This window comes from Homo sapiens, chromosome 7 (assembly GCF_000001405.40).
Source record: "Homo sapiens chromosome 7, GRCh38.p14 Primary Assembly".
NCBI classification, from domain to species: domain Eukaryota; kingdom Metazoa; phylum Chordata; class Mammalia; order Primates; family Hominidae; genus Homo; species Homo sapiens.
In genome coordinates this window covers 86323877-86395965 of record NC_000007.14, presented here as the reverse complement: position 1 = coordinate 86395965, position 72089 = coordinate 86323877, and the positions used below count along the sequence as shown (strand labels likewise).

The following is a 72089-nucleotide window of genomic DNA, read 5'->3' as shown; positions in this document are numbered from 1 at the left end:
TATTCATGTTAATATTTTTACAGTGCCTGCAGAAACTAATAAAATTTGGCTCATCTTCTTATCTATACTTTTATCACTGGCAAGGAGGAACATGTCAGGAGAATTGATCCTATTGATTTGAAGATATTCAGCATTCTTCCCAATCCCCTTGAAAATTAGGTGTAAAACTATCTAAATTAGTGTCTGCCTTTTGTTCTTTAGTGCTGAAATCCTGATTTAATTTGAAGAATAATTGCTATAGTCTTTATCAGTTAATTTTAAATTCTACTTCCATAGATAATTCTCATGGTTAAGGTTTTCTGTTTGTTTTCTTATTTTAAGCAGGCTGATGCATTAAATCTTTTCTTGCCTTCTCTGATGAATAGGATGTAAACCTGAAACACTTAATTGTAATGTTTCTTTATTTTTGCTATGATTTCATGCCGACTATGATATGAATATCAAAACTTTTCTTGAAGCCAATGCCTAATATAAACTGGGTAGGTCTGTGGCACATTTTCAATCTAATTTTAATAGTTTCCACAAATACAGACCTTTACACAAGCTGAAAACCTTACAAGAATTTGATGGCAATGGAATTTAAGCAGTAAAGGCTCAGCAATTGATTTTCACTTTCCCCAGAACAAGACAAATCATGATATGAATGCTATTTAGACTCAATGAGATACAGGAGGCCACTTTGTATCCAACCTGAATGCTCTCCTATTGGTAGCTAAGAAAGATAACTTCATTTATTTACTTCTTAGGTACTGTCTGATTAAATGACAATGTTTTTAAGCATTTGTTCATAGGAATCATACTAATAGAAATTAGTAAGTAAAATCTGCATGAGTACAAACTTCTTTGGAAAATTTAAGCTGTGCAGACAGTTGAAGATACCATAATACAACAATGGCACTTTGACAAAAGTCTTTTCCATATTTCTCTCTCCATTACTCGATTTCTCTAACTACTTTTCTCAGTGTTCTTTTTGACTAAGCTATACATGTGTGATGAGCTTCTATAAGCACATGATCTTTTTGAGACTTGAAAGTCCAAAATGAAAATAGTGCTACTTATAAACACATCTGACGTTACTGCAGCAGGCATTCTGGAGTCTGTTTCCTGACTTTAAAATGTCCATCAGTAGGCAGTGGGAGTAGAATTCTGTTCTATTATGAGTAGGCAGTAGAATATGCATTTAAGACAAGTTGCTAGCTAATTGGTATGTTAAGGGTTTCAGCCAAATTTTCTATTATTTGTTTACATTCATTCACACATTCTCTTAAAGTATGTGAAATGGCAAACTTCATAAGTACAGAATTATTTTCAGTACAGCATCCCTTCTCCAATAATATGCGCTGAAAAGGAAATCACTAAATCCAGTTATAAACACTCAATATTGTCCCTTATGAGGGCTAGTTATGTAATATATGGCCATACATCTGAAAATTTATTTGCATTTCATATATCTAACAAATAGGGTACTAATAGATTTCTTACAAAAAACAATTGGTATAAAAGCAATTTGCAAAACACTAATCTCAAAAAAAATCCACAAAGAGGGCAATAGCTTTATGACTTTTTAGTGAAGTAGTTTCAGCAAGTGTAAACTAGCTAAGAGAGCCTTATCATATTGGTCATAGAACTCTGCAACTCAGATTGAAGATAGGAGCAGGGTGATGAAAGTAACATAAAGACAATTAAGAGGAAACAACAAAAAAGAAAATAAATAAAACTTTCAGAAAACTATACTAGCATGCTCATATTTGAAAGCATGAAGGCTGGATGTAAAGATGAACAGTGAGAAAGATGGTCTTCACAGGTAAAGCTCATTTCATTGCTGTGGAATGGAAAGTTCAAAGACTGTAGTAGCAGGAACATGAAAACAAATATGAGGCCACAACAAGTAGTGTCTGACCTGGCTCCCCAAAGTGCAGTGGAAGGGAGATGAAGCCCGGTCACAGAGAAACAAAGAGCCTCTACTGCAAAACACTTTTAGTCTATAGTTTCACAGTCAGATTTCTCTATTTGCACTATGAGAAATAAGTAAATAATAAGTGCAGATAAACCAACGTGATGTTGCCATTTTTAAATTTCTGTTAAAAAATTAACAGAGTTCTGTTAAAAATGGAATTTTTATGCCAACATATGAGATAACTTTCTAGAACAATATTCAATAGGCAGAAAGTATAGGAGATTCTAGAAATATCTATACCATATATGTGCAGACTATAAAATGATACAAAATCAGATATGGAAATTTGGCATTTTGCACAATTGATTCAAAAAATAAAAGTAAAAATGTACGAAGACAATATTACTTTTCCATGAGATTGCTAAGATCTCAGTTGCTTCTCCAGATATAGCAAGAGGTCAAGTAGCTGACCTGAGGATATAAAGCTGCATCACTAAGACTCCCGTTAATTTCTCCATAGGCTACAGCTGATGTTGAACTTAGACTTGAAGGGATTACTAAGTTTTGTTACTATTCTTCCAAGGCATCGCCTACTTTCCTGTAATGGTGGATAAGATCAATAAAATTAGGAGAATAATCACAGAAGAATAATTTTTTACTGAGAGAAATGGAGGTTTGGGAGAGCTGATCATGGGGGCTCACCTTGCATTGAGAAACTGATATGAATTATGAGGGCATGTAGTTGCCCAAAAGACTAAATATGCCTCCAGCTAAAAGCAGTGAGCTTTTGTATAGTGTTATAACAAAAATTAAAAACAAATAAAATGTTTCACTTCTGGGAAAGTGAAGTAGATATACTTTTTCTTATTTTCTTTCAGCTAATCACAACTAAAAACACTGGATACAATAAGCTGACATAGAAAGACTGAAAAGCAGAAAGAAGTCAGAGAAGTTAAGAACATAAAGTGTAAAGGAACAAGATGGGGAAGTTGTATGGTTTGGCTGTGTCCCCACCCAAATCTCATCTTGAATTGTAGATCCTGTAATTCCCATGTGTTGTGAGAGGAAACCAGTGGGAGATAATTAAATCAAGAAGGGGTTTTCAACCATACTGTTCTCTTGGTAGTGAATAAGTCTCATGAGATCTGATGGCTTGACAAGGGGGTTTCTCCTTTCACTTGGCTCTCCTCTCTTGCCTGCCACCATGTAAGATGTGCCTTTTGCCTACCATGATGATTGTGAAGGCTTCCCAGCCACATGGAACTGTGAGTCCATTAAACCTTTCTCTTTATAAATTTCCCAGTCTTGGGTATGTCTTTATTAGCAGCATATAAACAGACTAATATAGTATGTAAGAACCAGTAGAGTGGGGTGCTGCTGTAAAGATACCTGAAAATGTGGAAGCGACTTTGGAACTGGGTAACAGGCAGAGATTGGAAGAGTTTGGAGGGCTCAGAAGAAGATAGGAAAATTGGAAAAGTTTGGAACTTACTAGAGACTTGCATGGCTTTGACCAAAATGCTGATAATGATAAGGAGATTTAAATCCAGGCTGAGGTGGTCTCAGATAGAGATGAGGAACTTGCTGGGAGCAGGAGTAAAGGTGACTCCTGCTGAATTTTAGCAAGAAGACTGGCGGCATTTTGCCCCTGCCCTAGAGATTTGTGGAACTTTGAACTTGAGGGAGATGATTTAGGGTATCTGGTGGAAGAAAATTCTAAGCAGCAAAACATTCAAGATGTGACTTGGGTGCTGTTAAAAGCATTCAGTTTTAAAAGAAAACAGAGCATAAAAATTTGGAAAATTTGCAGCCTGACCATGCAATAGAAAAGAAAAACCATTTTCTGGGTAGAAATTTAAGCCAGCTGCAGAAATTTGCGTATGTAGTAAGGAGTCAAATGTTACTCACCAAGACAATGTCAAAAATTTCTCCAGGGCATGCCAGAGACCTTTGTGGCAGCTCCTTCCATCACAGGCCAGGAGGCCTAGAAGGAAAAAACGGTTTCATGGGCTGGGCCAAGGGCCACCCCCGTGCACCCCCTACCGTTCGCTGTGCAGCCTAGGGACTTGGTGCCCTGCATCACAGCTGCTCCAGCTGTGGCTAAAAGGGTCCAAAGTTCAGCTTGGGCTGTGATGTCAGAGGGTGCAAGCCCCAAACCTTGGCAGCTTCCATGGTGGTGAGCCTGTGGGTGCACGAAGTTAGGAATTAAGACTGGGGAACCTCTCACCTAAATTTCAGAGAATATATGGAATTGCCTGATGTCCAGGCAGCAGTTTGCTGCAAGGACAGGGCCCTCATGGAGAACCTTTGCTAAGGCAGTATATAAGGAAAATGTGGTGTTGAAGCCCCTACACAGAGTCCCCACTGGGGCACTGCCTAGTGGAGCTGTGAGAAGAGGGCAACAATCCCCCAGACCCCAGAATGGTAGATTCATTGACAGCTTGCACCATGCACCTGGAAAGGCTGCAGGCACTGAATACCAGCCTGTGAAAGCAGCCAGGAGGGAGGCTGTACCCTGCAAAGCCACAGGGCCGGAACTGCTCAAAGTTGTGGGAGCCCACCTCTTGCATTAGCATGACCTGGATGTGAGACATGGATCTCTTCAAAGGAGATGGTTTTGGAGCTTTAAGATTTGACTACCCCACTGTATTTTGGACTTGCATGGGGCCTGTAGCCCCTTCATTTTGGCCTATTGCTCCCATTTGGAATGGGTGTATTCATGCAAGGGCCTGCTACCCCATTGTCTCTAGGATGTAAACAACTTGGCTTTGATTTTAGAGGCTCATAGGCAGTAGGGACATGCCTTGTTTCAGATGAGACTTTGGACTGAGGACTTTTGAGCTAATTCTGAAATGAGTTACAACTTTGGGGGACTGTTGGTAAGGCATGATTATTTTGAAAGTTGAGCACATGAGATTTGGGAGTGTCCAGGAGCAGATTAATATGGTTTGGCTGTGTCCCACACAAATCTCATCTTGAATTATAGCTCCCATCATTCTCACGTGTTGTGGGAGAAACCTGGTGGGAGATAACTGAATCATGGGGCAGTTTCCCCCAAACTGTTCTAGTGGTAGTGAATAAGCCTCACAAGGTCTGATGGTTTGAAAAGGGGTTTCCCCTTTTACTTGGCTCTCATTCTCTTTTGTCTGCTGCCATGTAAGATGTGCCTTTGCCATCTGCCATGATTGTGAGGCCTCCCCAATCATGTGGAACTGTAAGTCCATTAAACCTGTTTTTCTTTATAAATTACCCAGTCTCAGGTATGTCTTCATCAGCAGCATGAAAACAGGCTAATACAGTTAGTTATCCATGGAGAAGACCTAGCAGGGCTCTGAATCTCCCTTCTCCATGCAGCAGTAATCAAAATCCCTACCCCTTAGGTGTCAACAGAGGCTGAGTGGGGAAGTTGTATTTTTATTCATACCTTGTAGAAAGAAGCTGGTGTCTCCCTTTCCCTGCTAAAGTGCTACCAGAGAAAGCCAGCTAAAACAAAAGGTTTAAAAATGTTCCAGGGTCTCCTTATATAATATCCATAATACCAATATCAAATGAAAAATCACTTGTTATTCCAAGAACCAAGAGAATGTAATGTAAAACTGAACATAAAAAGACAATCAACAGATGTCAATACCAAGAAAACAGAGATTTTAGAATTATCTGAGGCAGATTTTAAAGCAACCATTATAAAAATGCTTCAATAAGCAGTTATAGACACAGTTTTCTTTGACAGAAACAAAAACAATTAGAATTCTAAGCAAAGAAATAGAAAACCTAAAGAAAAAACAAATGAAAGTTTTAGAATTAAAAGATATAATAACCTAAGTTAAAATCTCCATGGATGAACTCAAGAGTAGAATGGAAGGACAGAAGAAACAGAGAACTAGAAGACATAACAATAGAAATTACCAAAGCTGAATGATGGAGAGAAAATATACTAGGAAAAAAACCACAAAAGCAGTTTCAGAGGCCTCTGGGAATGCAGCAAATTATAACAGTCATATCAGGGAAATCTCAGAAGGACAGTGGAAAAGAGAGAGAGGGAGGGAGAGGGAGAAGGAGAGGGAGAAAGATATATCACAGTAGTGATAGTTGAAAACTTTTCCAAGTTTGACCAAAGATATGTGCTCACAGATTGAAGAAGCTAAGAAAACCTCAGGCAACTTCAACACAAATAAATTCTCAACAAAACACATATAGACAAACCTCTGAAAAGCAAAAACGAAGAAAAGGTCTTGATTATGAAAGAAATCTTGTCTGAGAGTGAGAGAGAAGCAAAAGTTTACCTGTAGGAGAAAATAGTAAATGACAGTGTATTTCCCATTGTGAACCATGGAAGCAAGAAGTAGTGACACAATATTTTTCAAGTGCTGGAAGAAAAGAATTTTCAACTTACAGTCCTACAGTCAGTAAAAATGTCCTTCATAAGTGAGAAAAAGACAGTTAGATGAAGGAAAATTAAAATAATTGTAGATGGCAGACCTACCCTGAAAGAATTGCTAAAGAAAGTTTGCTAAACAGAAAAGAAAATGAAAGAAGAAATATTGGAACATCAGGAAAGAACAGAGAAAAGAAAAAATGGATAAATATACTATCCTTTTGCTCTTATGTCTTCTAAATTGATTAGTAGTTAAAGCAAAATTATTGCCCTGTTAGATGTGATTCTAAGAGTATGCAGAGGGACTGTTTAAAACACCTATTTTATGAAGGGGAGGGGTAGAGAGAAAAAGGGAGGTAAGAGACAGAGAGGGGCATTACATAATGATAGAAGGGTCAATCTCACTAAGTTTTATGCTTTTAGTTGGAGGCATATTTAGTCTTTTGGGCAGCTGTGTGCCCCCACAATTAATATCAGTTTCTCAATGCAAGGTGAGCCTACTTCTTCAGCTTTCCCAAACCTCCATTTCTCTCAGTAAAATATTACTCTTCTGTGATTACTCTCCTAATTTTATTGATTTTATCCACATTTACAGAGAAGTAGGTCATGCATTGAAAGAATAGTAACAAAAAATCGTGAGGATATAGAGGATATAATCCTCGAGTGAGCAAGGATATAGAAATCAACAGCACTATCAACCAACAGGATCTAAATCACATTTATAGGACACTTCATCTAACAACAGCAGCAACACGTTCTTTTCGAGTACCCACACAATATTTAATAATGTAGATCATATCTTCAATAATTTATTTTTTTTGAGACAGGGTCCCAACCTGTCACCCAGGAGGGTGTGCAGTGGCATGATCATGGCTCACTGCAGCCTCAACCTGCCAGGCTCAAGTGATCCTCCCACTTCAGCCTCCTGAGGAGCTAGGACTACAGGTGCAGGCCACTATGCTCGAGTAATTTTTTTTTGTACTTTTGTAGAGACAGAGTTTTGCCACATTGCCCAGTCTGGTCTTGAACACCTGTGCTCAAGAGATCTGCTCACCTCAGCTTCCCAAAGTGCTGGGATTACAGGCGTGAGCCACCACACCCAGTCAAAAAATGTAAAAATAATTGAAATCATCCATAGCATGCTCTCAGATAAATATCCATAGTATGCTCTTAAGTCACATTAGAAATCAGTTCAAAAAGATAGGCAAATTTTTCAACATTTGAAAACTAATACACATCTAAATAATGTGTGAGTAAATGAGATATTACATAGAAATGGCTAAAATTAAAAAGTAAATCACACCAAATTCTGGCGAGGATGTGGAAAAATTGGATCTCATATATTGTTGGTGGGAATGTATAATGGTATAGCCACTCTAGGAAACAGTCAGCTGGTTCTTAAAAAACTAAACATACAACTACCAGATGAAATAATGATTGCACTCCTTGGCATTTATCCCAGAGAAATAAAAAACTTATTGTCATACAAAAACATGTGCACAAATACTTCCAGCTACTTTATTTGTGATAATCCCAAAAGAGAAACAGTCTAGTTTCCAAATGTCTACATGTTTTTCAACAGTTGAATGGTAAAATACACTGTGGTACATCCATACCATGAGATACTATTAATTAATAAAAAAGGAGCAAACTATTGACACATGAAACAATGGATAAATATCCAGAGAATTATACCAAGGGGGAAAAAAAGTCAGTCCCAAAAGGTTGCATGTAGTATGATTTCACTTACGTAACATTAAAAAATGACAAAATTGTAGAAATAGAAGGCATGTTAGTGGTTGCTAGGGACTATGAAGCACTGAGGATGAGAGGGAAGTGTGTGGGTGTGTGTGCGTGTGTGTGTAAGAGAGAGAAAGAGAGGGAGGGAGAGAGACTATAATAAGACAACACACGAGATCTTTGTGGTGATGGAAAGGTTCTGTGTCTTGAATATCTGTGTGAATATGTGGGTTATGATGGTGTATGACATAAGAAATCAAACAGTGAGGTAGAAGAAAAGAAGAACCATGTTGCTTAGGATGGAACCTGAGACTTAAAAAATAAATCCAGAAATCAGAAAGAGTGGACTTCATATCAAATAATTGGAGATGTCACATAGAGCCTGCAGATGTAATCCACAGAATAGAGGAAAATAAATGAATGGAGGATCAAAGGAAGGGGAAAGTATGTAGGAATAAATATTCAGATATGGAATATGGAGGGAAAAAATGAAACAATATATAGTTAATGTAAGGACTTGCAGAGCATGATAATGGAAAAACAATGGAGAGATACAAAATAAGATGATTATATTATAGTTGAAAGGATAACACAATATGCTCATCCAAAGACACAATGCTAAGAAAGAAGTGTTGATAAAAGTATTGATAAAAGTGACCATTTATTATTTAGGAAGAAAAAAGGTATAAGAAACTTACATGTATAAATTCTTGATAACTTAATCAGGTAAAATTGATACTGAGGAGAGGGTGTTTAAATAAAGAAAAAGAGGCGGCATATTTCTGGATAAAAATTCAATAAAACTATTAGGAGTATCTTTATTGTTTTAATCATAATCTGTGGAGAGCTGAGAATTTAGAATGAATCCAAGATATATTATGGATTTTACTTAAAGTCACTGGTACTTATTCAAGTCCCAACTGTCCAGGTTAAGTAGAGCCTCAAATTAGAAAAGTTAGAAAAAAAATATGCAGCTGAAATAACCAGCAGTGTCATTCCATATGAAGTCTGGTCTTTACTACTGAAAGTGTGATCCACAGACCAGATTTCTAGGTACCTTCTCAGAAATGAGGACTCTCAGGCATTGCCTGGAATCTGATGATTCATGTGCACATAGTGAGAAACTGTGGTCTGATTATTTCTACTTTGGAGGAAGATACATAGGGTATATGTTCTAGAGAAAAAAATGATGTCAAGAAGAGGAAAAATGTGATTACGTGTAAAACATTAAGAGCTGGCATGTTCTACGGTGCTTCATTCTGCTGCTCCTGTTTAAGTTAATATATAAACTAATATGTTATTACTTATCCACAGTTTCCATTATTCTATTAATTATTACTTTAGATGTTGGGTTCTCCTAGGAGGCCAACTCCTAGAGCAGGCTGTCAGCACCCACTTTCATTAAAAAATAATGAATAAATTTTGAATAATAATGAATACAATTTTGAATAAAAAATAAATTTTGAATATTTTAAGCATGAAGAAAAAGGAAAGATGATATAAATATCCTAGTAAAAAAGTACTTTATTTAAAAGAGGTACAATGAGATTGTATTCAGCCTTCTCCATAATAACAATTGTCCAGGAACATTATATGAGATAGCGTAGGTCCTGGCTGATCAGGTGGATATAAAATATATTCCTCCCTGCCCCAACATTTTCTAAAAGTTCTGTCTTCTCCTGATGTTCAGGGTCAATTACTCCTGTCTAAATTATGACTCCTTTACTTGACTTCTCATCTTGACATCAGATCAAAGTGGTCAGGCAGGAGGCATAGGTTAAAAATTTAAATTTAATATAACACAGAAACTCTGGTGGAAATGTTTCTTGTTTTTGTTTCAGTTTTCTTCTGGGAACAAGGGGCAGAAAGCACAAACTCTTCAAGTGAGTCACAGTGAATGACTATAAGCAGGGCACTTCTCATGTCTGCTTCCAAACTTTGGTTCACAGAACCATGTATTTTACCCATTGGAAGCACCATATATGTAGAATAATGGTTGTTGACTTAAAGTATAGACTGCATTCTGTTAGATAGTTAACCATATTCATAGGAAATATATCTAACTTGAAGTCTCAGCTGTATCTTCAAAAGGCAGTTCTGTCACTCTATCAAGCCAGTAGATTCTGGCAGTACAAATGTGATAGCACCAGTGTATCCTATTATCTCTTGCACTTCCTTTACTTTGAAGTGTGTGCCTTAGATTTGATCTATGCAGTTTACCAGGTTTACTGTATGAGATACTCCTTATATCCTTGAATAGAGGTGCAAGAATGTCAAACCCATACTCTGAATATTTGTTGATTCTGGTAAAGAAGAATCACTGCTTCTGCTACTAGAGAACGGGTATAATGTAATCAATAGCCACCCTCAAGGGATGGTATCACATTATGGCAGCTCTTTACCTGACAAGTTTAACTTTTATCAATACAGCAACTAGATCAGTCTTGTTGAATAGGAGCCCATGCTGTTGGATTCATGAGTAGGTTGTTATTGCTATCATGGGTATCAATCTTATGGGCCCATTGATGTGAGATGATGTATAGGAACTGGAATAGCATCAGCAAATGACATAGAAGTCAGGACCTTTTGACTTTACAGGTCTGCAGACACCAAGCTCTTGAATGACAGCTCAGGCTGCATGTTTACTTGATGTCACCTGGTCAGATACGCCTTCTCATTTTGGCCAATCAGATTAGTAGGAACTGGTTTTTGAGTATTATATAGTTCTCTGCCAAAAGAAAAGGCATGTTCCCGAACCATAAGATTGCCTGTAAGTTGTGTATTGCATCTTTTCCTTCCTCTAATATCTCTAGTACTATAAAATCCTCTAGATTATATGGTCATAGGTGGCTGTGAACTATCAACAGTTATTATTTCCTGCATCTAGGAAATGTTTATCTTAATTCTGAGTGAGCATCTTGACAGTACAGAACAATGCCCATTACCACATGTGTGTTTGTTGTTAGTGAAACAGCACATCAGTGTCACTTTTTTAAAAAATGAGGGCAATTAGACAAAAATTATAAACATGTAATATATTTATGCTGTTTGTCCAAAGAATTCTAATATGTCTAAATAGAAAAAAGAACTAGTGCTTCAATTTATAAGAAAATGTAAATATTCATTGAAAAGGAACTAAATAAATACATATATTTTTTAAATTAAATGATATAAACCATCAAGAAGGGAGATATGATGTCATATATTTATGTTAATTAATAAACCAAATTCGTTATGACATAAAGATTAAAAGACATTATTAAACACCTTTGGAGTACTATTTCATTATATTGATTTTGTCTATATAAATCTATTATATTTTTATAGCCATAAAAGAATATACTGCTCACTATTAGATCATAGATCTTCTAAGAATATCATTTTCCTATTTTTTTAGCCAAACAAGTTGCAATGTAGGCAAAAGACAGAAAAAGACATTTCACCAAACATAATATATGAATGGGTAGCTCTTCTAAGCCAATTAAAAACTCTTCTAAGAACTTCATTTTCCTATTTTTTTAACAAAACAAGTTACAGTATAGCCAAAGACAGAAAAAGACATTTCACCAAACATAATACATGAATGGCAATTAAGTGCATGAAAAAATATTCAACACAACTACCCATTAGGGAAATACAAATTAAGATCACAACTGTGCATATCATATGTCTATTATATCAGCTAAAATGAGAAAAAAAATACCAAATTATGGTGAGGATGTAGAGAAACTGGATCTTCCATGCATTGCTTATGGAAATCTAAAATGATGTAGCCATTTTGAAATTGGTTAGCAGTTTTTTAATAAACTAAATATATGTTTAACATATGAACCTAGCAATGACACCTCTGGGAAACTATCCCAGAGAAATAAAAACTTATGTCTACACACAATATTTTATACATTTTTTTGTATAAAATAGGAGGTTTTTTTTTGTAATAGCTCTAAACTTGAAACAACCAAAATATCCTACAATAGGTGAATAGTTAACAAACTGTGGTACATGCATACCATGAACTATCACTCAGTAATACAATGGAACACACTGTGACACAAGGTTTGTCTAGAATGGATCTCAAGGGCATAATTCTGAGTGAAGAAAAGACAGTTTCAAAAGGCCATATACTGTATGTTTTTATTTATATAACACTCTTTTAGTGGCAAAAATATAGCGATGTTGAATGTATTAGTGATTGCAAGAGTTTGAATAGGTGGGTGGAAGGAGGTGGATAGGACTAAAAAGGAGTAGCATGAGGGAGATCTTTGAGGTAAGGGAATCATTCTATGTCTTGATTGCAGTGGTAGTTACATAGATCTACACGTCATTAAATTACATAGAAGTGCACATATATCTTATGGAATTTCCTGGGCTCGGTATTAGGTATTATATACAACAGATAACTAAGACATAACCAATGAGTGATGCTGGGTTATGGTTACATGAACCGTTTCCGTGCTGTCTTTGTAACTTCTTGTACTCTAAATTCTTTTATTAAAAAATGTATATTCAAATTGTGATAAGAATGCATTTTATTTCTTAAAAAATTAAATAAACAAGCTCGCTGAAGACAATAAGGTCCTTCTCAGGAATATTGTAAAATAGAGATTGAATAAAATGTTTTAGAAGCTAAACTATAATAAAAGAATAAATGGAAATGAGTTCAGAGTTTTTCCTTCCTTAAGTGATTTCCAGAAACCAGTAGATAGGAGTGATTAATTGAAAAATAGAATGAGAAAGTGATTAATTGAAAAAATAAAAATTAATTGAAAAAATAAAAAAGTGATTAATTGAAAAAAGGTTTTAAATGTTCCACTCTTGGTTGAAGGAAACAAAAAATGTATTCAAATATAGTACTGGCTGTTTGTAAATTTTCTATTTTATATGAAAGACATGTGAAGTCTATATTGGTTAAATACACTCAGTAAATCATATAACATTTGAGTTACAGAAAAATGACTCATTTAAAAGGTAAATGATGCTTTTCCAAATAATCCTGTTAAATCATCTTGACAAGTGTTATAATACTATAAGTTTAATTATTTTTTTCTATCCCTTCATGGATATTTTAAGTCAGGAGGCCAAAGGACTGGGAAACTTAGGCTAATTTGTTGTTTCAGAAACAAACCAAAAACCACAAAAAATGCTCTGTTATCTATTAAATATTTTTTTTTGCATTAACTGTTTGCTTATATTTTCAGAATATTTTTCTTCCAGAATCTACTTGTTCTGATGTCTGTTTGAGGCCTTGAACCTTTTTGCAAATGATGGCTATTGGCCAAGTAGTACTGTTCCTTGGGGAAAACTCAGAAACAAGAATGGTAGGAGCAGGTGTGCTGATGCCCTGTTGTTTATCACATTTTGAGGTAGTTCCAAGAAATTTGTTTGGACTTTGAGGGAGAGTTTCTAATATTTGAGTTCTGATTCCTTTAAGCTGCATCAACATGAAAGTCTCAAAATATTATTTAAAATTTAAACAGAATTTTCAGTATTTTTCCCTTGAATGGATCACCTTGCACAGCTTGTTTGGGCAACATTTATTAATTCTACAGCATCATTTGTCATTTGCTGCCACATCTTCTTCCTTTTCTCTTTATTTAGATAACCAAAAAAATTATGACTTGAAAATACCATTGCAATTTAAAAAATAAAAAAATAAAAATTTCCATATATATGTGATATAGCTTCACATTTTATTTTAAGTGGTATCTGATAGAAAAAGAAGAAAAATATAAATAGTCTGGACATCCAGACTGATGAGTTTTAGATTCAGATTCAAATAATATTAATGAGCAGTAACAATGAGATTGCCACATTATCGAGCACTGTACATACTCTATTTTATACTACCCCTCACAGTATCTATATGAGGTAAATATTACTAGTACCCTGATTTTTTAAAAAAAGAACCTGAGACTAAAAGAGGAGAAACACTTTATTAACACTTTACACATATAAACAAAAGTAGCCGTTTTCAGCTGTAATTTTAAAAATGTATTTGATTGCATGTTTATGTAAACCCCTAATTATATACAATATAATTATACTAATGCAATGAGACTGATTTGTGACTGTAGTTTATGAGTATCAGACTAATTATATTTAAACAACCAGCTGGAGAAAATTGGAAAAAGAAATCTATCTCCTTGGTTTTTGATATATGAATTAGTAAGGCATTTGATAGAGAAATATCTGTACCTATGTCTACATCTCTGTATATACCTATCTGCGACTTGAGGTTAATTTGTTCGGGGTCTGAAATTACTGTCATATGTCTGTTTTCAATTAAACTTGTAAACGATTCTTCTCTTTACGACTGAGTTTTTTTTTAAATTTTTTAAATTATACTTTAAGTTTTAGGGTACATGTGCACAACGTGCAGGTTTGTTACATATGTATAAATGTGCCATGTTGGTGTGCTGCACCCATTAACTCGTCATTTAACATTAGGTATATCTCCTACTGTTATCCCTCCCCTTCCCTCCACCCCACAACAGACCCTGTGTGTGATGTTCCCCTTCCTGTGTCCATGTGTTCTCATTGTTCAATTCCCACCTATGAGTGAGAACACGCAGTGTTTGTTTTTTTGTCCTTGCGATAGTTTGTTGATAATGATGGTTTCCAGCTTCATCCATGTCCCTACAAGGGACATGAACTCATCCTTTTTTATGGCTGCATAGTATTCCGTGGTGTATATGTGCCACATTTTCTTAATCCAGTCTATCATTGTTGGACATTTGGGTTGGTTCCAAGTCTTTGCTATTGTGAATAGTGCTGCAATAAACGTATGTGTGCATGTGTCTTTATAGCAGTATCTTTTATAATCCTTTGGATATATACCCAGAAATGGGATGGCTGGGTCAAATGGTATTTCTAGTTCTAGATCCCTGAGGAATCGCCACACTGACTTCCACAATGGTTGAACAAGTTTACAGTCCCACCAACAGTGCAAAAGTGAATCCTTTGGGTATATACCCTGTAATGGGATGGCTGGGTCAAATGGTATTTCTAGTTCTAGATCCCTGAGGAATCACCACACTGACTTCCACAATGGTTGAACTAGTTTACAGTCCCACCAACAGTGTAAAAGTGTTCCTATTTCTCCACATCCTCTCCAGCACCTGTTGTTTCCTGACTTTTTAATGATCGCCATTCTAACTGGTGTGAGATGGTATCTCATTGTGGTTTTGATTTGCATTTCTTTGATGGCCAGTGATGATGACCATTTTTTCATGTCTTTTGGCTGCATAAATGTCTTCTTTTGAGAAGTGTCTGTTCATATCCTTCGCCCACTTTTTGATGGCGTTGTTTTTTTCTTGTAAATTTGTTGGAGTTCATAGTAGATTCTGGATATTAGCCCTTTGTCAGATGAGTAAATTGCAAAAATTTTCTCCCATTCTGTAGGCTGCCTGTTCATTCTGATAGTAGTTTCTTTTTCTGTGCAAAAGCTCTTTAGTTTAATTAGATCCCATTTGTCGATTTTGGCTTTTGTTGCCATTGCTTTTGGTGTTTCAGAGATGAGGTCCTTGCCCATGCCTATGTCCTGAATGGTATTGCCTAGGTTTTCTTCTAGGGTCTTTACGGTTTTAGGTCTAAAATTTAAGTGTTTAATCCATCTTGAATTAATTTTTGTATAAGGTGTAAGGAAGGGGTCCAGTTTCAGCTTTCTACATATGGCTAGCCAGTTTTCCCAGCACCATTTATTGAATAGGGAATCCTTTCCCCATTGCTTGTTTTTGTCAGGTTTGTCAAAGATCAGACAGCTGTAGATATGCGGCATTATTTCTGAGGGCTCTGTTCTGTTCCATTGGTCTATATCTCTGTTTTGGTACCAGTACCATGCTGTTTTGATTACCATAGCCTTGTAGTATAGTTTGAAGTCAGGTAGCGTGATGCCTCTAGCTTTGTTCTTTTGGCTTAGGATTGACTTGGCAATGCGGCCTCTTTTTTGGTTCCATATGAACTTTAAAGTAGTTTTTTCCAATTCTGTGAAGAAAGTCATTGGTAACTTGATGGGGAAGGCATTGAATCTATAAATTACCTTGGGCAGTATGGCCATTTTCACGATATTGATTGTTCCTACCCATGAGCATGGAATGTTCTTTCATTTGTTTGTATCCTCTTTTAATTCATTGAGCAGTGGTTTGTAGTTCTCCTTGAAGAGGTCCTTCACATCCCTTGTAAGTTGGATTCCTAGGTATTTTATTCTCTTTGAAGCAATTGTGAATGGGAGTTCATTCATGATTTAGCTCTCTGTTTGTTTGTTATTGGTGTATAAGAATGCTTGTGATTTTTGCACATTGATTTTGTATCCTGAGACTTTGCTGAAGTTGCTTATCAGCTTAAAGAGATATTGGGCTGAGACGATGGGATTTTCTAGATATACAATCCTGTCATCTGCAAACAGGGACAATTTGACTTCCTCTTTTCCTAATTGAATACCCTTAATTTCCTCTTCCTGCCTAATTGCCCTGGCCAGAACTTCCAACACTATGTTGAACAGGAGTGGTGAGAGAGGGCATCCCTGTCTTGTGGCACTTTTCAAAGGGAATGCTTCCAGTTTTTGTCCATTCAGTATGATATTGGCTATGGGTTTGTCATAGATAGCTGTTATTATTTTGAGATACGTCCCATCAATACCTAATTTATTGAGAGTTTTTAGCATGAAGTGTTGTTGAATTTTGTCAAAGGACTTTTCTGCATCTATTGAGATAGTCATGTGGTTTTTGTCATTGGTTCTGTTTATATGCTGGATTATGTTCATTGATTTGAGTATGTTTTACCAGCCTTGCCTCCCAGGGATGAAGCCCACTTGATCATGGTGGATAAGCATTTTGATATGCTGCCAGATTTGGTTTGCCAGTAGTTTATTGAGGATTTTTGCATCAATGTTCATCAAGGATATTGGTCTAAAATTCTCTTTTTTTGTTGTGTCTCTGCCAGGCTTTGGTATCAGGATAATGCTGGCCTCATAAAATGAGTTAGGGAGGATTCCCTCTTTTTCTATTCATTGGAATAGTTTCAGAAGGGATGGTACCAGCTCCTCTTTGTACCTCTGGTAGAATTCGGCTGTGAATCCATCTGGTCCTGGACATTTTTGGTTGGTAAGCTATTAATTATTGCCTCAATTTCAGAGCCTGTTATTGGTCTATTCAGAGATTCAACTTCTTCCTGGTTTGGTCTTGGGAAGGTGTATGTGTCGAGGAATTTATCCATTTCTTCTAGATTTTCTAGTTAATTTGCATAGAGGTGTTCATAGTATTCTCTGATGGTAGTTTGTATTTCTGTGGGATCGGTGGTGATATCCCCTTTATCATTTTTTATTGCGTCTATTTGATTCTTCTCTCTTTTCTTCTTTATTAGTCTTGCTAGCCATCTATCAATTTTGTTGATCTTTTCAAAAAAGCAGCTCCTGGATTCATTGATTTTTTGAAGGGTATTTTGTGTCTCTATTTCCTTCAGTTCTGCTCTGATCTTAGTTATTTCTTGCCTTGTGCTAGCTTTTGAATGTGTCTGCTGTTCTCTAGTTTAATTGTGATGTTAGGGTGTCCATTTTAGATCTTTCCTGCTTTCTCTTGTGGGCATTTAGTGCTATAAATTTCCCTCTACACAGTGCTTTGAATGTATCGCAGAGATTCTGGTATGTTGTGTCCTTGTTCTCGTTGGTTTCAAAGAACATCTTTGTTTCTGCCTTCATTTTGTTGTGTACCCACTAGTCATTGAGGAGCAGGTTGTTCAGTTTCCATGTAGTTGAGCGGTTTTGAGTGAGTTTCTTAATCCTAAGTTCTAGTTTGGTTGCAGTGTGGTCTGAGAGACAGTTTGTTATCATTTCTGTTCTTTTACATTTGCTGAGGAGTGTTTTACTTCCAACTATGTGGTCATTTTTGGAATAGGTGTGGTGCTGAAAAGAATGTATATTCTGTTGATTTGGGGTGGAGAGTTCTGTGGATGTCTATTAGGTCCGCTTGGTGCAGAGCTGAGTTCAGTTCCTGGGTATTCTTGTTAACTTCCTGTCTCCATCTGTCTAATGTTGACAATGGGGTGTTAAAGTCTCCCATTATTATTGTGTGGGAGTCCAAGTCTCTTTGTAGGTCTCTAAGGACTTGCTTTATGAATCTGGGTGCTCCTGTATTGGGTGCATATATATTTAGGATAGTTAGTTCTTGTTGAATTGATCCCTTTACCATTATGTAATGGTCTTCTTTGTCTCTTTTGATCTTCTTGGTTTAAAGTCTGTTTTATCAGAGACTTGGATTGCAACCCCTGCCTTTTTTTGTTTTCCATTTGCTTGGTAGATCTTCCTCCCTCCCTTTATTTTGAGCCTATGTGTGTCTCTGCACGTGAGATGGGTTTCCTGAATACAGCACACTGATGGGTCTTGACTCTTTATCCAATTTGCCAGCCTGTGTCTTTCAATTGGAGCATTTAGCCCATTTACATTTAAACTTAATATTGTTATGTGTGAATTTGATCCTTTCATTATGATGTTCGCTGGTGATTTTGCTCATTAGTTGATGCAGTTTCTTCCTAGCCTTGATGGTCTTTACAATTTGGCATGTTTTTGCAGTGGCTGGTACTGGTTGTTCCTTTCCATGTTTAGTGCTTCCTTCAGGAGCTCTTTTAGGGCAGGGCTGGTTGTGACAAAATCTCTCAGCATTTGCTTGTCTGTAAAGTACTTTATTTCTCCTTCACTTATGAAGCTTAGTTTGGCTCGATATGAAATTCTGGGTTGTAAATTCTTTTCTTTAAGAATGTTGAATATTGGCCCCCACTCTCTTCTGGCTTGCAGAGTTTCTGCTGAGAGATCAGCTGTTAGTCTGATGGGCTTCCCTTTGTGGGTAACCCGACCTTTCTCTCTGGCTGCCCGTAACATTTTTTCCTTCATTTCAACTTTGGTGAATCTGACAATTATGTGTCTTGGGGTTCCTCTTCTCGAGGAGTATCTTTGTGGTGTTCTCTGTATTTCCCGAATTTGAATATTGGCCTGCCTTGCTAGATTGGGGTAGTTCTCCTGCATAATATCCTGCAGAGTGTTTTCCAACTTGGTTCCATTCTCCCCGTCACTTTCAGGTACACCAATCAGACGCAATTTGTTCTTTTCACATAGTCCCATATTTCTTGGAGGCTTTTGTTCATTTCTTTTTATTCTTTTTTCTCTAAACTTCTCTTTTTGCTTCGTTTCATTCATTCGATCTTCCATCACTGATACCCTTTCTTCCAGTTGATCGAATCGGCTTCTGAGGCTTGTGCATTCGTCACATAGTTCTCGTACCAGGGTTTTCAACTCCACCAGGTCCTTTAAGGATTTCTTGGCATTGGTTATTCTAGTTAGTCATTCATCTAATTTTTTTTCAAGGGTTTTAACTTCTTTGCCATGGGTTCGAACTTTCTCCTTTAGCTCGGAGTAGTTTGATTGTCTGAAGCCTTCTTCTCTCAACTCGTCAAAGTCATTCTCCATCCAGCTTTGTTCCGTTGCTGGTGAGGAGCTGTGTTCCTTTGGAGGAGGAGAGGTGCTCTGATTTTTAGAGTTTCCAGTTTTTCTGCTCTGCTTTTTCACCATCTTTGTGGTTTTATCTGCCTTTGGTCTTTGATGATGGTGATGTACAGATGGGGTTTTGGTATGAATGTCCTTTCTGTTTGTTAGTTTTCCTTCTAACAGTCAGGACCCTCAGCTGCAGGTCTGTTGGAGTTTGCTGGAGGTCCACTCCAGACCCTGTTTGCCTGGGTATCAGCAGCAGAGGCTGAAGAACAGCAGATATTGGTGAACAGCAAATTTTGCTGCCTGATCATTCCTCCGGAAGTTTTGTCTCAGAAGAGTACCCTGCCATGTGAGGTGTCAGTCTGCCCCTACTGGGGGGTGCCTCCCAGTTAGGCTACTCAGGGGTCAGGGACCCACTTGAAGAGGCATTCTGTCCATTCTCAGATCTCCAGCTGCGTGCTTGGAGAACCACTACTCTCTTCATAGCTGTCAGACAGGGATATTTAAGTCTGCAGAGTTTTCTGCTGCCTTTTGTTTGGCTATGCCCTTCCCCCAGAGGTGGAGTTTACAGAGGCAGGCAGGCCTCCTTGAGCTGCGGTGGGCTTCACCCAGTTTGAGCTTCCAGGCCGCTTTGTTTACCTACTCAAGCCTCAGCAATGGTGGGCGCCCCTCCCCCAGCCTCGCTGCAGCCTTGCTGTTTGATCTCAGACTGCTGTGCTAGCAATGAGCGAGGCTCCGTGGGCATAGAACCCTCCGAGCCATGCGCGGGATATAATCTCCTGGTGTGCCGTTTGCTAAGACAGTTGGAGAAATGCAGTATTAGGGTGGGAGTGACCTGATTCTCCAGGTGCCATCTGTCACCCTTTCTTTGACTAGGAAAGGGAATTCCCTGACCCCTTGCGCTTCCTGGGTGAGGCGATGCCTCACCCTGCTTCAGCTCAGGCTTGGTTCACTGCACCCACTAGTGAGATGAAGCCGGTACCTCAGTTGGAAATGCAGAAATCACCCATCTTCTGTGTTGCTCACGCTGGGAGCTGTAGACTGGAGGTGTTCCTATTCGGCCATCTTGGCTCCACCCCCAAGGCACGACTGAGTTACTAAAGAAAATAGCTTTGGTGAGAGAGAGAGATAAAATGAAAAGCAAGAGGGACTGAAGGGAGGCTTTGAATGTGATAGAGTAACACAATTGCCAGGTAGAGACTGTGGGCAGAAAAGTGATACCTATTGACGATTGAGTTATTAAAGAAACATCAGTAGGTATCACTTTTCTACCCACAGTCTCTTCCTGGCAATTGTTTTACTCTATCACATTCAAAGCCTCCCTTCAGTCCCTCTTGCTTTTCATTTTATCTCTCTCTCTCACCAAAGCTATTTTATTCATTTTTTGGTATGAAACTGAATTTCATAATATACTCTTCTTGGTTAAGAAAGATAGCCAATGAAAGTGGTTTAAAAGAGCCTACAGTGAGGTGAGTAGACGTCTTCTACATAAAGTGCTATTGTTAAAATTTTATAAGATGTAGAAATACTACAGAAAAAAAATTCTTTTGGCAAACATTAATGAAAAAATGATGACAAAATGAAAAGTCTGCAAGTTTATACAGAATAAAATGTATAAAATGCCAATCTTAGTGTACACCAATATTTCATTTATTTCAAACTTGAATAAGTGCCTACTGTTTAGAAGAAATAGTAAAGATATGTAAAAGAAGAAGCAACTATTAAAAGGTATGACAACATAAAATAAAATAGCTTCTCTGTATTTTAAAAGTACACATATAAGGAATTGCTTCCTTCAAAATCCTGCTTGTCCCCTTGAAAAACAGACGAAATGCATTTGATCCTAAATGTACTCTTGAGGTACAGAAAAGGAAGTGGAGGAATTAAGAGCAGAGCAGATCTTTTGGCGAACTACAGGGATTAGTAAATAAAAAATGGTGCTCCCCATCTGCTGAGAATGGGGGTGTCTGGCTCATCACCAATACTTTAGCTTGGTTTCCCAAAAGAGCTACAACCAGGAAATAAGAGTTAATTAGAAATACACTGGTCCTGAAATCCTCGTTTAAAAGCATCTTAAAACTTATTTAGGTTAAAGTAATTTGCCACCAGATACCATTTAAAGCACATGTAAATCCTATTTGCAAGAAGCTAACATCATATCAGCCTCGAAATTACTTTGAAATTTTATAAGCAATATAAAAGTCAATCAAAAATGATCAGATGCAAGTTAAATATATGTGGCATATTCATACAGTGTGATGTTACTCAGCTGTAAAAAAAAATGTTGCATGCAACAACATAGTGAATCTAACAGGGAGAATATTAGGTTAAAAAAAGATGCAAATGACTACAAATTAGGCATATCTCAGAGATATAGCAGATTTGATTCCAGACCACCACAATAAAGTGAATATCACAATAAATTGAGTCACACACCTGTTTTGGTTTCCCAGTGTATATGTTATGTTTACACCATCTTGTAGTCTATTAAGAAAAAATAGCATTATATCTAACAGACAGTGTACGTACTTTAATTAAAAATACTTTATTGCTAAAAATTCTAATCACGTAATCTTTCTGTGAGTCATAATCTTTTAGCTGGTAGAGGGTTTTCCTCAGTGATGATGGCTGCTGACTGATCAAGGTGATGGTTGCTAAAGGTTGGGATGACTCTGGAAATTTTTTAAAATAATAAATAACAATGAAGTTTGCCACTGAAGTTTAATTGATTATTTCTTTTAAAAAAGATTCCCTGTAGCATGCAGTGCTGTTTGATAGCATTTTACCCATAGTAAAAGTTCTTTCAAAATTGGAGTCAATCCTCTCAAACCTTGCTACTGCTTTATCAACTAAGTTTAGGTAATATTCTAAATTCTAATTTTTTTTTTTTTGTCATACGAACACTGTTCACAGCATCTTCACCAGGAGTAAATTCCATCTAAAGAAACCACCTTGTTTTCTCATGCATAAGAAGCAACTCCTCATCTTTTTAAATTTGATCATAAGATTGCAGCAATTCAGTCACATATTCAGGGTCCACTTCTAGTTCTCTTGCCATTTCCACCACATCTGTAGTAACTTCCTTTACTGAAGTATTGAACCTCTCAAAGTAAACCATGAAGGTTGGAATCAACTTCTTCAAATTCTTGTTAATGTTGATATTTTGACATCCTCCCATAAATCAAAAATGTTCTTAGTGGCATATAGAAATAATTGTTTCTAGAAGATTTTCAGTTTATTTTGCCCAGATCCATCACAGGAATCATTGCCTACTAAGCTATATATGTTTAGAAAATTTATTTCTAACATAATAAGACTTGAAAGTCAGAATTACTCCTTGATGCATAGGCTACATGATACATGTTATGCTAACAGGCATAAAAACATTAATCTTATACATCTCTATCAGAGCTCTTGGGTGACTAGCTGCATAATCAATAAATAGTAATACTTGGAAAGGAATCTTTTCTCTAAACAGTAGGTCTCAACAGTGGGCTTAAAATATCAGTAAATCATGCTGTTAAGAGATGTGCTGTTATGCAAACTTTGTTTTCCATGTATAGAGCACAAGCAGAGGAGATTTAGCATAATTTTTAAGGGCTCTAATATTTTCCAAATGGTCAATGAGAATGAACTTCAACTCAACTCAAAGCACCAGCTGAATTCACCCCTAACAAGAGAGTCAACCTGTCTTTTGAAGCTTTGAAGCCAGGCATTGATTTCTCCTGTCTAGCTGTGAAAATCTTAGGTGGTATTTTTTTCCAATAGAAGGCCATTTTATCTGCCGTAAAAATCTGCTGTTTGGTGTATCCAATTTATCATTTATCTTAGCCAGATCTTCCGGATATCTTGCTGCACTGTCTACATCACCACTTGTTGCTTCCTGTTGCACTTTTATGTTAGGAAGATAGTTTCTTCTCTTAAACCTCAAGAACCAACCTCTGCTAGCTTCAAACTTATTTTCTGCAGATTCCTCATTTCTCTCAGCTTTCGTAGACTTGAAGAGAGTTGTGGCTTTGCTCTGGATAGGAGAATCTTGTGGCTGGCTTTGTCTTCTATCCAGACCACTAAAATAGCAATGAGGCTGTTTCATTTTCTTATTGTTTGTTGGTTCACTGAAGTCGAACTTTTAATTTTCTTCAAGAACTTTTCCTTTGCATTCACAACTTGGCTAACTGTTTCATGCAAAATGTCTAGCTTTAAGCCTATCATGGCTTTTGACATGCCTTCCTCACTAAGCTTAGTAATTTCCACCTTTTGATTTAAAGTGAGAGACATGTGACTCTTCTTTTCACCTGGACAGTTAGAGGCCATTGTAAGGTTATTAATTGGCCTAATTTTAATATTATCACATCTCAGGGAATAGGGAGAACCGAGGAGAGTGAGAGAGATGGGAGATAGAGCCAGCTGGTGGAACTGTCAGAACATACACATGTATCAATTACATTTGCTGTTTTATATGGGCTCAGTAGTGGAGCTCTAAAACAATTACAATAGCTATATTGAAGATCAGGCACACTCATAGGTAAAGTAATGCAGGCTAAATCAAAGTTAACAGTCCATTCTTTTAACCTATTATTTTGAAAACAGTCACATATTTTGATAATGTACAGAGTGTACAAGAACATGGATTGACAGGCTATTGAGGCATTATTAGTGAAAATATGAATTCGAGTAACTTGTTTAGAAAGCTATTTAGCAACAGCTACCAAACTTAAAAAGCCTACTTGTTTTATCAGCATCTCTACCTCTAGGAATATTTCCAAATATCACACATTTCTATAGAGTTCTAAGTACATTAATATGTTATAACCTTGTTTTAAAAATAAATTTCTGAAATAAACTCAAGTTCAAAAATAACAAGTTAAATAAACTTTGGTTAAGTATCCTAAATCCCTTTACAACTTTTACAACTGTTAAGATTAATGGCTTTAGATACATATCTGCAGATAAGAAAACGTTACCAAGCACATATATATGCTTACTAAGCATGTAGATAAATATATTTGCAGTCACTTAAGCAAGTCACTTAAGCAGTCACTTAAGTCACGTATACAGAGAGGAAGATAAAAAAAGACAGGGGGAGAGTTTTTTTTTTTTTTTGTTTACAAAGATACAAAATTTCCAGAAGGGTATAAAAGAAACCAATGAAAGTGTTGTGTCTTGGGTAGATTATTGTGGTTCTGTGGTGAGGAAGAAGACTCATTTTCATTTTTATTATCTATACTCTTAATAAATGCAATGTTTTACTTGCTTCATCTACTACTTTTAAGTTTAAAAATTCATTCCAAACACATTCTAGCTCCCTAAAACCTACACAGTTTTTGGATGGCTTAATAAATTTTTTTCATGAAAACATGTATATTTCAGTTCCTTATATATTTTGGATATTAACCCTTATTAGATGTACAGTTTGCAAATATTTTCTCCTATTCTGTAAGTTATCTGTTCATTCCACTGATTGTTTCATTTTCTGTGCAGAAGATTTTTATTTTGATATAATCCCATTTGTCCATTTTTACTTTTGTTGCCTATGCTTTTAAGGTCATATCCAAAAGTCACTGCCCAGACCAATGCCATGGAGCTTCCCTCATAGGTTTTCTTCTAGTAGTTTCAGTTTCAGGTTTTACATTTATGTCTTAAATCCATTTTGAGTTGATTTTTTAAAAATTATACTTTAAATTCTGGGGTAAATGTGCAGAACGTGCAGGTTTGTTACATTTGTATACACGTGCCTTGGTGGTTTGCTGCACCCATCAACCCATCATCTATATTAGGTATTTCTCCCAGTGCTATCCATCCTCTAGTCCTGCACCCTCGGACAGGCCCCTGTGTGTGATGTTCCCCTCCCTGTGTCCATGTGTTCTCATTGATCAACTCCCACTTATGAGTGAGAATATGAGGTATTTGGTTTTCTGTCCCTGTGTTAGTTTGCTGAGAACGATGGTTTCCAGCTTCATCCATGTCCCTGCAAAGGACATAAACTCATCCTTTTTTATGGCTGCATAGTATTTTGAGTCTTATATATCAAGAAAGCAAATGACCCAATTAAAAAATGGGCAATCGACCTGAATAGACGTTTCTCAAAAGAAGGCAAAAAAAAAAAAAAAACAAGTATACACAAAATTGCTCAACATCACAGGCAAATGCACATTTAAACCACAATGGGATATCATCTCATATTTAGAATGGCTAATATAAAAAAGATAGAATATACTGTGTTGGGTAGGATATAGAGGAAAGGGAAACCTCACATACCATTGGTGGAAGTGTAAATTAGTACAGCCATTATAAAAACAATATGGAGGTTTCTCTAAAAATTAAATAGAACTACCATATGATCCCCCTACTGAATATTTATCCAAAGAAAATGAAACCAGTATGTGGAAGAAATATCTGCATGCTGATGTTTATCACAGCCTTATTCACAATCACCAAGATGTGGAATCAACCTAAGTATCCAACAACAGATGAATGGATAGAGAAAATTGGTATATATACACAATAAAATACTATGCAGCCATAAAAATAAAGTAAACCCTGTCATTTGCAGCAACATGGGTGAACTTGAAGGACATATGCTAAGTGAAATAAGCCCAGTACAGAAAGACAAACACTGCATATCATTCATATGTGAAATTTACAAAAATAAAAAAAGACCTCATGTAAGTAGAGGATAGGATGGTAGTTATCAGGGACTAGGATGGTGGGTGGGCAGAGGCTGTTGGGGAGACGTTTGTCAAAGGTCACAAAATTTCAGCTAGATAGGATCAATAACTTCAAGAAATCTATTGCAAAACATGGTGACTATAGTTAGCATTATAGTATTGTTGAAAAATGCTGAGTGTGGATAGAAAGTTTTTTCACCACAAAAATAATAACTATATGAGGTATGCTTATGTTAATTAGCTAGATTTGGGCATTCCCTAATGTATATATACTTCAAATATTATGCTATGTATGGTAAATATGTACAATTTTATTTGTTAATTTAAAATAAATAAAATTGAACACAGGAAACTGCATATATATATATATTTATTATACTGTAAGTTCTAGGGTACATGTGCACAACGTGCTGGTTTGTTACATATGTGTACATGTGCCATGTTGGTGTGCTGCACCCATTAACTCGTCATTTACATTAGGTATATCTCCTAATGCTATCCCTTCCTCCTCCCCCAACCCCACAACAGGCCCTGGTGTGTGATGTTCCCCTTCCTGTGTCCAAGTGTTCTCATTGTTCAGTTCCCACTTATGAGTGAGAACACGAGGTGTTTGGTTTTTTGTCCTTGAGATAGTTTGTTGAGAATGATGGTTTCTAGCTTCATCCATGTCCCTACAAAGGACATGAACTCATCATTTTTTATGGCTACGTAGTATTCCATGGTGTATATGTGCCACATTTTCTTAATCCAGTCTATCGTTGTTGGACATTTGGGTTGGTTCCAAGTCTTTGCTATTGTGAATAGTGCCACAATAAACATAAATGTGCATGTGTCTTTATAGCAGCATGATTTATAATCCTTTGGGTATGTACCCGTGATGAGATGGCTGGAACAAATGGTTATTTCTAGTTCTAGACCCTTGAGGAATCGCCACACTGACTTCCACAATGGTTGAACTAGTTTACAGTCCCACCAACAGTGGAAAAGTGTTCCTATTTCTCCACATCCTCTCCAGCACCTGTTGTTTCCTGACTTTTTAATGATCGCCATTCTAACTGGTGTGAGATGGTATCTCATTGTGGTTTTGATTTGCATTTCTCTGATGGCCAGTGATGAGCATTTTTTCATGAGTCTGTTGGCTGCATAAATGTCTTCTTTTGAGAAGTGTCTGTTCATATCCTTCACCCACTTTTTGATGGGGTTGTTTTTTTCTTGTAAATTTGTTTGAGTTCTTTGTAGATTCTGGATATTAGCCCTTTGTCAGATTAGTAAATTGCAAAAATTTTCTCCCATTCTGTAGGTTGCCTGTTCACTCTGATGGTAGTTTCTTTTTCTGTGCAGAAGCTCTTTAGTTTAATTAGATCCCATTTGTGAATTTTGGCTTTTGTTGCCATTGCTTCTGGTGTTTTAGACATGAGGTCTTTACCAATGCCTATGTCCTGAATGGTATTGCCTAGGTTTTCTTCTAGGGTTTTTATGGTTTTAGGTCTAACGTTTAAGTCTTTAATCCATCTTGAATTAATTTTTGTATAAGGTGTAAGGAAGGCATCCAGTTTCAGCTTTCTACATATGGCTAGCCAGAAACTGCATATATTTGTAATTGATGATTTTCTCAGGAGTTCTTGCTTCATTTTCATGAAAATGTAAATGAAAAATAGTTACAGAATGTATACCATGAATAATTTTAACTATATTTGCAGTAAATAAATAAAATTAAATATATCGCAGTGTTCATGGTGGTTAAATTTTTATTTTAGAAAATTTATACTTTTAATATTTACCAGATTATATATGGTAAAACTGTGATTTTTATATATATTTATTTTTGATACTATCTCTTAATTTCTACAAAGATAAAGGAAATAAAACTGCTCATATTTTCAGAAGTGAATGTTTTCCAGGTTATATAAAATAATAGTGTGTAATGTTTATATATTTTTAAAAGTGTCCCTTACTTCCTAAAAGTTAAAAAATAAAACTATTTATCTGATATATTTTCAGAATCTTTATTCTGTCACATTCAAGTTAAGGCCTGTGCAAAGGACATTTTGCATTAACTACATAAGTAAGTTGATAATTAGGTAAACCAAACAAGTAAAATATTGCCTCAATTTTAAACTATTATTTGTATTTTTGTTTATTAGATTGTATATATTCAAGATGGTAATCTAACATTTAGCTGGATTTCATTGTCTTTAAATTTTAAAGATGCTTTATTTGGTAGAATAAATCAACCCCGTACACTCTATTTTTTGGCATAATTTTGTCATTGGTACTAACCTAGTGGTCTTCACAGTGATAATGGCTCAGCAAGATTTAACAAATATAAGAACTATGATAAAGTATAAACAATGCTATTTTTCTAAACATTTAAGGTTTTACTATGGGCTCTCATAAATTTCTGGGAAGGAGGTAGCAATTTTGGTTATAGCTTTGGTATTATCATTAGCACAGTAAAATATATATTTATATATAGCTATATATAGCTATATATATATTTTGCTCTATCTCTCTCAGTGTATATATATATATGGAGTAAAAGCCATATATATATATAAAGCCTTAGGGAAAGGCTGCCCCTTGGGTTCAGAGCTGTCATTCTTCTATTCAAGCTTCAGAAATGTCTTAGCTTTCTTTGTTCCACAAGAGGCTTACTGGAACCCCTGCACAGTGTGTCAAACTGCAGGCAAATCCTTTATCAGCACATCCTTTTGAAACTGTCATTGAACTGTATGGACCTAAGGAGTGATAAGCTTTAATAATATCCTGTCCCTTTTATCCCTTCTTCCTTTCAGCTTTATTGCTGGATTCTTTATCTAAACTTAGGTTTTACAGCCTAGACAAATGCAATTCTCCTTGCCTTCAAAAGTGATGCTTAACCTAGCTTGTATTGATGTGTAGGATTTTTTAACTGCTTATTTTCTAAAATAATAAATGCTTTCTTGTAAATAACCTTGAGCTTCACTTGGAAAGTTTCAGTGTCGTGGATCACAATATCTGAAATGAAACACATCATAAAAACAAGGCTTCTAGAACTCCAGAGACTGATAAATGGCTAAGTCGTGCCTTCAAAGTCATTGTTCTATCTGCCATTTTTTCTAAAGAAGCATGCACACATACAGGCAGATTCACAGATACACATGTTTATGGGCTTAATAATGTCAAGTGAAAAATAAATTGTGAATTGTCTATGGATAATGCTTAAACGGTAAAATGTGAAAAATACTTCTTTTGAGGCTTTTTTGGTCTGTTATATAAGAATTTCAAGATTGTCACATTTTATTTGTATGCATATTTTTATATTTAAGTTGGCAAACCATTTTATATAACTAAAAATAAGTGTATTATACCATTTTTGCATATATATGAAACAGTAAATACTTGATTTGACAGATTTTATAAATTTCAATTGTTGTTGAGGTACAAATAGTACTAAAGTAACCATATGAAAATATTTGCCAGTTCCTAGCAGATATTTTTACATGTCACGCATGAAAGACTTATAATTATGACACTAGGCAAATTATATTAACCATTATGTCACAGTGGTGGGATGATAGACCATCTTAAGGGATCTATCATTCTCAAATTTTTATTCAGAGTTTTTTTAATTGAAATCAGGCTAAGTATTAGAATAAGATTTTAAACACTTCTATTTTTATTTTATATAATGTGTAATTTGATATAAGCAACCTAACACTACCAGAGATAAAGAAGCTTTGAAAAAAATAATTTTGTCTACTCTGTGTTTTTACAGATTTGGGCTCCTTTAACATATGCTTAGGAAGATGTCCTTTGAAACTGTTTTGACTTAACAATGTGAGTGCCTGAATGTGTGTGTGTGTTACTGAAGCAGAAGTATATCTCTTAGGATACCTAAGAGATAAGGTACCCTAAGAAGTCGAATAGTTATTTTTGAACTCTCTCTTCTCTACTTGTCTTGGGTTGGGCAAATTTGATAATTTAGGTGAAACAATATTCTAAAACAATATTCTCACCAACATCCTTAATTGCTTAGTATCTTCCGCCTTCAACCACACCTGTGAAGCAAAACTTGAATTGATCAATGCTAAAGTTAAACTTTTCTGCTCTAAAACTGTAAGAATACACTTTCTAAAGGTATCAGTCAACTTTATAAATGTGAACCACTAGCAACATATGGTCTATAGCATCAAGATCTTCAGCACTGTTCCTCAATCCTTTTACAAATCTCCACTAGTTATAGTCATACTGGCTCCTTCCCTTTTGACTATAAAGTTTTACTTACCCCCTGGAGGCCCACATTCTTCCCTACTCTAAGCAAGTTTATCTTTTTCCTGCTTACTGAGAAAATCAAGAAAACCACCATCTCTCTCAGCTTCCTGTTTTCCCCACAAATGTATATACAATCAAATTGGTCTTAATTTCCTTTTTTTCTAGTCTGCATGAGGGAGCATCCTTTATTTTGACTAAGGACAACCACCCTGATTAAGCTTTCAACCTCATTCCCTTGGCATCAGGCTTTCTCTTTTGCATCTTCATCAGCCCTCTTAGTCTCTTCTATGATACAAGTCTCACTTTAGCTTTTGTTCTTGCTTTTGGTATCATGCTATCTCTCCTCTTCATTCAATTCAATTTCTTAAAAATGTAATATGTATTTATTGTTTGTGTCCTTACTGCCCATTTTTGCAAAGCCCACTGAATTCTGAGTTTTGGTACTAACAGTTTTCAAACTGCTCTTGATAGAATCAGATCATCAATGACCTCCTTTTGTTTTCATTGATATTTTATGACTTCTCTGCATACATTCAACACAATTAGTGAATCAAAGCCAAATAGCACTTTCTATTTTCTAGTTTCTATTTTTAAATTTTTAATAGATTTATAGGCAGAAATTTTTTACAATAGAATTCACTCATTTTAGGTATATAGTTGGATGAGTTTTAGTAATTGCGTATATTTAACCATCATTACAATTAAGGTACAGAATAGTTCCCTTACCCTCTAAAGATTCTGCCTTTGGCATTCAAGCATTTTCCTGATTATGCCTCCAGGCAACCACACATCTGACTTCTGCCTTTATAGATTTGCCTTTCTAGAATTTCTTACAAATGGGATCAACGCTGTAAAATCATTTGTGTTGACTCCTTTTACTTAATTCAATGTTACGATTCGTCATGCTGTGAATATATTTACATCGTACTCCTTTTCACTGCTAAGTAGAATTCCACAGTAAGGATACCAAAATTTGTATATTTATTTGTCATGTTGTTTCTAGTGTACTAATTATTATAAATAATACTGCTCTATAAATATACTCCTGCAGGTCTTCGTGTGAACATATATTTTCATTTCTTCTGGGTAAACATTTACAAACGAAATAGCTGGGTTATATGGTATATGCAAATTTAACTTTGTAAGATACTGCCAAAATGTTTTTCAATATGCATATATCATTTTGCATTCCTACTAGCAGTCTTTGAAGTTTCAATTTTCTCTGCATCAGGATTTCTCGACAATAGCGCTATGACATCTTGGAATGAATAATTCTTTGTTGTGAGGGACTTTCTTGTGCATTTTATATGCTGAATAGTATCCTTGGCCTCTTCTCCCACTAGATGCCAGGAGCACACTTCTCCCCTCCATTTGTGATTACCAAAATATCTCAAGACATTATCAAACGTTCACCAAGTGCAAAAATCACCACCAGTTGAGAACCACTGCTCTGCATTCTCACTAAGGCTTTGTTAGTGATTAGTGATTTAACTTTACCATTTAAGTATGTCTATTGTGGTATCTCATTACAGTGTTAATCTACATTACCCTGATATCTAGTGTGGATGTAAACAAAGGGCACCCAAATGAGAATAAGCAAAGGCTATTTATTGTACAGTTTTTGTTTATATACAGTATCTTATAGAATGTTCACTTCACTCATTACTTAGGTAAGTGCTTTTTTCCCCCACCCCATTTAGTGAGGTTATGTCATACATTTTGATACCATTAAATTATTGTCTTATAGTTTGCATTACATCCCTGGATCCCCTAATTTTTACTTTTCCTTAGCATTATATAAATAAGATAATTTGATATGTAGCTGTATCAGATTGTCGTCTTTACTGAACAATATGCAATTAAGATACAACCATGTTGACAGCTCATTCCTGTTATCACTTAATATTGTTAGATTATAACTAACCTATTGAAGGACATCTTGGTTGCCTCTAGTTTTTGGCAGGTATAAACAACCCTGCTATAAATTTTCACATAAAGTACTTTGTGTGAATGTAGGGTTTTCAAACAGTTAAATACCTAGAAAGGTTATTGCCAGATCATATGTTTACTATGTAGGGAACTGACGAACTATCTTCCAAAATGGACATACCATTTACATTCCCTCCAGCAATGAATAAAGCTCCTATTGCTGCATATTTTTTACCAACTATTACCATTGTTAGTTTTTTATTTATTTTAGCTATCTTAACAGTGTGTATTTGTAACTTATTCTTTTAATTTGCATTTCCCTAATGACAATTGATGTTTAAATATCTCTTAATATACTTACACACTATCTGCAAAGTGTATGTGTAAAGTGTGAACATTCTAGGTATAAATCCCTTAATAGATATATATATAATTTCCAAATATGTTCCACTAATGTGTAACTTGTTTTATTCTTTATCATTTGCAAAACACAGGCTTTTAATTTAAAAAACGTCCAACTGGCTTTATTTATTTTCCCTCATGTATTGTGCTTTTGGTGCTATATACAAAAACTCATCATCTAACCCAAGGTCATTCAGATTTACTTTTATGTTTTCTTCTAGCATTTTATACTTTTGCATTTTACAATTAGGTCTGTGATTCATCTTGAGTTATTCTTTGTAAAATGTGTGAGTCCTGTGCCTAGATTGTTTTTATTTTTGCATTTGGAAATTCTATTATTCAAGCAAAATTTGTTAAAAAAAAGATTATTCTTTCTACATTGAATTGCTTTTTTGTCTTTGTTAAAAATCAGTTGTCTCTAATTATGTGAGACTATTTCTGGCCTTCCTATTCTGTACCTACCATTTACCTACGTTTCCATTCTTTCATTAATAACAGGTTGTTTTGTTTACTACAGCTTTGCAGTAAGTCTTGAAAATGTGCAAAGTAAATCTTCCAACTTTGCTCTTTACTATTGTCTTGCCATTTTTATAAACTTTAGAGTCAGTAATGCTTACTTGGATTTTGACTGGGTCTGCATTATATCTGTAGACCAAGCGAGGAATAATTGACATTTCAATAATATTGAATCTTCCAATCAATGAATATAGAATACCTTTCCATTTATTTAGAACATTTTTAATTTTTTTCATCAGTGTTTTAAAGTGTAAATTCTGTACATATTTTGTCATATTTGTACTTAAGTATGTCAGGTTTTTTGGTAGTATCCCTTGTGTTTGTTATTTACATCTCTTCCTCCCCATCCCCCTTTTATGGCTTTTCTTGTATTTAAGTATTTTACACGATTCCACTTGACCTCCTCTTTGGGCACCTCATTTTTTTTTTTTTTTGAGACAGAGTCTCGCTTTGTTGCCCAGGTTGGAGTGCAATGGCGTGATCTCGGCTCACTGCAACCTCCGCCTCCTGGGTTCAAGCGATTCTCCTGCCTCAGCCTCCCAAGTAGCTGGGATTACAGGCGCCCACCACTACACCTGGCTAATTTTTTTTTTTTTTTTGTATTTTATGTAGAGACGGGTTTTCACCATGTTAGTCAGGCTGGTCTCGAACTCCTGACCTCAGGTGATCCGCCTGCCTTGGCCTTCCAAAGTGCTGGGATTACAGGCATGAGCCACCGCGCCCAGCCGGGCACCTCATTTATATTTCTACTTTCAAAAATATATTACTGGTTGCCCGAGGCCTTATAATTCTTACATAAACTATGCCCATCTTCAGATAACACTATATCAATTCATTTGTAGAGGAGGTATTACAGAATATTGTCAATTCCTCTCTTTTCCCTTGTGATATTACTGTAATTTATTTTTATGTAACAATCTGTTCTAAGCACCCAATTTATTGTTACTATTCTTGTTTTAATTGTTATATCAATTAAGAATAAGAAAAATAAAACATTTTACTTTTCCCTCATTTAATTCATCTCTAACACTCTTCCTTTCTTTATGAGATTCAAATTTATGACCTATGTCATTATCTGAAGAATTTTTAACATTTCTTGCAGTGCTGGTCTGCCTGCAACATATTCCCTGGTTTTGTTTTTCTTAAAAAGTTATTTTTCTTCACTTTTGAAAGATACATTTGTTGAACATAGAATTCTACATTGACAGCTTTTTTTTTTTTAAACACTGGAAAGATTTAATTCCCCTCTCTTCTTGCTTGCATGGCATCAGATAAGAAATTCACTCTGATTTTCATACTTGCTTTTCTGCAGGGAAGGTATTCCCTAGTCACCACTGGCATCCTTCAAGATTTCATATTATATTTGTATTTGTTTTTTAGTAGTATAAATACAATTTTTAGAAGTGTTTTTTGGTATTTGTCTTACTTGATATTTATTGAAATTCCTGGATCTGTGTTCTATGTCTCTCATGAATTATTTTAACAATTAAATTCAATTGTTTTATTTTTTCTAAAGTTTTAAAGATTTTTTAAACTTTATATCTTATAAATAAGTAAAACCACACAAAAATAGCAAAACAAAATACATTTAGAATTATCAATATTCCATCTTTATCCTCTTTACCTTGTTCCCTCCTTCCCTGATGGGCAAAACTATCGTTGGGGCTCAGAAAATGAAGCCTTAAAATATAGTGTTTCGGCATGCTGAACAAAGGAAGCAGCCTTAATGCCTCTCTAACCTTTCTTCCTCCCTCCTATCTCTCCACCCTTTGTTACTCCCAAAGCACAAGATGAAGCTATTTTCTGAAGTTTCCTTTACTATCTAGAAACCAGAACCACCAAAGAGGAACACAACTGCCTTTGGTCTCTTCCCAGATATTTTATTAACCAGAGAAGAGTAAAACTCATATTACAGAGGAAGACACTGAAAATTAAACACCACACCTAGAACCCAGATCAACTTTGTCCCAAACCACTGTGTGTTCTACAGTTCCATTCAATTTCCAAACAGAGAAATTCACAAGATAATGTCTGCTCCTGGGTCCATTCATTCCTTCCCCCAAAATTATTTAATCCTATACCTCCACTTCTCTTTCCTTTATAAGAAATGGCATATATAGCTAGGCATGGTGGCTCATGCCTGTAATCCCAGCATTTTTGGAAGCTGAGGTAGACAGATCACTTGAGGCCAGGAGTTCGAGACCAGCCTGGCCAACATAGCGAAAAACTGTCTCTACTAAACATTCAAAAAATTAGCTGGGCCATGGTGCCGCATGCCTGTAATCCCAGCTACCTGGGAGGCTGAAGCATGTAGATCACTTGAACCTGGGAGGCAGAGGTTGCAGTGAGCCGAGATCGCACACTGCACTCCAGCCTGGGTGACACAGTGACACCTTGTCCCCCCAAAAACTAATAATAATAAAAGATCTATAAGCACCTGTAATTTATTGGGTTATTAGGTAATCATTCTCCAATATTTCCCTCATGTTATGCATATTAAATAAATCTGTATGCCCTTTCTCTTATTAATCTGTCTATCAGACATTTTATTACCAGCAAACCTTAAGAGGGTAGAGGAAAAACTTTCCTTTGGGCCCTATAGGGTCTTCAGTATTTGATGTATCTTTCCATTTCTTTTTATTTAATTGATTTTATTTTTTAGAGAAGTTTTAGATTCACAACAAAATTGAGCAGAAGACACAGACATTTCCCATTTACAGCCTGTCTGCACACATGCATAGTCTCCCACACAATCATCATCTGCCACCAAACTGGTGCATTTACTACAGTCAATGAATCTACATTGATGAACCTATCATTATTATCTGAAGTCCATAGATTATATTGTGGTTCACTTTTAGCATTGTATATTCTATGTCTAGGACATATATCTGCCATAAGACTATCACAAGATAGCATTAAAATTTTTCTGTGCTCATCTAGTTAACCTTCTCCCTGCACCGCTGCCCCCTGCCCCGCCAACCTCTGGTAATCACTGATCTTTCCAGTGTCTCCACAGTTTTACTTTTTCCAGAATATCATATACTTAGAATCATATAGTATGTAGTGTTTTCAGATTGGCTTATTTTACTTAGTGACATGCATTTAAAGTTCCTCCATGTATTTTCAAGGATTGATACTTAATTTCTTGTTAGTACTAAATAACATTCCATGATCTGGATGTACCAGTTATCCACTCACCTACTGAGGGACATCTTGATGGTTTCCAAGTTTTTGCAATAATGAATACTGCTGCTATATATTCATGTGCAAGTTTTTTTATGAACATAAATTTGCAACTTCTTGGGTAAATACTAAGAAGTTCAATTGTTGGATCATGTGGTAAGAGTATATTTAGTTTTGTAAGAAACTGTCAAATCATCTTCCAAAGTTGCTGTCATTTTGCATTTCCACCAGCAGGAATGAATGATGCTGTTGTTCCACATCCTTGCCACCGTTTGTGTTCTTAGTGTTCTGGATTTGGGCCATTCTAGCAGTGATATCTCACTGTCATTTTAATTTTCATTTTCTTGATGATATACAATGAGGATCACCTTTTCATATGTTTATTTGCCATCTGTATGTCTTCTTTGGTGAGGTGTCTGTTAAAGTCTTTGACCTACTTTGTAATCAGGTTGTTTTCTTTTCATTGAATTTTAAGATTTCTTTGTATATTTGGCTAACTGTCCTTTATTAGGTATGTCTCTTTCAAATAGTTTCTCCCAGTTTGTTGCATAACTTTGAATTTTGTTGACAGTGTCTTTCTCAGAGCAGAAATTTTTAATTTTAAGGAAGTCCAGCTTTTCAATTTTTTCTTTTATAGATCTAGCCTTTGATATGGAATCTAAAATGTCATTGCCAAACAGCCAAGGTCATCTAGATTTTCTCCTATGTTATCTTTGAAGAGTTTTATAGTTTTGCATTTATGCTTAGGACTGTGATTCATTTTGTGTTGTGAAGGATGCAAGGTTTGTGCGTAGATCCTTTTTTTTCTTTTTCTTTTTTTTTTTGCTTGCCTGTGGATGTTGAGTTGTTACAGCATCATCTGTTGAAAAAACTATATTTGTTTCATTGTACTGCCTTTTGTTCTTTTTTCAAATATCAGTTGGTTACATGTATGTGAATTTATTGTTTCTGGGCTTTCTATTCTGTTCCATTTATTTATTTCTCTATTTTTTCATCGATACAGCATTGTCTTGATTTCTACAGCTTTGTAGTCAGTCTTGAAGTCAAGCAATGTTAGTCATCCACAATTGTTACTCTTTCAATATTTTGTTAGCTATTCTTGGCCTTTTGCCCTTCATTTAAAATTTATGATGTTTGTTTGATATCTGTATCAAAATATCTGTAACAGTTGTTGACATACGTAAAATAACTTACTGAGATGTTGGTTGGGATTGCATTGAATCTATATAACAAGTGAGAAAAAAACTAATATCTTAACAATATTGAGTCTTTTTGTACTTGAACATATAATATCTGTATTCATTTAGTTCTTTGATTTCTTTCATCAGAGTGTTGTTTATTTTCATGTAAATCTTAGTCACATTTTGGTATATTTGTGCCTATTTCATTTTGGGAGGTGCTAATGTATTGTTTTAAACTTCTAGTTACATTTGTACCTTGCTGATATATGGAAAAGTGATTGACTTTTGTATATTAAATTTTCATTCTGCAACCTTGCTATATTTGCTTACTATTTCTAGGTGTTTTTTTGTCATTTCTTTCAGGTTTTTTACATAGACAATAATCTCATCTGTGAAAAAAAGACAATTTTAATTTCTTCTTTCTCTATTAGTATACTTATTTCCTTTTCTTGTCTTATTGAATTAGTTAAAACTATAGTATAGGACTGAAAAGGAGTAGTGAAAGGAGATATCTTTGCCTTATTCTTGATCTCTTCGTGGGAAAACTCACCATTAAGTGTGATGTTAGCTGTAGGTTTTTTTGTTTGTTTGTTTTGTTTTGTTTTGTACATATTATTTACCAAGGTGAGGAAGTTCCCCCCATTTCTAGTGTACTAAGAGTTTTTGATGAGTGTTAGATTTTGCAAAATAAATTTTGTATATCTATTGATAGAATTCTGTGATTTTTCTTTCTTACCCTGTTGATGTGATAGATTACATTAATTGAATTTTGGATGCTGAACCAGCTTTGCATACTTGCGATAAATCCTATTTGGTCATGGTGTATAATTAATTGTACACATTGTTGAATGTGATTTGCTTATATCTTGTTGATTTTTACATCTATGTTCATGAGAGATATTGGTGTATAGTTTTCCTGCAATGTCTCTGTCTGTTTTCTTTTTAAGAGTAAGTTTGGGTCATAGTATGATTTAGAAAGCATTTTCTCTGCCTCTATCTTCTGAAAGAGATCACAGAGAACTGGTAAAATTTCTTCCTTAAAATGTCAGATAGGATTTACCAGTGAACCCATCTGGGCCCTCTGCTTCCAGTTTTACAAAGGTTATGAATTATTTATGAATTTATTGAATTGCTATAGACCTATTCAGATTGCTTATTTCTTCTCATGTAAATTTTGGCAGATTGTGTCTTTCAAGGAATTGGTCTGTATTATCTATATTATCCAATAGGTAAATTGGTGGATAAGAAGTTGCTCCTAGTATTCCTTTATTATCCTTTCAATGTTCATGTAATCTGTAGTTATGTCCCCTCTTTCATTCCTTATATGAGTAGTTTGTTTCATCTCTCTTTTTCTCTTATTTAGCCTTGCTAGAGACTTACTGGTTTAGTTGATGTTTTTAACAATCAGCTTTTGGTTTTATGTTTTTCTCTGTTGATTTACTGTTTCCAATTCCTTTATTTGTATTCTAATTTTTATAATTTATTTTCTTTTGCTTTCTTTGAAATGAATTTGTTCTTTTTCTGTTTTTCTAAGATAGAAGTTTAGATAATTAATTTTGTAACTTTATTCTTTTTAAATACATGCACTAAATGTTACAAATTTCCCTCTACTCACTGCTTTTGCTGCAGACTACAAATTTTAATTAATATATTTTTATTTTATTGATTATTATTATTATTTAACGACAGGGTCTTGCTCTGTCACCAGGCTGGAAGGCAAGTAATACAATCATAGCTAACTGCAACGTAGAACTCCTGGGCTCAAGTTATCCTCTCACCTCAGACTCCACAGTAGATAGGGATATAGGCATGCACCACCACACTCAGCTAATATTTTTTATTTTTTATTATTTTGTAGAGATAAGGTCTTGCTATATTACCAAGGCTGGTCCCAAATTCTTGGCCTCAAGTGATCCTCCCCCTTTGGTTTCCCAAAGTGTTGGAATTATAGGCGTGAGCCACTGCTGCTGGCCACATATTTTGATGACCTGTAGTTTGATTTTTATTTAGTTCAAATTTTTTAAAAAATCTGATGAGATTTATTTTTTCGACCTGGGTATTATTTAGAAATTTGTTGTTTAACATCTAGGTATTTTGGAATTTTTCAGATATCTTTTTGTTATTGATTTCTAGGTCAAATCCCTTTTAATCTGAGAACAGAAATTGTTCGATTTATATTCTCTTAAATTGTTCAGCTGTGTTTTATTAGCCAAAATGTAATCTATCTTGGTGAATGTTTCCTGTGGGCTTGAGAAGAATACGTATTCTGCTGTTGTTGGATGAAGTAGTCCATAGATATAAATTCTATCCAGTTGATTGATAGTGTTGTTTATTTAAACTATGGCCTTACTGATTTTCTACCTATTAATGTGTCCCTTTTGATAAAGGAGAGTTGAAGTCTCCAACTGTAATAGTGAATTCATTCATTTCTCCTTGCATTTCTATCAGTTTTTGTCTGATGTTGATAAGGTTTGATTCTTTGTCCCCACCCAAATCTCATCTTGTAGTTCCCATAATTCCCACTGTGGGAAGGACTTGGTGGGAGATGATTGAATCATGGGGGTGGGTATTTCCTGTGCTGTTCTAGTGATAGTAAATGGGTCTCACAAGATCTGATGATGCTATAAGGGGGAGTTTTCCTGCTGTCTTCCTAGATGTGACTTGCTCCTCCTTGCCCCTCCTTGCCTTCTGCCATGATTGTGAAGCTTCCCCAGCCACATGGAACTGTAAGTCTGTATTAAACCTCTCTCTTTTGTAAATTGCCCAGTCTCAGGTATATCTTTATCAGCAGTGTGAAAACAGGCTAATACAGTTGTATTTTGACACTATATTGTTAGACACATACACACTGGAAATTATTTTGTCTTCTTGGATAACTGATCATTTTAATCATTATGTAGTGCTCTTCTTTTACCATATAACCTTCCCTGATCTCATGTATGCTTTCTCTGAAATGTATGTAGTTACTACTATTTTATAAAATTAATATAAGTACGGTTTATTTCTTTCCATCTATTTACTTTTAATCTATATGTGTCTTTATTTTTAAGGTGGTTTCTTGTAGGCAACATATAGTTGCATATTGTGTTTTTTTAATCCACTCTGACAGTCTTTTTAAATCAATTTAGTCACTGTAATTTAGACTTTTGATATTTAATGTAATTATTGATAGTGTTAGGTAAATATCTGTCTTGTTACTCTTTTCTATTTGTTGCCCTTGTTTTTTATTTTTTAATCTTCCACTTTTTTCTTCCTTTTTTAGTTTTAATTGAACATTTTATATTATTCAATTTTCTCTGCTTATTTAGCATATCAGTTATAGTTCTTAGTTTACATTTTTAAGTGGTTGCTCTAGAGTTTTCAACATATATTTACAGTGAATCCAAGTCCACTTTTAAATAACATCATACACTTCATGGATACTTTATACAAAAAAAAATTCTAATTCCTCTCTCTCATTGATTGCATCATTGCTTTTATTAATTTCACATATGCATCAGTATACATAAGCATTTATATATATATATATATACTGATGTATATACCTCAGTATACAGAAGTATTTATATATATACTGATGTATACCTCAGTATACATAAACATTTATATATATTTATAGACATAAGCATACATAATTAAATACATCATTCTTATTTTAAAATACTGTTATATGTTTAAAAACTACAATTAGAATAAGGATAATAAAAGTTATTATCTTACTTTAACATGTCTTCTCTAATGTTCTTTCTTTATGTAGTTCATAGTTTCTGACCCATATCTTTTTCCTTTTTTCTAAATGCCTTTAAAAAAAAATTCTTGCAAGGCAGGTCTACTGGCAACAAATTCTCTCAATTTTTGTTTATCTGAGAATATTTTTATTTTTTCTTCACCTTTGAAGAATAATTTTGCAGAGTGTAGAATTCTACGCTGGTTGGGGTTTTTGTTTTTCTCTCAACACTTTATGAGGAGAAGTTAAATGTAATTCTTATTTTTGCTCCTTTATTGGTAAATCATTATCTTTGATATTCTGCAATTTGAATATAATATACTAAGTGTAGATGTTTTATTTTTGGCAGTTATCCTTCCTGGTGCTCTCTGAACTTTCTGAATCTTTAGTTTAGTGTTTGCCATTAATTTGGAGAAATATCAGTCATTTTTGCTTCAAATATTTCTCTTCTATTCTTCTTCCTTTTCTCATTCTGATATTTTCATTACCTGCAGGTTGTATTTTTTGTAGTTGCCCCACAGTTCTTGGGTTTTCTGTTCTGTTTTTTATTTTTCAATCTTTTTTCCTGCCCTTTGTGGTTTTGTGTTTTTTTTCTCTCTCTTTGCATTTAAATTTTGGAAGTTTCTAATGTCATATACTCAAGCTTAGGTATTCCTTCCTCAGACATGTTCAGTCTACTAATATGTCCATCAAAGGCATTCTTCATTTCTGTTACAAAGGCATTCTTCATTTCTGTTACAGTGCTTTTTATTTCCAGATGTTTTTAGTTTTGATTATTTCCTCTTAATTTTTTTAGAATTTCCATTTCTGTGCTTACATTGTCCATCTGTTGTTGTACACTATCTACTTCATCCTTTAGACCCCTTAATATATTTATATATTTTATATCTTTGTATTGGATTTCTTCATCTTTTTTTTTAAATTTTACTTTAAGTTTTGGGATACATGTGCAGAACTTGCAGGTTTGTTACATAGGTATACATACGCCATGGTGGTTTGCTGCACTTATCAACTCGTCATCTAGGTTTTAAGACCCTTTAACATATTAATTGTGGTTGTTTTAAATTCTAGGTTTGATAATTTCAACATCCCTGCTATATCTGAGTCTGATTGTGATATTTGCTGTGCTACTTCAAAATGTGTTTTTTGTTTTTGTTTTTGCTACCATTTATTTCTTGGTAGCAAAAAATAATGGACTGAGTAAAAAAAAAAATCCCCATCTTTACATGGTACAGCTCAGCTAGAGTGGGCTTTATATGGGTATTTCCTTTCCTCCACAAGGAAAGCTAGTGCCAGCTGGTTTGGGGTATTTCCCTTCCCCCAGGTCAGTTAGGCTCTGGTGAAACCCTAGCAGGTTAAGAGTAACCAAAGTTAAACAGCAAAAGTTAACCAAAAGTTAACTTTAACCAAAGTTAAATAGCTTCTTCTGTGGGAAAATCTTGTTAAGAATATAATGTTCTTGCATATTTCAAAATTGTTATTTTTATCCCCCCAGATTAAAACTAAGAGTGAATTTATATATATATATGTGTGTGTGTGTGTGTATATATTCACTGTGAGAACCTGGTTGAACCCCTGGAGCTAAAACTCACAAAAATGTGGATGTTCAGATTACTGGGCCCCATTAGAGTTTTTGGCTCTCAGACTTCTCCATGATAAGCCTCCCCCAATCACTAAATTATAACTCAGATTTTCTTAACCTCAAACTGGTTCCCATGGCTGTTTCTGCTTGTGGGTTTTTGCTCTGTTAAGTTATGATTCTCTTTACCCATCATTTCTTTTTCATATGTAAGATGGGTTGTTGACTTTTCAGTTTCTTCAGGTTTTTACTTGTTATTGTGATTAAGTGGCAACTTCCAAGTTCATTACACACTGACCCAGAAACTGGAAGTCTTCTCTTCAATTTTATAACTTCTCTGCTATTATTACTTGAACTATTTCTTCTGCCATATTATCTCTTTCTTCTTCTGGTTTTCCAACTATGATTACATACAACTTTTGATATTCTTTAACAATCCAACTATTCTTGCATTTTCTATATGTTTGCCTTTATTTAATTATTTTTGTCTTCTCTTTGCTTTTCAGTTTGGAAAGTTTCTATTAATGATCTTCCAGTTCACTGACTGTTTCCTTGGTTGTATCAAATCTACTGATTCTTCATTTGTTTCTGTCTTCTTGATTTCTAGTATTTTCTTTTGACTCTTTCCCACTGTTATCTCTCTGCTGTGTACAAAAAATATTTTAAAATCCTCATCTGATAATGTTAATATCTGTGTCATATCTGAATTTGGTTCAGATTATTTCTTTGTTTCTCCAGACAGTATAACTTTTTTGCTTCAAAGTTGGATGTGTTGTATCCATAACAGGTACTGTGTTAAATAGATCTTTTTTTTTTTCATGGAGTCTTGCTATGTTGCCCAGGCTGGAGTGCAGTGACATGATCTCGGCTCACTGCAACCTCCACCTCTCGGGTTCAAGTGATTCTCCTTCCTCAGCCTCCTGAGTAACTGCGATTACAGGGGCAGCACCATGCCCAGCTAATTCTTGTATTTTTAGTAGAGACAGGAATTCACCATATTGGTCAGGCTGGTCATGAACTCCTGACATCGTGATCCACCTGCCTTGGCCTCCCAAAGTGCTGGGATTACAGGCGTGAGCCACTGCGCCGGCCGTTAACTAGATCATAATGTGAGTATTTATGTTAATCTGCCTAGGAGTTGGGCTCTGTTTAGCTATAAATAGGAGAGGCTTCAAATACCTCTGTTCGTTTTGCCCTTCTTCTTAGTTTCCAGACTTCTCTTTGCACTGATTCTCAAAAAGAGTGTATATCTTGCAGCCCTTTCAATGGCAAACCATTATTGTTATAGTTGAATCTTGTTTGTGTAGTGTTAGGGTGTGGGGTGGGGAAGCACTGTGTAGTCTTCTGATTAAATCTCGGTTTAATAGTTTTCCAATCTAATAGTGGCTTAGGAGTGTGACTTTCTCAAGCAATTCTCCCCCTCTTCCAGTGATACAACTATTATCTCCCCTGCTTCATATTCCGTGTTGTAGCTTTAGGATTCCCAATCTATATTTTTCTGAAGCCCTATTTCCTATTAACTATATATATATACATATATTTTTATATATATATATATATATACACATATATTTATATATATATATATATTTTAATTTTGTGCTTGAGGTAGAAAGTATGCAGAAGATATAGTGTTGTGTAATTTCTTTTCTCCATGTGGGATAAGCTTCTGGATGTTTCCCTTGAAAATAAGACTTTATTATGAAGGCTCCTGAAGAATTTCATAATGGTTTCTCTTCTTCTTCTGACAAGGTCATAAGGATATTTTCTCAGAGCATCCTTCTGAAAGGCCAGTGGGTTCCTGGAATGAAAGCCCACAGAAATTTGAGGACTCATTTATATTGTTGTCCCTAAGAGCTTCTCACCAATTCTAATTCACCTTCAAGTCTCAGCAATTTCTCAGATTTTCCATTGAAGTCAGTAGATTTATTTCTGTGGCTTTCCTGCTTCTGCTCAAGACAAATAATTCTCAAGTTCTCTGGTTAGCTGTTTCTGTCTCTCCAAATATTGGTAAGCTGTTTGCTTTATGACCTCACTTCTCTCATGGGCCCATTAAGTTGTTTATTTTCAGTGTTTCCAGCTTTTATTATTGTAAAGAGAGTACCATCTTCTGAGATTTATACACATTGAATGTGAAACAAGAAGTCTAGCTGCCTTTTTTATTTTTTATTTTTTGAGACGGAGTCTTGCTCTGTTGCCCAGGCTGGAGTGCAGTGGCGCAATCTCAGCTCACTGTAGCCTCCAGCTATCTTGTTCAAACAATTCTCCTTTCTCCCTCAGCCTCCCGAGTAGCTTGGACTACAGACGCACACTGCCACACCCAGCTAATTTTTGTATTTTAAGTAGAGACAGGGATTCACCATGTTGGCCAGGATGGTCTTGATCTCCTAGCCTCGTGATCCACCTGCCTTGGCCCCCGAAAGTGCTGGGATGACAGGCGTGAGCCACCATGCCCAGCCTTGCTTTTCTTTTTTAATTAAATAAAAATTACCCTTAAAATTATTTAAAGGATCCAATTTATTAACTACAAACAGCATTATATTTCATGAAAAAAAATGGACTATAATGGTGTTGTTATATAATTAAACTTGAAGGAGTATACATTTCTAAATATTTTATTCACATTGGGAAGCAGAATGATCAAAATGATTTGAAAATACTTATATTTCAATTTGTATTTAATTCACAAATAATCTTAATCATACTCACCTCCCTCAGCAAATACAATAATAAACTCTAAGGTTTATTTATTTTCATTTTTCTTAAGTAGACATATTTCCACTATTTTATTTGGAAGTTAATTAATAGCCTAAGGTTTTTCTAAAATCCTACCACACCTACCCTTGTTTTTGCTCTAATTCTACCCTAAAGAATACTATGATTCCTACTCTTTTGCATTTAGGTATCATTAGTGAAAATTTTCTTTCTTTTTCTATTATCTCCTACTCATCCATATATAAAATATCCTGTAAGGATGGCAACTAATAAGTGTTTTATTCTTCACCCCTTTCTCTCCAGGCCTCTTGGATTCCTTGGGATTCTCTGTCTTATTAAGTTTTGGCACCTAAACTAAAATCTTACTCCAAACCTCAGTTGACTTCTTAAGTATGTATTTTTTTATGCCATCAATCATACAGCACTTCAGTATTAGGTATCTGCCATTTAATGAGGTCTTAGTTATTTTAGTTGAATTAATACACATATAAATTATCACACCCTCTCTAGACATCGTTTGTGCTATGTAATCTTCGTACACAGCCATTTGTTAACTTGAGATTTGATTCTTCCTTTCTACCTTCACCCAGTCTTCTGTACCCTTCTTAAATTCTACCTTGCAGTCAGAACTAAATAAGTAATTCATGCAACCTAGGAATATTTTAGAACATTATACTGTGTGAATAAAGCAATCTACACAGGTTGCCAAAGACATACCCAGAATCTTTTCTTTCCTGGAGGCAATTAGATATGAATATATTTATCTAAGTCTACGAGAATATTTTTATTCCTTTTTGCACATAATATCCTAAGTTAATGACTTTTCTTCTCTATGTTCTGTGAAAAGAAATAAAATAACAGCAATTGGTTAGGTTTGCCTTATGAATGTAATAAATGTTGATTTGCTGTTAATGTGGAAATGCTGTTGTAAGTAATTTTTAAAAGTTCATTAGACATTTTATAATGGAATGTAGTGATTTTGCATAAAAATGTAAAACACAACTAATTTCAATAATATTTAAACTAATTGCAAAATGAGTTTAGAATGCAAAATGTTATAATTATACAGTAGATCTGTTTTATCTTTAAATCTGAAATCCATTTAATATTATTTTTCAACATTTGAAGGACAAGAAAATAGCACTGAAGGAAATGAATAAAATGGTAGAAAGGGAAAAGAACAAAAAAGGAGGAAAGAACAAAATTAAAGTAAGAGAGACTACCATAGAAAAAACTAAGTCAGATTGGTTTTTATATTCATCATCAATATAAAAATATGTTTAAAAACCCCTTGAAGAAACATATATCTTTTCATAATTCACTAATTTATTTTCAATAGCACTTAGCTCATCTAAACATATTTACTTACCAAAGTTGCTCACCAGTATCCTAAGACTATTGATATGGTTTTTATTTCTGTCCCCAACCAAATCTCATGTTGAATTGTAATCCCCAATGTTGGAGGTGGGGCCTGGTGGGAATTGACTGGATCATGGGGGTGGATTTCCCCACTCTGGTGATAGTGAGTTCTCATGAGATCTGGTCATTTAAAATTGTGTGGCACCTCCAGACCCTCTCCCTTTGGTCCTGTTCCTGCTGTATAAGATACCTGCTTCTGACTGGGCTCAGTGGCTCACGCCTGTAATCCCAGCACTTTGGGAGGCCGAGGCGGGTGGATCACAAGGTCAGGAGATCGAGCCCATCCTGGCTAACATGGTGAAATTCCGTCTCTACCAAAAATACAAAAAATTAGCCAGGAGTGGTGGTGGGCGCCTGTAGTCCCAGCTACTCGGGAGGCTGAGGCAGGAGAATGGCGTGAACCTGGGAGGCGGATCTTGCAGTGAGCCAAGATTGCGCCATTACACTCCAGCCTGGGTGACACAGCAAGACTCTGTCTCAAAAACAACAACAACAACAAACAAACAAACAAACAAAAAAGATACCTGCTTCCACTTTGCCTTCTGCCATGAATAAAAACTCCTTGAGGCCTCCCCAAAAGCAGTTGCCACCGTGCTTCCTGTACCCCCTGTGTAACTGTGAGCCAGTTAAACCTCTTTTCTTTATAAATTACCCAGTGTCAGGTATTTCTTAATTGCAGTGCGAGAATGATCTAATACAATTATTATATGGAACAGTTGCTTATCAGTGGTACCCAATGCTGTCATTTGAAATCCCTTGATCATAGCAACTTTATAAATACAGTGTAGTACCATTTGATGATGCACAAGAGGGAGCATTAAGATTAGTAGAAATAACTCAAATAAATGAGATATTATTCAAGTTTCAGGAGAATATATATGTTTATATGAACACAAATTATATGGTTGTTTCAAGGTCCAAAGTGAAAAGGAAAAATTTTATCATAGAAAAGCTATTTCAACTAAGAAGATGCTAATACATTCTTAGACAATTTTTGAACCAAAGTCTAAATCTCTTAGCTCTTGGAGAGATGATAGAGAAGTTTTCCTGAACAGAAACATGGTTGTCAAAACCGAGAAATCTGTAGAACTATTCTTTTTCCTTTCCACCCCCACTTCATAGAGGACTACCAGCCTTTGTGATATACTTGCCCTGACTTGAGTATTATTCTATTTCTTTCTTTTCTTAGAATTTCATTATTCATGTCATGGTTACTTGCCTGAAATATCTGATGGATGCCACAGGAACGCTAATATTATATTTAAATATAGCTACAAAAGCATTGGAAATTCGCCAACTCAATGAGCTAGTAATAAAATCAAAATTCTTGCAGAATGTCATTTCAGAAATAGGATAAATAGTGATGTCATTTAATAACTTCTAGAAAAGTTTTTGGGATGTAAGTCAGAAAGTTAAGAGATAACTTAAAAAAAGGATTGCTAATTAACTACCAAGAGAAACACCAACAGGTGGAGAGGATAGAGTCATTACAGAAAAGGCAATATTTAACAAAATAAAGAAAAAATTAAATGATGAAATATGTTTTGTTTGACTAAGAAGAAGACAATATTATTGAAAACATAGGAGGAATTTTATGTTTGGTTAAAAAGAAAGATTTTTAATCACCAGAAACTGGAGTGAAGAGAGAACTATTAAAGATTCTGTAAATGTTCAATAAAAGGGGGAAAATTTCTGCTTCTAATAATGAAATAACAAGAAGATATGAACATTTCTCTTTTAAAACATGTAAAAAAGAAAAAAATAACATATAAAACAAAGACTTTTTAGTATTTTTTTTAATTTTCATTTTAGGTTCACGGTACATGTGTAGGTTTGTTATATAGGTAAACTTGTGTCATGGGGGTTTTTATATAGATTAATTTGTCACTCAGGTACCAAGCCTAATATCCAACATATTTTTCTGATCCTCTTGCTCCTCTTACCTTACGCCCTCAGTTAGGTAACAACAACAACCCAGTGTCTGTTGTTCCCTTTTTTGTATCCATGTGTTCTCATCATTTAGCTCCCTCTTATAAGTGAGAAGATGCGGTATTTGGTATCCTGTTCCTGTGTTAGTTTGCTAAAGATAATGACCTCTATCTCCATCTATGTGCCTGCAAAGGACATAGTCTCATTGTTTTTATGGGTACACAGTACTCCATGGTGTATATGTACCACATTTTCTTTATCCATTGTTCCATTGATGGGTATTTAAGTGATCCTATGTCTATGCTATTGTTAATAGTGCTGCAAGAAACATATGTGTGCATGTGTACTTACGATAGAATGATTCATAGTCCTTTGGGTATATACCCAGTAATGGGGTGGCTGGGTCAACTGGCAGTTCTGTTATAAGCTCTTTGAAGAATCACCACACAGCTATCCACAATGGTTAAGCTAATTTACACTCCCAACAACAGTTTGTAAGTGTTCTCTTTTTTCTGCAACCTTGCCAACATCTGTTTGTTTTTTGGGTTTTTAATAATAGTCATTCTGACTGGTATGAGTTGATATCTCATTATGGTTTTGATTTACATTTCTCTAATGTTCAGTTATATTGAGCATTTTTTCATATGCTTATTACTCACACATATTTCTTCTTTTGAAAACTATCTGTTCATGTCCTTTGTCCACTTTTTAATGGGATTGTTAGTTGACTTGTTTATAGTTTTTTTTTATTATACTTCAAGTTTTAGGGTATATGTGCACATTGTGCAGGTTAGTTACATACGTATACATGTGCCATGCTGGTGCACTGCACCCACTAACTGGTCATCTAGCATTAGGTATATCTCCCGATGCTGTACCTCCCCCTCCCCCCCACCCCACAACAGTCCCCAGAGTGTGATATTCCCCGTCCTGTGTCCATGTGATCTTATTGTTCAATTCCCACCTATGAGTGAGAATATGCAGTGTTTGGTTTTTTGTTCTTGCGATAGTTTACTGAGAATGATGATTTCCAATTTCATCCATGTCCCTACAAAGGACATGAACTCATCGTTTTTTGTGGCTGCATAGTATTCCATGGTGTATATGTCCACATTTTCTTAATCCAGTCTATCATTGTTGGACATTTGGGTTGGTTCCAAGTCTTTGCTATTGTGAATAATGCCGCAATAAACATACGTGTGCATGTGTCTTTATAGCAGCATGATTTATAGTCCTTTGGGTATATACCCAGTAATGGGATGGCTGGGCCAAATGGTATTTCTAGTTCTAGATCCCTGAGGAATCACCACACTGACTTCCACAATGGTTTAACGAGTTTACAGTCCCACCAACAGTGGAAAAGTGTTCCTATTTCTCCACATCCTCTCCAGCACCTGTTGTTTCCTGACTTTTTAATGATTGCCATTCTAACTGGTGTGAGATGGTATGTCATTGTGGTTTTGATTTGCATTTCTCTGATGGCCAGTGATGGTGAGCATTTTTTCATGTGTGTTTTGGCTGCATAAATGTGTTCTTTTGAGAAGTGTCTGTTCATGTCCTTCACCCACTTTTTGATGGGGTTGTTTGTTTTTTTCTTGTAAATTTGTTTGAGTTCATTGTAGATTCTGGATATTAGCCCTTTGTCAGATGAGTAGGTTGCGAAAATTTTCTCCCATTTTGTAGGTTGCCTGTTCACTCTGATGGTAGTTTCTTCTTCTGTGCAGGAGCTCTTTAGTTTAATTAGATCCCATTTGTCAATTTTGGCTTTTGTTGCCATTGCTTTTGGTGTTTTAGACATGAAGTCCTTGCCCATGCCTATGTCCTGAATGGTAATGCCTAGGTTTTCTTCTAGGGTTTTTATGGTTTTAGGTCGAACGTTTAAGTCTTTAATCCATCTTGAATTGATTTTTGTGTAAGGTTTAAGGAAGGGATCCAGTTTCAGCTTTCTACATATGGCTAGCCAGTTTTCCCAACACCATTTATTAAATAGGGAATCCTTTCCCCATTGCTTGTTTTTCTCAGGTTTGTCAAAGATCAGATAGTTGTAGATATGCGACGTTATTTCTGAGGGCTCTGTTCTGTTCCATTGATCTATATCTCTGTTTTGGTACCAGTACCATGCTGTTTTGGTTACTGTAGCCTTGTAGTATAGTTTGAAGTCAGGTAGTGTGATGCCTCCAGCTTTGTTCTTTTGGCTTAGGATTGACTCGGCAATGCAGGCTCTTTTTTGGTTCCATATGAACTTTAAAGTAGTTTTTTCCAATTCTGTGAAGAAAGTCATTGGTAGCTTGATGGGGATGGCATTGAATCTGTAAATTGCCTTGGGCAGTATGGCCATTTTCACGATATTGATTCTTCCTACCCATGAGCATGGAATGTTCTTCCATTTGTTTATATCCTCTTTTATTTCCTTGAGCAGTGGTTTGTAGTTCTCCTTGAAGAGGTCCTTCATATCCCTTGTAAGTTGGATTCCTAGGTATTTTATTCTCTTTGAAGCAATTGTGAATGGGAGTTCACTCATGATTTGGCTCTCTGTTTGTCTGTTGTTGGTGTATAAGAATGCTTGTGATTTTTGTACATTGATTTTGTATCCTGAGACTTTGCTGAAGTTGCTTATCAGCTTAAGGAGATTTTGGGCTGAGACAATGGGGTTTTCTAGATATACAATCATGTCGTCTGCAAACAGGGACAATTTGACTTCCTCTTTTCCTAATTGAATACCCTTTATTTCCTTCTCCTGCCTAATTGCCCTGGCCAGAACTTCCAACACTATGTTGAACAGGAGTGGTGAGAGAGGGCATCCCTGTCTTGTGGCACTTTTCAAAGGGAATGCTTCCAGTTTTTGCCCATTCAGTATGATATTGGCTGTGGGTTTGTCATAGATAGCTCTTATTATTTTGAAATACGTCCCATCAGTACCTAATTTACTGAGAGTTTTTAGCATAAAGCGTTGTTGAATTTTGTCAAAGGCCTTTTCTGCATCTATTGAGATAATCATGTGGTTTTTGTCTTTGGCTCTGTTTATATGCTGGATTACATTTATTGATTTGCGTATATTGAACCAGCCTTGCATCCCAGGGATGAAGCCCACTTGATCATGGTGGATAAGCTTTTTGATGTGCTGCTGGATTCGGTTTGCCAGTATTTTATTGAGGATTTTTGCATCAATGTTCATGAAGGATATTGGTCTAAAATTCTCTTTTTTTGTTGTGTCTCTGCCTGGCTTTGGTATCAGAATGATGCTGGCCTCATAAAATGAGTTAGGGAGGATTCCCTCTTTTTCTATTGATTGGAATAGTTTCAGAAGGAATGGTACCAGTTCCTCCTTGTACCTCTGGTAGAATTCGGCTGTGAATCCATCTGGTCCTGGACTCTTTTTGGTTGGTAAGCTATTGATTATTGCCACAATTTCAGGTCCTGTTATTGGTCTATTCAGAGATTCAACTTCTTCCTGGTTTAGTCTTGGGAGAGTGTATGTGTCGAGGAATTTATCCATTTCTTCTAGATTTTCTAGTTTATTTGCGTAGAGGTGTTTGTAGTATTCTCTGATGGTAGCTTGTATTTCTGTGGGATCGGTGGTGATATCCCCTTTATCATTTTTTATTGCATCTATTTGATTCTTCTCTCTTTTTTTCTTTATTAGTCTTGCTAGTGGTCTATCAATTTTGTTGATCCTTTCAAAAAACCAGCTCCTGGATTCATTAATTTTTTGAAGGGCTTTTTGTGTCTCTATTTCCTTCAGTTCTGCTCTGATTTTAGTTATTTCTTGCCTTCTGCTAGCTTTTGAATGTGTTTGCTCTTGCTTTTCTAGTTGTTTTAATTGTGATGTTAGGGTGTCAATTTTGGATCTTTCCTGCTTTCTCTTGTGGCCATTTAGTGCTATAAATTTCCCTCTACACACTGCTTTGAATGTGTCCCAGAGATTCTGGTATGTTGGGTCTTTGTTCTCGTTGGTTTCAAAGAACATCTTTATTTCTGCCTTCATTTCGTTATGTACCCAGTAGTCATTCAGGAGCAGGTTGTTCAGTTTCCATGTAGTTGAGCGGTTTTGAGTGAGGTTCTTAATCCTGAGTTCTAGTTTGATTGCACTGTGGTCGGAGAGATAGTTTGTTATAATTTCTGTTCTTTTACATTTGCTGAGGAGAGCTTTATTTCCAACTATGTGGTCAGTTTTGGAATAGGTGTGGTGTGGTGCTGAAAAGAATGTATATTCTGTTGATTTGGGGTGGAGAGTTCTGTAGATGTCTATTAGGTCCGCTTGGTGCAGAGCTGAGTTCAATTCCTGGGTATCCTTGTTGACTTTCTGTCTCGTTGATCTGTCTAATGTTGACAGTGGGGTGTTAAAGTCTCCCATTATTAATGTGTGGGAGTCTAAGTCTCTTTGTAGGTCTCTAAGGACTTGCTTTATGAATCTTGGTGCTCCTGTATTGGGTGCATATATATTTAGGATAGTTAGCTCTTCTTGTTGAATTGATCCCTTTACCATTATGTAATGGCCTTCTTTGTCTCTTTTGATCTTTGTTGGTTTAAAGTCTGTTTTATCAGAGACTAGGATTGCAACCCCTGCCTTTTTTTGTTGTCCATTTGCTTGGTAGATCTTCCTCCATCCTTTTATTTTGAGCCTATGTGTGTCTTTGCCCGTGAGATGGTTTTCCTGAATACAGCACACTGATGGGTCTTGACTCTTTATCCAATTTTCCAGTCTGTGTCTTTTAATTGGAGCATTTAGTCCATTTGCATTTAAAGTTAATATTCTTATGTGTGAATTTGATCCTGTCATGATGATGTTATCTGGTTATTTTGCTCGTTAGTTGATGCAGTTTCTTCCTAGTCTCGATGGTCTTTACATTTTGGCATGATTTTGCAGCGGCTGGTCCCGGTTGTTCCTTTCCATGTTTAGCGCTTCCTTCAGGAGCTCTTGTAAGGCAGGCCTGGTGGTGACAAAATCTCTCAGCATTTGCTTGTCTGTAAAGGATTTTATTTCTCCTTCACTTATGAAGCTTAGTTTGGGTGGAAATGAAATTCTGGGTTGAAAATTCTTTTCTTTAAGAATGTTGAATATTGGCCCCCACTCTCTTCTGGCTTGTAGGGTTTCTGCCGAGAGATCTGCTGTTAGTCTGATGGGCTTCCCTTTGTGGGTAACCCGACCTTTCTCTCTGGCTGCCCTTAACATTTTTTCCTTCATTTCAACTTTGGTGAATCTGACAATTATGTGTCTTGGAGTTGCTATTCTCGAGGAGTATCTTTGTGGCATTCTCTGTATTTCCTGAATCTGAACATTGGCCTGCCTTGCTAGATTGGGGAAGTTCTCCTGGATAATATCCTGCAGAGTGTTTTCCAACTTGGTTCCATTCTCCCCATCACTTTCAGGTACACCAATCAGACGTAGATTAGGTGTTTTCACATAGTCCCATATTTCTTGGAGGCTTTGCTCATTTCTTTTTATTCTTTTTTCTCTAAACTTCCCTTCTCGCTTCATTTCATTCATTTCATCTTCCATTGCTGATACTCTTTCTTCCAGTTGATCACATCGGCTCCTGAGGCTTCTGCATTCTTCACGTAGTTTTCGAGCCTTGGTTTTCAGCTCCATCAGCTCCTTTAAGCACTTCTCTGTATTGGTTATTCTAGTTATACATTCTTCTAAATTTTTTTCAAAGTTTTCAACTTCTTTGCCTTTGGTTTGAATGTCCCCCCGTAGCTCAGAGTAATTTGATCATCTGAAGCCTTCTTCTCTCAGCTCATCAAAGTCATTCTCCATCCAGCTTTGTTCGGTTCCTGGTGAGGAACTGCGTTCCTTTGGAGGAGGAGAGGTGCTCTGCTTTTTAGAGTTTCCAGTTTTTCTGTTCTGTTTTTTCCCCATCTTTGTGGTTTTATCTACTTTTGGTCTTTGATGATGGTGATGTACAGATGGGTTTTTGGTGTGGGTGTCCTTTCTGTTTGTTAGTTTTACTTCTAACAGAGAGGACCCTCAGCTGCAGGTCTGTTGGAATACCCTGCCTTGTGAGGTGTCAGTGTGCCCCTGCTGGGGGGTGCCTCCCAGTTAGGCTGCTCGGGGGTGAGGGGTCAGGGACCCACTTGAGGAGGCAGTCTGCCTGTTCTCAGATCTCCAGCTGCGTGCTGGGGGAACCACTGCTCTCTTCAAAGCTGTCAGACAGGGACATTTAAGTCTGCAGAGGTTACTGCTGTCTTTTTTTTAGTCTGTGCCCTGCCCCCAGAGGTGGAGCCTACAGAGGCAGGCAGGCCTCCTTGAGCTGTGGTGGGCTCCACCCAGTTCGAGCTTCCCGGCTGCTTTGTTTACCTAAGCAAGCCTGGCCAATGGTGGGCGCCCCTCCCCCAGCCTCGCTGCCGCCTTGCAGTTTGATCTCAGACTGCTGTGCTAGCAATCAGCGAGACTCCGTGGGTGTAGGACCCTCCAAGCCAGGTGCGGGACACAATCTCCTGGTGTGCCGTTTTTTAAGCCCATCGGAAAAGCGCAGTATTCGGGTGGGAGTGACCCGATTTTCCAGGTGCCGTCCTTCACCCCTTTCTTTGACTAGGAAAGGGAACTCCCTGACCCCTTGTGCTTCCCAAGTGAGGCAATGCCTCGCCCTGCTTCGGCTCGCACACGGTGCATGCACCCACTGACCTGCGCCCACTGTCTGGCACTCCGTAGTGAGATGAACCCGGTACCTCAGATGGAAATGCAGAAATCACCCGTCTTCTGCGTCGCTCACGCTGGGAGCTGTACACTGGAGCTGTTCCTATTCGGCCATCTTGGCTCCTCCTTGTTTATAGTTTTTTTTAATGTTCCTTATAGATGCTGGATACTAGACCTCTGACAGATGCATAGTTTGCAAAAATGTTCTCCCATTCTATAGATTGTCTGTTCATTCTTTTGATAGTTTTTTTTTTTTTTTTTTTTTTTTTGCTATGCAGAAGCTCCTTAGTTTAATTAGATCTCATTTACCAATTTTTGCTTTTGTTGTAATTGCCTTTGACATCTTCATCATGAAATCTTTGACAGGGCCTATGTCTAGAATCATATTGCCTAGATTGTCTTTCAGAGTTTTTATAGTTTTGGATTTTACATTTAAGTCTTTAATCCAAAAATCTTGAGTTAACTTTCGTATATAGAATAAAAAGGGGGTCTAGTTTCAGTCCTCTGCAAATGACTAGCCAGTTATCCAAGCACCATTTATTGAAGAGGGTAATTCCTTTCCCCAGTGCTTTTGCAGCTTTGTCAAAGATCAGATGGTTACAGGTGTGTAGCCTTATTTGTGGGCTCTCTATTCTGTTCCGTTGATCTGTGTGTCAGTTTTTGAACCAGTACTATGCTCTTTTGGTTACTGTATCCCTGTAGTATAGTTTGAAGTTGGGTAGCATAATGCTTCCTGCTTTGTTCTTTTTGCTCAAAATAATGGGTCATATATGACAAACCTATAACAAATATCATAATGAGTGGGCAATAACTGGAAGCATTCCCTTTGAAAACTGGCATAAGACAAGGATATGTTCTCTCACCACTTCTTTTCAACATAGTATTGGATGCCTTGCCAGAGCAATCTGACGAGAAGGAAATAAAGCGCATGCAAATAGAAAGAGAGGAAATCAAACTTTCACTTTTTGCAAGTAACTTGATTCTGTATCTAGAAAACCCCATAGTTGCAGCCTAAAAAGCTCCTTAAGCTGGTAAACAACTGCCTCAAAGTTTCAGGATACAAAAGCAACCCACAGGAATCTCTAGCATTCCTAAACAACAACAGACAAGTCAAGAGCCAAATTAGGAATGCAACCTCATTCACAATTGCCACAAGAAAAAATGAAATACCAACGAATATAGCTAACCAGGGAGGTGAAACAACTCTACAATGAAAACTACAAAAACACTAAGAAATCAGAGATAGCACAAATAAATGGAAATATATTCCATGCTCATGGATAGGAAGAAGCAATATTGTTAAAATGGCCATTCTGCCTAAAGCAGTTTACAGATTCAATGCTATTCCTATCAAACTGTCAATGACATTCTTCACAAAACTAGAAAAAAACTATTTTAAAATTCACATGGAACCAAACAAGAGCCCAAATAGCCAAGAAAATCCTAAGCAAAAGAACCAAGGCTTTCAATAAATTTGAAATTATACAATGAAAGAATAGAGTCCCTGAAAGATGGAAAATAAACTAAGCAAGCTCTACAATTGCTCGACTTACTGCTATAAGACTTTCTAGGCCTTAACGCAAAGAGCAATAACTTCAGCAGAAAGGGTGAACTCCCTGAGTTGAGGAAATACAGCTAAGAGTCTAGAGGGACAATGGTAGGTAGGGTTTGCAGGGCAGAGTAGCGGAGAAAAGAAAAATTCTGATATCTATAGAAGGTCCTTCCAGAACAACTAGCAGATAACTGACCAGTATGTGTGTGTGAGAAAATTACCCAAGGCTGGGAAAAGAACCACCTAAAAATACAAGAGGAACATTTCAGTTTTCACAGGCATAGCTTGTAGCACAAAGCCTGGACTATTGCCTGTTTCCACCAGTGAAAGTAGAAGATCTCACACATTACAAACCATTATGCAGAGAACCCCGAAAGGCCTTGCTTTAATGGTTGAAATAATTAGCTTTAAACATTATTCTAGTAATGACTAACAGATCCTAAAAATCATACTAAAAAAAAAAAAACATTGTTTTTAAGTAACTTAAATATGTCATAGCACAAATCTTAAGAATATTTTATATGGATAGAAAATTATCTAGCACCTGACAAAGTAAAGTTTAGAATAGCTTTCATTTAATGAAATATAACTAGGCATACACAGAAGCAAAAAAAAAAATACACCCAGAATGAAGAAAAAAATCAATCACACCTGTCCTAGGAGTGGTGCAGATGATAAAATTAACGGATAAGGGAATCAGAAACAGTTTTTATAACTGTAGTTCATATATTCTGAAAGCTAAAGGAAAGGTTGAACTTTTTAAGGAGAGACACGTAAGATATGAAAAAGAACCAAGTTGAACTTTCTGAAGTAAAAATAATGTCTGGCATAAAATTAATGACAAATTGCCAATTAGACACCCCAGAAAAAATGATTCATGAAATTGAATATGTAACAATAGGAACTGTTGAAAATAAAACATTGAGAGCAAAGAGAGTGAGAAAAGAGAGAGAGAAAGAGAACAGATCAGTTAGCTGTGATACAAATTCAAGAAGTCTATTTTTATGTATAATTGGAGTCCCTGAAAGAGGGAGTGGCAGAAAATTATTTGGAGAAATAATTATACAACAATTTTACAATTTGATAAACACTGTAAACCCAAAGTTTCAAGGGCAGAGTAGTGCCCTTGAAGCATTCAAGATACAGCAAGACCTAAAAATATGGGAAAAAAGAAACTCTGCCAAGAAACATAATTACATGAATAAATATCAGTTATAAAGATAAAATCTTAAAGGTGTGCTTGGAAAAAAAAAAGATAGATTATCTATAGAGAAACAAAAATATATGACAGAAAACTTTTCATCAGATTCAAAGCAAGATCAGAGATAACTGAGAAAAACTTTAGAGTACTGGAGAACAAAGAATTCTAATACTAGAATTCTACACCCAAAGAAAAGGTCTTACAAAGTGAAAGATGAAATAGATACTTTTTTCAGATATATAAAACTCAAGAATATAATTACTGGAACACCTATGATGAAAAACAGTTGAAGAAATTTCCTCAGACAGAAGAAAAATATTACCCAATGTAAATATGGGCCAACACAAAGAAATGAAGAGTACAAGACATGCTAAGTACATTAGCAAATATATAACATTTTTTCATATCATTTAAAACTTAAATATTCCCAAATAATTAAACAAACAGAAAAGGACACAATGTGATATTTATAACATATATAGAAAATAAATTTGAAAACTATATACGAATTGAAAAAGGAGTTAGAGAAGTGTTGGGGTCTTCAGAAAGTTTATAGAAAATATATATTATTAAAAAAACTATGCATAGATAAATTGTTTTGTACCAAATTAAACTCATACTAATTTGTATAACATGTCTGAATAGAATCTAGTTTGGCACACTAAAGACATCTGTTTGAAAACAGCCCCTATCAAAGCAACATGGATTTTGCTAAAATTGAAGCCAAAACAAACATAAAATTTATGTTGAAGTTTGGATGGAAGAATGATAAAATTACTTATGCTTTCCAAAAAGTGTATGGGGAAAATTTCCTCAAAGAAATCAGCACTTTACAGATGGATAACTTGTTTTAAGAAGGAATGACACAATGTTGAAGATGAACCACAGAGGGACGGACCGTCTACATTGATTTGTGAGGAAAAAATTAATCTTGTTCATGCTCTAATTGAAGAGGACCGACAACAGCACAAACAATAGCCAACATCATTGACATCTCAATTGTTTCAGCTTACACAATTATGACTAAAAAATTAAAGTTGAGCAAACTTTCCAATTGATGGATGCCAAAACCATTGTGCCCAGATCGGCTGCAGACAAGAGAGGGGATTTCAATGGAAATATTAAACAAGTAGGATCAAGATCCTGAAATATGAATAACTAATGTCTGCCTTAGAAACCATGCATTTCTTTAATTTCTTAAAAATTTTGGAGATTTTATTTTTTATGAAAAGTGACTTTGACACTTTATGACATTAAATAATTAAATTAATATCACTTTTCTCATTTTTTTGCCTTTAGTTATGTCAAAGTGGTATAAAAATAACCCAGTCATTTTCAGAAGATTAAATATTATTATTTAAATATGTAAGTTATAAATTCCTCTCGTGTGTCAAATAATTTTATAAGAAAAAATTCAGCCAGCAAAGTAATGTCATTACTAATTTAGCTTATTGTGTATTCTCTCTAATGATACTAAGTTGAGCACAGTAACAGTGCAATTATATTTCTAAGCAGAAGTAGAGTGTACTCATTATTTTGTTCTGAAAATTACACTCGGATTAATCATTTGATAAGCCCATAATTGTATGGTCTATGTAATATTAGATGTGCTGAATAACATAATTGAAATGAATTTGTAGTGATAACACTTAGGAAACCCATTGTTTATATACACAAGTCATTAAAAATACTACTGGTAAATTTTAGGCAAGAATTGTTTGGGAAATTTTAATGTTTATTAGAATAGTATTTTCAATATAAATTTGAAAAATGAGAAATATTTAAGTGGCTAGCACTCTGGAGGAGAAGCAAAGATAATTGGGATTTATTTTTAGATCTGTGATTCACTTATGGTATTTCACAACTAATCATGTCAAGAAAATTACACTCAATTGCCATTTCATTTTACAAGGATATTAGATGCATAATGTCATAATAGTTATGATGATGGTTGATATTTTATAATGAAGATCCTTTTTAAAGATGTTTTAGTCTTTTCATTGTATTTTTTTCTTATTTATAAAATGATATAATAAGTCTGTCTTACAAATAGTTTTTTAAATCATCAACTTTTTTGTTTATAGACATTCTTGGGCATTGACTGCAGCCTATTTTGAATATCTTTTATTGGTTACAAACATTTGATCGTCTTTATAATTTTTTATCAAGAGATACTTCCTTTAAGAAAATGTACACATCTTTGTTTCTATGTTATGTAAATGTTATTTTTCTGTTAATTTTTTAAGTGCTCTAGTAATATATTCAAGGGTCATGTAGGCATTAGTGATTTAAAAAGAAAAATGTTTCTAATTAATCAAATTTTCCCATCATATTATGGTAGCTTTAAATGCTGTGTTTAGTTTTCTGATTAGAAAAGTAACACTAGCCATTTTACAGAATAATTTAGCAAACAAGGAATGATATAGAGAACACGATATTATCTTTGATACTTCTTTGGGTTATCATTCTTAACAGATTAATATATTTTTCATTCTCCCTCTGCCTAGTATATAATAACTACACTTTGCTCAGTATGCATCATTTTCCTGAAACTTACTACAAGTGCTTTAATGGTCCCTAAATATCTTGGTATTAATTTACTTATTCATTAGTTATTTCATCAAACATTTTTGAGTGCCTAAAATATACCAAGAAATGTGCTTATGCTTTTTTTTTTTGAAGAAAGTAAGCCATACCCTAATGCTCATAGTTTATATTTCAGTAGAAGGAGATGATAATTAAGAGAAAGAAATCAAATGAATCATTTCAAAGTAGTGATAACATTAATAAAAATAAGGAAATAGAAAATATAATAGTGACTGGAGTGCCAAGGCTCTAGGTATTAATAAGTTTGGCATGTTCAAAGAACATAAACAATGTCAATGTGGCTGGGGCTTTGTTATCAGGTTTGGAGTGACACATTTAGTTGGGGCATTAGTTTGAGTTTGTCAAGCTTTTACATTTAAAGCTGAGACTCTCAAATGGAAATGGTACTTAAGCTGATCTTTACTGAATATATAAATATAAATTCAGACAGATAGTATTAACTTAGCCAATCCATTATTACTGGACATGTATTTTATTAACAATTTTAATCTAAATATTGTTGTAGGAAATTCTAATACTTAAATCATTATATGAGTTTCTACTTACTTAAGCTAAAGTTCTATTGTAAGAATAACTCAAAGTTTATAAAGTTTTTGAGCACTCTTGATATATTTTAAAATTATTCCTTAATGTTTGTGTTCACTTACGCTTGTAAGAATAAACATGAAGAGAGCTCAACTCACTGCACCTGGAAGCATTTTATTATTCGTAATACGCTACCTTGTTAAGCAGTAAAATGAAATTAAACCAGAATTTACTATTTCATAGTCATTAAATCCACAACAATTTGAATGCATCACAAGTGATATAGACAAAAACATCATACTTCCAAGCGAAGCATAACATGATTATTAAATATTTCCTGAATTAATTGAAAACTTCAAGAAAAAAAAAACAAGGAAGGGGAAAGAAGAAAATATTTTGGCCTCAAACAGCACTACTTTTGTTCTGCAGTCTGATTCTTGAATCATGAGTAAGAAATTTGGAAACCCTCGTAGAAAATAACAATTTTAACTGCACAGGCTTATGATATCCTTCCCTTATATCAAGAATTAAGGAACAGACCAGTTTCTCTGTATCCACATTACAATTAATACTATACAAATTATTTAAATGAATGTTGGATTTTATAATATAGTAAGGTATTAAGCATTACTCATAAATTTGAAAACAATCACCTTCTCTGATTTCGAGATACCTTTTTGACTTTGACTCAGAAAGCACAAAGGATTTTTGCTTTGAACAAGTCGTATGTGTCAATCAGAAGTATGCCTTGAGCAAATGGAAAGTGCATAGAAAACTTTTGGTTGTTTTGTATAAATATATCAGGGCCTTATAAAATCGTGGGCACATTACATTTGTGGTTTTTTGCAGGGAAGGTGCGGAAGGAAAGGAAGTTTCTAACATGAAAAGTTTTTTTTTAAGTTAAAATATCAACATTCAAATACATGAACACCAATGTGGTAATTCTATCACCAAGTTTTTTTTTAATTAATTAATAGACAAAAATAAATAACAGCTTCCAGATTGGGAATTATTTATCACTTCTTTAAGATATCAGAAGCAGAAGAAAATAAAATAACTGACATTTAAAATATCTGAGTATCCGTTTTTCACTCTTTGTTTTAAAGTTCTAAAAGCTGTCAACAAAATAATACTTCCATTCATCATCACCTAATGTCTGAGTATAAGAATGAAAAATGCCTTCTAATTATCTCCTGGATAATGGATCACATCTGAGAAGTATGGAGATTTGATAGCGGGAAAATAAATTTAGCTTAGCTTTTTATGGAATTATCTAATTGTGCTGAATGTTGTTTATTGTGGCATATGTTACTATAGAATTCATATAAGCAGATACACTCTTCTACTTTCCTTCCAATAAGTGACTGCTCCATTTTTTTCTTTCTTTAGATGTCTCTAATAGTTTTGAAAATTTGCTATATGCCAATTGTTATAACCCTGTATCTCCTTCACCTTTGTAGTGAATGTGCTAAATGCCAAGATACTAACTAGAAAAATACATGAAATAAAAAGATCAAACCAAGAGAAGGTAAATGTATTACCTTCAACATGTGCTGTACTTGAGGCTGGATTTGGATGTGGATGTACCTGAAGCTGAGAACTGTGACTTAGTTCCTGAGGTTCATAAGTGAACTTTAGGCCTTTGAAGCATTAAGGAGGAAAGAAACATTGTGATATTTGCCTATATTTATGAAAATAATCAGGAATTCAGTGAAGGGAATAACTCAAAATCACACTAAAAATGAATTTAAAAAACAGATTATTTTTTCCCTGATAGAGTGAATGCTATCTAGGGTAACAAGTTTAGAAAGGAATATTTAAAATAAAGTGTAGATTTCTGAGTCAGTGCTAGAATGACAATCTTCCGTTTCAAAAATACATTATTTTTCTGCTTCTATGAGCAAAAATACATCAAATCTATCTATCTATCTATCTATCTATCTATCTATCTATCTGGAATTCAATGAATGGAATATATATATATACACACACACACACACACACACACACACACACACACACACACACACACACACACATATATATATATATATATATATATATATATATATATATATATATATATATATATATTTCAATGAGCTACTTTCCACAAAGAACCAGGCAGAGTTTTACTGGAAAATTCTAATAAACATTCAAAAAGTGGTCATTTTAATGCCACCTAAATTGCTACAGAGATTAGAAAGGAAAACTTCAAATGCTTTTTATAAATGCAGATATTGTCATACCCGGTCAAAATTTTATAAGAAAAGTTCAGACCATTCCTACTTATTAATGAATAAAATATTATTAGAAATATTTAAAAGCACACTAAAAACTACAGCATGATTAGGCAGGCTTTATTCCAGAAATCCAAAGAAGATTCAATACATGTATTAGTTAGTTCTCATGCTAGTAATCAAGACATACCCAAGACAGGGTAATTTATAAAGGAAAGTAGTTTAATTGACTCACGGTTCAGCATGACTGGGGAGGCCTCAGAAAACTTACAATCATTGTGGAAGAGGAAGCAAACATGTCCTTCTTCACATGGCAGCAGCAAGGAGAAGTGCCAAGCAAAAGGGGGAAAAAGGCTTTCTCCTTATAAAACTGTTAGATCTCCTGAGAATTCACTATCACAAGAACATCATAGAGAGTAACCACTCCCATGAATAAATCATCCTCACTGGGTCCCTCCCATGACATGTGGGGATTACGGGAACTATAATTCAAGATAAGATTTGGTTGGGGACACAGCCAAACCATATCAATACAGTATATCCATTAATGTGATTACAATTATATACATTTTTAAAGTTTCAAAAAGTAAAGTAACCATTTGTTACATAAAGCACTAATAAAATAAAATATTGTGACTTTCTAAGCTTGATAAAAATCTATGTACTTCAATTGCAAAGCCAATATCTGACACATTAGAAAGAATAGAGCTCTATCCACTACAATCAAGATAATCTTTCTATCCTATTGTCTAAACTGATGTTTAGCCTTGAATTATAGTTATTATCCAAAGCAATAGGAAAATAAAAAATCAATTTGAAAAATAAGAATTAGAAAAGAGGGCAACATTTAGTAGCATGTCCAGAACATTTAAGAGAAATTTTTAATAAAACTACCACAAAGAGTAAAAACTGATACAAACATTTCAATAAGGTATTAATGTATAAAAAATAAGAAATTCAAATCCCTTCACATATTCAAACAATAATCACAAAAATACCTTTTTAAGAAAATAGAAAAAGATAATACCTAAAATAAAATGTGTAAAACCTATAGAAAAAACAGTTTCAAATACTTCAGTAAAAGACAAAGTCCCATTATTTTGCCAAAACAATCAAACATCATAAAGGTATCAACCGCATAAGATAAAATATAAATGTAATATGGTATTAGAAAATTATAAGAGAATTTCGCTGAATTTAAACAAGTTCATATGAAAATCAAATGAAAAAAAATAACAATCATGACTAGATGAAGAAACCCTAAAAATGAAGATCAGCAACACAGGCAAAGGAGAATTGGCCTTCCTAGAATGTAAAATAAAATAAAAATCTTCTCATAAAAACAATATGGTCCTTACATATGAATAATCAGAAAGATCAATGGTACCAAAAAGAAAGCATAAAATGGACACAAGTACCTAGGAAAGTATAGTACAGTATATGATAAATTAAATCACTAGTGCAAGTAGGTTTTTTTAAATTATTAATGTTTTAAAGTCATCCGATAGTCATTTATTTCGAAAGGTAAAACTGAACCTATATGTCATCCTTTCACTGAAACACCAAATGAATCAAGGATATAAATGTTTAAAAATAAACCATGCAAGTACTAAAAAACATTATTATCATAAGTGGAAGTTAGAAAGCCTAAGTAAGCCCCCAAAATTTAGAAACAATAAAAGATGAATAAATTTGATAATCATGTCTTATATTTACATATATCTCTTTTAGTCAGATATTACAGTTTTAACATTCCCAAGATATCAAAACATCATTAGCTGATTTGAAATAAAAAACTAAAAAGTAAAATGAAAATAAAAATGTTTATATCTTGAAAATTTATTTCTATTTTCCCATTAAATTGCTCATTCTGCTGCTTATCTACTAGAGTTACCATTTTAAAACCAATGTTTTCTAGCATCTTCAGATATAGTCTCCCTAAATCTCACTATTCAGATAAATAACAACATAAATATATACACCTTTTATGTATCCATAACAATTAAAAATAATCATAATAAAATTAAATAAGCATCCAATTTTTAAAAAACAACCAAACTTGGAAAATTAAGATTGCTATATTACCTGTTGGTAGACATGTCCAGTCCAGATAATCACAAAAGAAGTTGGTAAGTTTAAAGTTATGAGTTTTCTACCACAATAAAATTATTTTGAAAATAGATTAAAAAAAAAAAGAAGAAGAAACCAGGTAGTCAATACATATTGGAAACATTTTTCCTTAATGAAAGATGTTAAGATATTAGTATATTTGTATTATTGCTAATTAAAGCACATGTTATTTTAAGTAAAGCATTCCAATTACAGAAAGGCACAGTGAAATGGGCCTTTCTGTATTCCGGTAGAAAAGAAAAACAACGTGACATTTCTGAAGAGTGATTTGTACCACGACCACTGCTAGTACTCTCATTCACTAACCTGATAATCCCAGTTCTAGAAGATTTTACTAAAATTAATTAAGGATACTACATTCTTTTTTTTTTTTTTGCAAATGGAAGTTCTTTCCAAGGCCGTTTATGGGAGTAAAATTTGGAAATTGTAAAATAAGGAATTGGATGTATTTTGGCCCATCATAACCTATAAAATTATTCAGTCAATACATTAGCATTTGAAGCACATTCAGTGTGATAAGAAAAGTGATTTCATATGCATAGAAAGATGTAAAAAATGTAAGTGCTATAATGATATCTGAATAATGGGAATCAGATTAATTTCAGATGTTCTTATTTATGCTTTTATGTATTTTTAAGTTCTATATAAAAATACCTTTGTGGGTTTTAAGAACACTAATAAAGACATGTGGAAGTCAATGGGATTTAAAGAATAGAAGATGATAATAACTATTGCTTTGTTAATATTCTGTGAGATACTTGGTAAATCACTTAATTTGCATCTGTTTGTCCATCTAGAATGTCAATACTCAAAGACCTTCTTTGTTAGCCATTGTGCACTACTGAGTTGGAATTTAACTGTTTAAAACAGGAATTAGCATCACTCCACTTTAGTGTCTTTGGTGTCAATGCATAGTTGAGAATATAAACCAGGCTAGCATGAGCTGTGTCAGTTAAGAAATGACAAAGAACACTCTTAAAAATTTCCATACTGACTTGAATATATGCTTGAGGGCAAACTGAGGAATGAACACACACACACACACATACGCACACACACACACACAGTAGCTTTTGAAATGGAGGGGTTATTTATATGTTAATTGTCAACACTCAACAGATTGAAAAGTCTTTAACTTTGACCCAGTGCCACCTTAGAAATTTTCTTTGCTTGAATGTTACTGAGTCTTACAATTCTTTCATGACTAGTAGTTTCAAAGGCAGTTTATCAAAGCTTCAGTAATATGATCCTATGTATAGAATTGACTACAAATAAGGAAATAGAAATTGGACTATGAAAAAAGACCAGTTGAGTCTTACTAATGAAAGCTTATAAGAATACGTGAAGCTCTATTTGCAAAATATTAGCAAATTTGCCCAATGTTCTCTCTTAAATTTAAATTTTCCTGAAAAAAGTGTCTATAATAATACAATCTTGACATTGCTATTTGTTGAAGGATTCTCATCTTCCTTCCTGCTCAAAACAAATACCCACACAATAATAGAAATATATGTACAAGGGCTTTCTAATTATGTCCAGTATTCATAGTATTCATTAACACATATTAAACAATTACTATGGGTGATATTATATATTAGATGTTAAATGTGTTTAACATATAATTCTAAACATTCTGCAAGTCTGTTGGTCTTCAGTTCTTTCTGCAGTTATTATCATTTTCTATATTTATTAATTTTATTTCTTTCCTAAAACACATAACATCTAAGTAACAATTTTCTTAATGTACAATTGATTCATTTTCTTATGATTCTCTTAAAAGTCTTTTGCAATTTGATCTCTTCCATTTTCAGATTACAGAACTACTTATTTTTATGTGACATCCTTCTGGAACAATTTATTGATCTTTTCTAATTTTTTTACTTTGGATCTCTCAACATCCTTTGATACAAGCAGTTACTTTCTGCCTCTAAAACTATTTTTATCTTTAGTTTCATGAGTCTAAGTTTACAGATACTCTTTTGTCTTTATATATATTGCTTGTATTCTTTTCAATTTAATCCTCTTTTTTTTCTCAGGTATTGATTATGATTGTACTCAAGGTTTAATCTTAAACATCTGGAAATTTATTGCTCTATCAATGATTTGGGAGAAATTATCCAAGTAAACCTTGAAAATGTTCAAATCTGTATCTTTAAACTCAACTAGTGGCATTCAAATGGCACTCTTAACTCTCAAAATATCTTCAAGGCATGTTTATTTGTGTAATTTTATGATTCTTGAAACTTATTGGAAACTAAACTCATCTTAATCCTAGAGCAGTCAGCTCTACCCAAGATATAATTGAACATCAATTATATTTTTGATTCTTAGTTTTCTATTCTATGTTTATTTCTTCTTAACCACTTTTTTCTTCATAAATCCATATTTAATTTTAATAATTCCCCAAGTATTTATATACTATATGATAAAGCATATTCTATGAATTTTATATATTTTTTTCCTTCTTGTTTATATTCACCACCCAAATCTTTTTGTCAACCTTTCTTTTTCCCTTTTACTTTAATAGCTCTTAAATATAGCTGTGCAGGGCCGGGCGCGGTGGCTCACGCCTGTAGTCCCAGCACTTTGGGAGGCCGAGGCGGGTGGATCATGAGGTCAGGAGATCGAGACCATCCTGGCTAACAAGGTGAAACCCCGTCTCTACTAAAAATACAAAAAATTAGCCGGGCGCGGTGGCGGGCACCTGTAGTCCCAGCTACTCGGGAGGCTGAGGCAGGAGAATGGCTTGAACCCGGGAGGCGGAGCTTGCAGTGAGCCGAGATTCCGCCACTGCAGTCCGCAGTCCGGCCTGGGCGACAGAGCGAGACTCCGTCTCAAAAAAAAAAAAAAAAAAAAAAATATATATATATATATATATATATATATAGCTGTGCATTAGAAACATTGGGATGACTTGGATTTTAAAAAAGTTTTATTAAGCTATAACTTATATAAAGTGCATAGCCCCCTTGAGTATACAGCTTGGTGAATATTTACAAAAGCATTGACCCATGTAACCTTAGCCAGTTGAAAATACACAGTTGCAACATCACAGAATGCTCCCTTAAGCCACCTTTTAGCTGATAGCTTTAAAAATACCAACACTTCAGCCCCAGCCCTAGAGATTTTGATTTAATTGGTCTGAACTGGGTCTTGAACATTGGTATTTACCTTTCCACACAAATATATTTAATAACTTAAAAATGTGGAGGAAGAAGAAATATGATGGAAATATCTTGTTGACAGAGCAGAGTTGAGAGGCAGAACACGTGTGGATGAATTTGAAAGAGAATAATGTCTTCAGGACATTTTGAGGAGGAGGCAGGAAAGGAAATAAAAAGACAAAATTTGAGGTGAAGATGGTGGCATTTCATCAGATTATATAAGACAACTCTGTCATTTGTATTATTTAAAATATTATTGGTAAATCTGTCAAGAATAATTTAGACCGAAATGGAGAGAAAAATATGTTTGTGTGCATAATAAGATTTCCCAGGGGATTATTAGAAATATATTGCATTGCCTGTAGCATAGTTGTATCTGAGGTTTTTACACCTATTTGTAATAGGCAGTCATCTTATAGAATAACTTACATAACAAGCACTTGATAAATATTTTTAAATAAATTAATGGTATGGCCAGCTTATATTTACTATGAGTGCTGACATGTTTAAAAATGAAACTATCATTTTACTATTTATATTTAATTTGCCCTATCACATGTATATAGGGCAAATGAAATATATTTACATTTTCTCGCCTTTCATTGCCATCTTTTTGATGAACTATTTTATTTTCTTTCTCTTTTAACTTGTTAGTGGTTAGTCTATAGATTGAAACATATGTGACATATAAATTAATACATTTGCATTTCCTGGATAATGTAAAGAAGGTATAACCCATGGCATTTATACTTTGCTTCTGCCTTTTTTTTTTACATTCTTGTCATGTAATTTAATTTCACATATGCTTTAAAGCCCATGTTATGGACTGAATGTTTGGATCCCCTGAAATTCATATGTTGAAGACATAACCTTCAATGAAATGGTTTTTGAAGATGGGGCAATTGGGCAATAATCCAGATTAGATTAGTTTATGGGGTTTGGACCCCTATGATTAGGTTATTAGCTTTATAAGAAGAGGAAGAAAGTGAGATTACGTTCTCCATGTTTATACACTAAGAAAAGGCCATGTGAGAATTTAGTGAAAATCTGGCAATCTGTGACCCACAAAGAGAGCCCTCACCAGAAACTGAATCTGCCAGCACTTCGATCTTGGACTTCCCAGCCTTCAACATTGTGAGAAATAAATTTCTGTTGTTTAAGCCACCCATTTTATGGTATTTTGTTATGGCAGCCTGAACTGACTGATATACTCCACAAGATTGATTGTTATCATTCTGTATATAATTATATTCCTCTAAATTTAGTCAACTATTTCTCCTTTCTGTTGCTCTATGTTCTCTCCTGAACTTTCAAGCTTCCATCTAGGATCACTTTTCCTCTGTCTAACAAACACCTTTAAGTATTGCCTTTAATGCAAATATGCTAATGGCAACTAAAATATATACTTTGTATTATCTGAAAATATTTTTGGCTTTATTTTTGAAGGATATTTTCACTGAGTATAGAGTTAGAACTTGGCAAAGCATTATCATTCCATTGTCTACTAGTCTCCATTGTTTATAATGAGAAGTCAGTTTTATTCCTCCATTTTTAATACCTCTTTTCTCGAGTTGCTTTTGAGTTTACCCTTTGTTTTTGATTTTCATCAGTATTCTATAATGTGCCTATGTATACTTTATTTCCTATTAAATTCTAATGAGGATTAGAATTTATAAAACTTCTTAAATTCATGTGTTGCTGCTTTTCATTATATTTAGAAAATTCTAAATCATATCTTCAAATATCACTTCTTCCTCATTATCTCTCTTCTGTTTCTGGTCTTCCAATTACACATGCATTAAGCTTTTTTTTTTTTTTTTTTTTTTTTTATTATACTCTAAGTTTTAGGGTACATGTGCTTTTATCCCATAATTGTATGTTATTTGCTCTTTTCTGGATTTCTCATTTTCTGTCTCTCTGTGCTTCAGTTTGTATTTGTTTGAACTAGTTTCTAGTTCAAAAACACATTCTTCCACAGTGTCTAATCTGCTTTTAAATATATATTACATTCCTAATTTATTTTTATTTTATTACAGCTCTAGAACATAAATTTCATTCTGTAATTTTTGACATTATCAGTTCTGTCTTTTAATTATTTTGTAACTTCATTTCTTATACATATAATTTTAAGCCTGTATCTGTTAAGCCAATGCCTATAAATTCCTTTAGTTTATTTTGATAGACTCTGTCTTGGTTGGTTATTGTCTTCTTTCATGCCTTTTGAAAAATTGAATGTGTATAAAAACTTGTTGATATATTCGAGGCTCTGGATGATATTATCTTCTTTTAGAGATGATTTGCTTTCAAAAAGAATTAACTTTTGCCTCTTTCAGGCAGTTGTGACTGGGATAGATTATTTTAATCCAATCAAGGATGGCAATGACTCAAAATTGGGTCTTACTCAGTCATTCTCTATTTCTGGCTAACGTTTACTGTTATGTGGTAACCTTTTAGGCTTCTAAGCTGACAGCTTATTTTGAAAGTCCTGAACAGCAAAGTTTGTGCTCTAGCCCAAAGTAACTGCCCAAACAAAAGTTCTGCCAAGTTTTTCAGATGCTTCTTTTGAATCATCAAATGCCTCCACAGCAGAGGTTCTCAACTGGGGAAAATTTTGCCTGTCAAGGGACATATGACAATATCTGGAGACATTTTTTATTGCCACAACTGTCATATACTACTTGTGTATAGAAGATAGAGTCTCACCATGCTGCTAAACATTCTGTAATGCACAGGACTGCCCTACATAACGAAGAATTATCAAATCCAAGATGCTTGTGGTGCTATGGTTAAGGCCCTAATATTTTTAGAGGAAAAGCATTGCACATAGTGCACACTTTTTGGGGCATTTCTTCTCTATAGGATTCTTACTCTTCAAGTTTTTACTACTTTAATATTTTCAATCACATGTTTTTACGTGGTTAAAATTTTTGGAATTTTTCAAGATTTTCAAGTGTTCTTTCCAGAGGAGTGACTCTCAATTAGGCTAATCTGCCATTGCTGAAGTAATAAAATCACAGATTCAGTTGATTTCTGTCCATTC

General features: G+C 34.9%; 3 annotated features.

Moving 5' to 3' along the window:
- Positions 54781–55405: an enhancer, noted in NCBI's record as "OCT4-NANOG-H3K27ac-H3K4me1 hESC enhancer chr7:85969877-85970501 (GRCh37/hg19 assembly coordinates)". NCBI's record gives its function as "activates a minimal SCP1, AML or CMV promoter by ChIP-STARR-seq in primed H9 embryonic stem cells {active_cell/tissue: H9 hESC(primed)}" and the evidence as "EXISTENCE:reporter gene assay evidence [ECO:0000049][PMID:30033119]".
- Positions 55406–56030: an enhancer, noted in NCBI's record as "OCT4-NANOG-H3K27ac-H3K4me1 hESC enhancer chr7:85969252-85969876 (GRCh37/hg19 assembly coordinates)". NCBI's record gives its function as "activates a minimal SCP1, AML or CMV promoter by ChIP-STARR-seq in primed H9 embryonic stem cells {active_cell/tissue: H9 hESC(primed)}" and the evidence as "EXISTENCE:reporter gene assay evidence [ECO:0000049][PMID:30033119]".
- Positions 66481–67266: an enhancer, noted in NCBI's record as "OCT4-NANOG hESC enhancer chr7:85958016-85958801 (GRCh37/hg19 assembly coordinates)". NCBI's record gives its function as "activates a minimal SCP1, AML or CMV promoter by ChIP-STARR-seq in naive H9 embryonic stem cells {active_cell/tissue: H9 hESC(naive)}" and the evidence as "EXISTENCE:reporter gene assay evidence [ECO:0000049][PMID:30033119]".